Source organism: Microcebus murinus, chromosome 1, assembly GCF_040939455.1.
Source record: "Microcebus murinus isolate Inina chromosome 1, M.murinus_Inina_mat1.0, whole genome shotgun sequence".
NCBI lineage: Eukaryota > Metazoa > Chordata > Mammalia > Primates > Cheirogaleidae > Microcebus > Microcebus murinus.
The window spans coordinates 94,875,599-94,947,687 of record NC_134104.1 but is presented as its reverse complement, the minus strand read 5'-3'; the positions used below and the strand labels follow the sequence as shown (position 1 = coordinate 94,947,687).

General features: G+C 33.5%; 1 long non-coding RNA gene across 1 annotated transcript; it reads right to left on the bottom strand.

The window, feature by feature from the left end:
* Positions 1–13,466: 13,466 nt before the first annotated feature.
* On the bottom strand, positions 13,467–46,498 carry LOC105881538 (uncharacterized). Its single transcript, XR_012922429.1, has 3 exons — positions 46,439–46,498; positions 41,103–41,174; positions 13,467–13,644 (listed from the first exon to the last, which is right to left on the bottom strand). It is a non-coding gene; the product is annotated as an uncharacterized LOC105881538 (long non-coding RNA).
* Between the last annotated feature and the right edge of the window lie 25,591 nt (positions 46,499–72,089).

The following is a 72,089-nucleotide window of genomic DNA, read 5'->3' as shown; positions in this document are numbered from 1 at the left end:
CTAGCTAATCTTGGTTTCATGTTACATGATGATGTTAAATACAGTATAATACTTGATCCTAGACATGAAAGTTCTCATAATCAGGTTGTGAAAGCAAAAGATAAATGTAAGTGCATTGGACAAAAAGTCAAATTTGTTACAGAGCAGACCAAGCTGGTAAAACTGTCAACTAAGCTATGATCCATGTGGAAGCTGAATCCAAATAGAAACACTGGATACTATCTGGACTATTTTAATTCTCTTCCTCCAGAAATTGAACAGATGTGGTAATAAGGACAGGCATTTGGAAGTAGAACTGAAAAATAAACAGATGTGTCAGTGCACAGACATGTGCATCAGTGAAAACCATAAAAGATTAAGGCAAGCCATGCATAAATAGAAGCTAAGATGAGGCAAAAGTTATGGAGTAGAGAAAAGAAGTGCAGAGTAAAAGGAGAAGAGTTAACAGCAGTCACAGGAAGGGTGTAGGCAGAGACAAAAAAGAATTGATTTATCTTAATAATGAAGTATGACATATTCCCACTGTTGGAGAGATTCTTGAAATATACTCAAAAATCCATGAGGCAATTAATTCAAGCTCTGGGGTTTGCTCCTAAATGCCATGACATAAGATAAGGCTGTGGTTGATACTCCCATCCTTTTTTTTTTTTATTGTTTGTAATATATGTTTTTTTTTATTTCTGCATATTATGGGGGTACAAATTTTAAGGTTTCAAAAAATGCCCTTTCCCCCCTCCCCCCACAAGTCTGAGTTTCCAGCGTGACCATCCCACAGATGGTGCATATCTCACTCATTATGTATGTATACATCCGCCCCCCTACCCCCTCCCACCTGCCCAATACCCTATTACTGTAGTTCCTATGTGTCCACTTAGGTGCTGCTCAGTTAATACCAGTTTGCTGGTGAGTATATGTGGTGCTTGTTTTTCCATTCTTGGGATACTTCACTTAGTAGTATGGGTTCCAGCTCTAACCAGGAAAATACAAGATGTGCTATATCACCATTGTTTCTTAGAGCTGAATAGTACTCCATGATATACATATACCACATTTTATTAATCCACTCTTGGATTGATGGGCACTTGGGCTGTTTCCACAGCCTTGCAATTATGAATTGTGCTACTATAAACATTCGAGTGCAGGTGTTTTTTTTTGTAGAGTGTCATTGGATCTTTTGGGTAGATGCCCAGTAATGGGATTGCTACTCCCATCCTTTCTATTTCCACGCACATCTTTAAAATGAAGCACATATCTCCCTATTATATGATCTAAGACTCTAATTTAAGAATCTAATATATAATGTGTTAGATTTGTATTGCTGCTGTAACAAATTACCACAAAAAGAATGACTTAAAACAACACAAATTTATGTCTCATAGTTCTACAGGATAAAAGTCCTAAAATGGGTCTTACAGGGTTGCCTAATCATGGTGTTAGCCAGTCTGCATTCCTTCCGAAAGGAAAGCTCTAAGGGATAATTCATTCCCTTACCTTTTCCAGCTTCTAGTTTTCCAATCTCTCTTTCTGATCCTGACCCTTCTGCCTGTCTTTTATAAAAATTTTTGTGTTTACATTAGATCCACCTGGATTATCCAGTATAATCTCCTGCCTGGAGACACTTAATCATTCTGCAAAGTCCCTTTTGACATGCAAGGTAACAGATTCAGAGATTTTGAGGATTAGGCAGACATCTTTGGAAGGCCATTATTCTTCTGCCTACCACACCTCAAATAATGAAACTTCAAGGAATCAGCTGACAAATGGTTTTATAGAAGCTATGTCATGAAAGTTTATTAGCAGGAGAAAAATCTTTGGATTTGGCCTGCCAAGGAAGTCATTACAGAAAAGAAGCAAGTTGGGTAGAATTTTGAAGGTTAGATGAGTTTTTTTAATTATCAAAGAAAAGTGTTAAATCAGTTCCAGGATGACATAGGGGAAAAAAATAGCATAAACAAAGATGTGAAAGAAGAAATAGGTTCAGAAGAAAGGGATTTTGGTTGGTTGATGACAATAAAATATTCACATAAGCAAATAAAGGGCAGTTTGAAAATTTATTTTTGGAGAAAATGTGGAAAGTTTTGAAAGTCTAACAAAATTATTTTCCTTTCAGCCCATAATCATTGGTTTTCCAATATGATAATAGTGATAGGCTATGATAAAGAATGGGTTGGAGAGAGAATTCCAGGTAGCCATTGCTGTGTGAAGTCATGAAGTTCTAAGTACCTACCTCTACTAAAGAGGTAAGAAATAGAAAATATAAAAATGCTGACTTTTACTTCAAATTTGAAGAAAAATTTATTTGGTGAATATAGATATAAAAAATATTGTGTTTGGTGAGTTTAGATAAATATTAAAACATATTTTATTTTTAGTATTATTTGTCAACATTTATTGTTAATATAATGAAGTAATTATAGGGACAAATCATAGCAACAAATGTTAATGAATATTTATGTCTAATTATAATTTATATTTAGGCATAAATATAATTTTACATCTTTCATGCTTGCATCTAAAGATCAGTAAATATTCCTGAAACTCAAGATAAAATGTGAAGTCTTACAAAGAAAAATAATTGCCTTGCTTTTACATTTTGCCACTATTTAGAAGACTTTAATGTTCTTCTTGGCTTGGTATTGATAATTTCATCTTCACATACAGCCTAAATCAGAGCTTGTTCATGTTGCTATGCAAGTGATCTCATATATCACAAAAGTGATAAGAAAAGAAATACAGAATTCTGTTTGTTTTAGGAAGCTCTCTTTTGGAGCAATTCTTGTACTACTAATAAATAAGTTACATGTTTCTGTTGACCAAAGATACATAACTCCAAATATAAGAAAATAACAGTGACTATTTGAAAACAAGATATATCAAGAATACTTTTGTTTTCCAAAATTAGGTATTATATGTTAAGATACTCACTGTAAGAAATGTTGGGGAACTGTTCATAGAATAACTTACTGTGTGCCAGGTACTTTACATGATTTAATTCTCACAATAATACTATATTTTGACACTATTTAGAAGGCTTTATTGTTCTTATTGGCATGATATTGATAATTTCATCTTCACATACAGCATAAATCAGATTGTGAGATTAGAGTAAATCTATTGTGAGATTACCAAGATTGGGAGAGGTTAAATGTCTGTGTAATTGGTGGTTGGGTGGAGATGATCAAACACTATATTTCTATTCTTGCTACCTAGTTGCTGAAACTCTTTATATTAAACAGTATTGCCTCTCTGAAAATTAAACGTTTGAATTATGTGCTCTCCAAGGTCCATTCCAGTAACAACATTCTATAAATGTTAGTCTAGTAGGGATAAGAACATGACTCCTAGTTATCTCTCTTACAATAAAATTGTAATAAAATAAAGGATCATTTTATGACTTTTTAAAAATTTTATGATCTAATCCTAGGACAGGCAAGCACAAGCCAAGAAGTAAAACACAATTCTTAGTAACTAAATTGTTTAAGGAGTTTGTTTGATGTGTGTCTTTTAGGATTTTTGATATAAATGGTTATAGAGTATATTTTAAAACTGAATATCTTACAAGGCCTTATGACATCCACACATGCTTGAAGGAGAAGACAATGATTTTCTGCACCCTAATCAACACCAAAAAAACCCTCAAAACAAACAAACAAACAAAACAAATAGAGATAGAGAAAAACAACAATAATAACAATAAATAAAAGGCAAAGTAGTATATTAGTGGATTGTTGCCATATGTTAGTGGTTGACCTGGGGCTCAGAGACCACAGTGTTAAAAGGTGAGAAAATTGAGGGAGGAAAGAGTATAAGGATCTTTTTACATTTGTTCTCATAATTTACAATTAAAGAAGGGTCATATCTGGGGTATATTTTCTAAGATGGGCTTATATTTTTAAATGCTCCTTCTAGGCTTCTTAGAATGTTGTTACTTATCTTGTTAAGATTGTGTCAACTAGATATAAGGAAAGCCCAAAAGGACATAACTACTTTTGGACTGGCTCCTTCAAAAGAATATTTGCTTGGATTTTTGGTTTACAGTTTAAATAATAACATTACTATTTCTAACAAATCTCCGTAAAGACAACTATAGAGAAATACTTTTCCCAGATTCCACCATTTCCAAATCTTCGATTTGTATTTAGGAATTCACTAGCTGTTGGGGTTAACATATTTAGATGGGTGATGTAGATTAAGCAAATTGTTGTTCCAAGTTCAGACCTACCACCTACTATCTCAGAAAGTAAAATAGAATAATGATTTCTTTAATTAGAAAAAAAGAATTGAAGCTGGAAAGCAAATGTGTTTACTGGTAACACTAGATAAGTAAGTAAGAATACATCTTGTGAGTCGTACATGTTAATAAGGATGTATCTTAGTCAATTTCTGTTGTTATAAAGCAACATCCTCTTCTTGGGGGAGGGACTCTTTGGGAAAGAATTGTCAAATAAGTAGGTGAGTTCCCTTGCCCCATTGCTCTTTTATCACTCTATTATTTAAAAATATCAATCTTTAGATTGAATTCAACCAACCTTCTTGTTCACAACTGTCCCCTGGCTATTGAATCTCTAACTCATAGTTGGGCAGACTAGTACTCACTGTGCTTCCCGATGCTTTTTGGCAATTTACATTGATATGGCACTGTAAAATCATATGTTCCTCCCCCCTTCATAATTATTTCAGTGTTTCCCCATTCCTCTTAAGCTGGCAGTAACTTTACCTTTTCTGTCCCTTTCAGCAGTTGATCTTGCTTTGAAATCACATTTTCTATATGTATCTACCATCATTGTTTTTTTCATATTTTCTTCCTGTTATAGTGTAATGGTATGGTTCACCCTAACAGCCACCTTCACAACTGTGTTCTGATGCCCATCTTCTGTATCATACATAAAAGAGCTTCTGGGGTTGGGGAACCTGTGGCCTTAGGGCCACATATGGCCTTCTGGATCCTTGAGTGAAGCCTTTTGACTGAATCCAAATTTTACAAAAAAAAGTCCTTTTATTAAAAGAGGTGCACCAGAGAAAGATAAAGCTTTTCTTGCCTCCTTTGGTGTTTAAAAAAGCACAGTTTGAAATCAGAAGCCCACACCCCTGGAGGGTCTCAGAGACTCTATGACAGAGAAACACATGGTTCTTTACAGTTAATACAGAGCCATCTTACATTAAGGTATTAGCAATGATGATTAGTAGTAATGATTTTACTAGAGATTTTTATGGGAATTGGAGAATAAATAACTTACGTCCTTATGTCAAACACTGAGTAGAATTTCATTGAAAAACCCAATTTAAGGTATCTTGTGATTACCCTTCTGTCTCTTTAGATTGTTTCCTGCTTCATGTCCCTTTTCTGTTCTTTTCATGTAAAAAGCCTAGCAATCCTGCTCCTACTTTCTCCACTGGTACTTATTCCTCATTACATCTCAATCTCCCTCTTTTTTCATGCATGTAAAGCAAGCTAAGTCACATTTTTCTTAAATCCTTACTTGTTCCATTGTTTAAAGCCCATCTCAGCTATGTGGAAAGCCAATCTATTGACCATGATGACTTGTATCCAGTAGAATAAAGACCCTCCACTTGCCAGAAACCACCCTTCTTAGAAGAAATAGACAATTAAAAATATCCCCCAAAGTTGTTCAGCTTTGGACAAGAAATACAAGAAAATGTATTCCTTTTCAGTACCATACTTTCAGTCTTTCATTCATTGGCTCTGTTTAAGACACTTTTAAACACACTTGAAATGCTTCCACGTTGGGAAAAAGAAACGAGCACACATTTAAACCTACACTCACAAACACACTTCTGATTCGAAGGTCCAATTACCATGTATTAATAGACAATTCCCCAATTCTAGCCTCTAATGCTTAATGGACAACTCATATACCTCAAACTTAGAATGTCCATAATCAGATTTATCATTTTTTCTCACAAATTTTTCTCTTCTGCAGGTTTTTCTATCTCATTAAATAACCTCCAATTACTCAACCTTGAAAATACCTTTGATTTTCTATTCATTTTCCCACTACATTTAACAACCATCAAATCTGGTTGATTAATTCTACTGCTTTAATATCTCTTAAATCATACACTGCTCTCTAAGTATATGATCCTATCATGCTTATAAAGGTCTCCAAATGAAACTTAACTTCCTTCTCAGACTTATATCACTCTACTCTGAGCTCAGATATTCTAGACTTCTAGACTTACAATGCCTCAAATATGCCACATTCTTCCTCTGGTCCTGTGCTTTGTATGCCTCTGGTTAGATTGAGCTGACCTGTCTAATACTGCAGCTTCACTTTAATAATGTCTACTTTTTCTTATAATCTGAGCTTAATGTCATTTTATCAGAACGTCTTCCTTAATAAACTAGGTTATAATTCCCTAACATGTTCTCTTACATCACCATATTGTTTCCTGTATATCACATATGCAAGTGTTCAGTCTAGCTAATCTACTCCATAAAGACAGTTACTTTGTCTTATTAGCCCCAATCATATTCCAGTGCTCAAGACAGGTTTTCATCAATAAATGGTTTATAGAATTAATTACATAATGTAGTCATAAAGCCTGAACATATCAATATTTTTTACAGATCAAATCCCTTCAGTGGTACACTAAAGGCACATGTTTATTTAGTGAAAATCAGAGACACAAATCATCTGCAGAAACACTGATTACTGTAATAAACTCCTGTTGCTTGGGAAAAACTTGAAGGAAATGTAATGTTAATGTACTTGTTTATTGCCGTTTTGCATAGTACATTGTATTATATATTGGTAATGAAGGATAACACATGAAACATGTAATGTCATTGGCCACATATCATAATAGTGATCATTTACTATATATATTCAGTTATGTTTTCACACTGTGATTATCTTAAAAAATGGACATTCTGAGCTGAAAATTATAGTCCTTACCTGAACAAACTTCAATGCTTTTTTTCACTCTAATAAACTTTCAGTACTAAATACTAGAAAAGGTGGCCTCCTCAGACAAATAGATAAGTGAGGCATAGAGAAAGAAAGGTGAGGATTTCACAAGTTGCCTCTGGAATAAAAAATACAAGAAAGTATTTCAACTTCCAGATATCATGCAAGAAAAGGTATTAAAAAGTATATGATAAAGGGCTGATAACTAGAATTTATTTAGAACTCAGGAAAATCATCAAAGAAAAGTCAAACAACCCTATCAAAAAGTAGGCAAAAGACAAGAACAGAAACTTTCCAAAAGAAGACAGAGTAATGGCCAACAAACATGAAAAAATGCTCAACATCTCTAATCATCAGGGAAATGCAAATAAAAATCACAATGAGATATCACTTATCTCCAGTGAGAATGGCTTTTATTAACAAGTCCCAAAACAATAAATGTTGGCATGGATGTGGAGAGATAGGAACACTCCTACACTACTGGTGGGACTGCAAACTAGTTCAACCTCTGTGGAAAGCAATATGGAGATATCTTAAAGTGATACAAGTGGATCTACCATTTGATTCAGCAATCCCATTACTGGACATCTACCCAAAAGAACAAAAGTCACTCCAAGAAAAAGACACCTGCACTTGAATGTTTATTGCAGCACAATTCACAATTGCAAAGATGTGGAAACAACCCACGTGCCCATCAATACATGAGTGGATTAATAAAATGTGGTATATGTATACCATGGAGTACTATTCAGCTATAAGAAACAATGGTGATATAGCACCTCTTGTATTTTCCTGGATAGAGCTGGAACACATTCTATTAAGTGAAATATCCCAAGGATAGAAAAATAAGCACCACATGTACTAACAAGCAAATTGGTATTAACTGATCAACACCTATGTAGACATATAGGAATAGCATCTATCAGGTGTTGGGCAAGTGGGGGGGATGGGTATATGCATAAATAATGAGTGTGATGCACACCAACTGGGGGATGGACATGCTTGAAGCTCTGACTTGGGGGGGCAATATACATAACCTTAATATTTGTACCTCCATAATATGATAAAAAAAAGTGTATGGATATAGATGCCTTCCTAGAGATCACACTTTACTTCTTCTTCTTCTTCTTCTTCTTCTTCTTCTTCTTCTTCTTCTTCTTCTTCTTCTTCTTCTTCTTCTTCTTCTTCTTCTTCTTCTTCTTCTTCTTCTTTTTTCTCTGTGACATACTTAAGAGGGACTTTCCTTTTTACCAGGGGTTCATGTGAAATATTTATGAAGTATGATATTTTTTATAACCTGTATCACATTATGAAGCTTGTAACAAAGAAGAAGAGGAAAGGGTAGTCAGTCACTTTAGAGACTCAAGGAGCTGCAATAATCTCTCTTCCCAGCATATTGATAGTCACTATAGAAATGAAATTAGTTACAATTAAAAGGTATGTCTAAGCAGAAGGAAATAAAGTTTTGACACTAGTCTATAAACTTTTGAGAGTTTTTTGCTTTGATACTTGATCCTAGTATAAACAATGTTTATGTCCTTTAATGGCGATGCTTGCGATTGTCATCTGACACAAATGCAAATATCTGTGATGTGGGAGAGAAATGATTACAAATATCTATACCTTGAAGGGCATGCCAAGGGCAAGTCACAACTATCACAGGGATCCCAGACATGTACTGTTCCTGGGTCCCACCAGAAAGGCACACAACAAATTTGTTTCAGAACTCCTAGTGCCCTAGAGTGGAAGAGGCCAAAATTGTGGAAGGAATTTCATACAGAGCACTAGGGAATCTAGTGATAGTAAAGAATGGGTTGTGGATGACCACATATTCAAATTATTTTATGAAAAGTGTTTCTCATGGCAGGCATTGGTTAGATCATTCCTATGAAGATCAAATATTGAGGTCTCTCCTCAACTCAGGTACATGTTAACTCTGAGAAGAGGCAGCTCCTGCTGTTAAGTCCAGATGAAGGGCTAGGAATGCAAAGAATGGTAGATGCTGTTAGGACATGCTCCAACTTTTAAGAAGGTCTGTCTCTGTATTTCAGGCAGCATATGGATATTGAATCACTAGAGGTCATTTCCATCACATTCTCTGGATACAAGTCTATCAGAAAGGAAAAGTATAACAACAAAAATCCTTGCTCTCTCCTAGATTTTAGCAAGTAAAAGTCCCCGAAGTCCCCAATTTTGAGAAATTTTATTTTCAGAACACCTGAGAGAAAGAAGTCACAGAAGGTTTTGTCATGTCTTGGATTGTGCTCGGAGTAAGCAATATAAAATAAGGCTGTAAGGTGTTTGACCCTTTAGGAAAATATTTTGCTTGTTTAAATCAAAAATTTGTGAAAACACAGAAAACATAATGATAAATTGCATATGCCCTGAGTTCCACTGGCTCTGTACATCTTAATCACAGAGGTGCACTAAAAAAATCACAAATTATATGGCTGTGAGTAGACCATGGTACTCTGAATAGACTTATTAATAAATTGTTATAATACATTTCATAAATGCAGAATGCATTTATGAAAAAGCTGCTGATTTTCAGCACAGGATTTGAACAAAAGATATAATTAAATATGTATGACTAATGAGAACAAAGAAAATACTTTTTTTTTTGTCCAAAATGTTTTATTATTTTGACAGCATGCTTGAAGGTGGTGCTTTCTAATCTTCACAGCATGATATATGTAGAAAATGATAACACTGTTATGGGACACAAAAGTAATTGGGACAGGCTGCTCAAAGCAAGAAGTTAGTCAGATGAAGTGACTCCAAAGCCACAGGGCCACCATCCAACACTGAGGGCGTGAGTACAGCAGCACATCCTGATTCTTCTCTGGCATGGCAGCCTGCACTGGCACACTGATTACATAGCTCTAGCCCCAGGTATTTCAGGGGTGCTGCTACTCATCTTGAAAGTAAGCTCATATGGGACATGATTTAATTGGAAGGCTAGTTTACTTAGGTTTTCAAATTTATTTTTTATATTAATCTATAATACTTTCTCTTGTGATATTTTTCTTGAATCAGAAGTGCCCCCCTACCTTTTCATTCAATATTTTATTTGCATCTTTTCTCTATTTTTCTGGGTTCATCTTGCCGTATTAATCTAACTTAGCTAACCTTTTCAAAGATTCAGCTTTTGGTTGTTCAATTTTCTACACTTTTCATTGATCTTTACCATTACCTTTATTGTTTAATTTCTTATTATTTCTTTGTGCTTTAAAAGAAAATTTTTTTTACTTGAAAATGTGGCTCATTTTAAAAGTCATTAAGGTATGATGAATATATAGTAAATCACCCTTATTTGTGTAAAAGTCTGTAGGTTTTGATAAATGCATATAGTTGTGTAACTATGACCACAATCAAGTTATAGACTAATTCCATCACCCTCAAAATTCTCAGGTACTTCTTTGTAGTTGACATTTTTTCCACTCAATCTCTGGCAACAATTGATGTAAATGCCATCTGCCTTTATTGTTTTATCATTTTTCAGATTGTCGTATAAATGGCAGCACATAGTACGTAAGCTTTTGGATATGACTTCTTTCACTTAGCATAATTAAATTATAACAAACTAGCAAATAATAAACAAGACAGGGCATTGTATGGAACAATGAAATAATATAGATGTTTAAAGTCCCTTTCTCTGAGATTTAAAAAACTGTGCTAACTAGCTGGTTGACACAATTGGTTTTAAATGGGCCTTGGAGGAAAATGAAATATTTAGGTACTGGACGGCATGAAGAAAATAGAATTAAAATTCAATTTTGGTAAGTTGCTGGTGGACTTTGGTAAAATTGGAGTGACATAAAGTAATTTCAACAAAAAAGAGACATGAAACCTAACTTAGCCGTCAGCTACTGGTTCTATAATTCCAATCTGAAAGTATTTTAAGGCCTTATGCACACATAACTAAGTCACTTAACTTGGATTTATTTAAGTGTATATCAATGTAACTTGAAAGTTGAGACAGTCTTAAGAAAAATTAAACAAGTTTCTATATGGTTTTAAAATTATTTTGACATTGAGAGCACATCTGTGATAAAATGTTTAAAGCTTTAGTATTAATACTTTCTTTAGATCACTTTTTAAAATTTTTTAAATTTTTAACTATTATGAATACATTGCATTCTATAACCCTACTGACCTTGTCATTATCCACAAAAATACCTGATTGGAGCATCTTACAGTACCCCTAAAAAGCCTATCTATTACATTTACTAGCAGGCCCTTAGTAAAGTAGCTTTTAGTAAATATTATAACTTAGTTTTTAAAAAAGAATTTGTTTATTAGAGCAATTTTGTCACAGCAAAATTCATCAGGACATACAGAGAGTTTTTATATACCTCCTGTTCCCCTCAACCCCTAACCCTTCCCACCATCAACATCCCTCACCAGAGTGGTGGATGTGACAATCCATGAACCTATATTGACACATTATTTTTACCCAAAGTACATAATTTACAGTAGGGCTCACTCTTGATGCTGTACATCCTGTAGGTTTGAACAAATATATAATGACATATATACATCAGCTTATTATCATACAGAGTACTTTCACTGCCCTAAAAATCTTCTGTGTTCCACCTATTTATCCTTCCTTCCCCCAACCTGAGATAACCACTGTCTTCATGATTTTGCCTTCTCCAGAATGTCATACAGTTGAAATTACACAGTATGTAGACTTTTCACATTGGCTTCTTTTTTATTTCTTAGTAAGATAAATTTAATGTTTCTTATCTTACCTTTTCATGGCATAATAGAACTTTTTTTTCAGCACTGAATAATATTGCATCATATGGTCATATCACTGTTTATTTTTTTATCTCAGCAAATTACAGGAGTACAAATATTTAGGTTATATATATTACCTTTGCCTGACCTGAGTCAGAGCTTATGTGTCCATCTCCCAGACAGTGCACACTGCACCCATTAGGTATGAGTATACCCATCTCATTCTCCCCCGTCCCACCTACCCAACACCTGGTGGATGTTATTACTATATATGCACATAAGTGTTGATCCATTAATACCAATTTTATAGACTAATGGCCAAAAACATATGAAAAAATGCTCAATATGTCTAATCATCAGGGCCATGTGAATCAAAACTACAATGAGATATCACTTAAGTCCACTGAGAATGGCTTTTATCAAAAAGTCTCCAAATCATAAATGTTGGCATGGATGTGGAGAGATAGGAACACTCATACATGGCTGGTGGGACTACAAACTAATACAACTGCTGTGGAAACTAATATGGAAGAGATACCTCAAAGAGCTAAAAGTAGAACTACCATTTGATGCAGCAATCCCATTACAAGGCATCTACCCAAAGGAAATACCACAGTTTACTTACCCACTCACCTACCAAAGAACATCTTGGTTACTTCCAAGGTTTTACGTTTATGAATAGAACTGCTATAACTATCTATGTGCAGATTTTTGTGTGGAAATTTTTCAATTTAATTTTTCAATTTAGGTAAATGCCAAAGAGTATGATTACTGAATTGTATGGTTTGAGTGACAAACTAGCTTTCAAAGTAGCTGTACCATTTTTCATTCTCACCAACAATGGAAGAGAGTTCCTCCTGATCCACATCTTTGCCAATTATGTGGTATTTTCAGTGTTTTGGATTTTGCCACGCTAATAGGTGTGTGGTGGTATCTCATTATTATTTTAACTTGAAGTTTTCTAGTGACATATGATGTTGAACATCATTTCATATTATTATTTACTGTCTATATATCTTCTTTGGTGAAGTATATGTTCATATCATTTTGCCCATTTGTTAATTATATTGTTTGTTTTCTTATTATTGAGCTTTAAGATTGTAACTTGCTTTTGATTTAGAATTGGTGAGATCTTAAGTAGATAACAAAATTTCTGTGGGAAAAATTAATGTATTAATACATAGTGACCTTTTCAGTACTGTCTATCAAACCTTACTCATATATGTGCTTACTATCCATTGGGAAATAGAGGGAAGCACCTCTAGCAGTATATAATTTCAAAATGTATTAGAGATTGCATCATTCAAAACTCATTGACACTACTTCAGGAATAAAGTCAGGTCTTTCTGAAGAAAAAGTATAGGATATACTTGTTAAGGAAATATAACCATGTTTATTGGGCTACCTAAGAGGTTTAAGAAGAAGATTGTGTTCATTCAGGTCCTTTGAGAAGCAGATGCCAAAATGTTATATGTTGTTATCTGTCCCAGAAATTTATTGAGGAAAATTATTATAAAAGGTATAGAGAAGAAGCAGTAGGTAGGGAAGGATTTTAGACTCTGATGTAAATATGGCACCTAAGAAAGGAGAGGGGGAAGAAAAAGAAATTGGGTAAGAAAAGACAGACTGTTATGCAATTTTGAGTCTTGGAAAGCCAAAAGGAAGCTCTGGTACAAAGAATGCCCGTTAGTGAGTTCCAAGTTGGGAAGAAATGGCTGGGCCATAGTACCTTTGCTATATTCAGTCATTTTTGGAAATAGCATCACTTCAGCTCTAATGCTGTGAGCAATCCTTAAAGCATTGCAACTGGAGATCACCAGGTAACTTCACACCTTGTGGCAGGTTTCTTCTTGAAGGGATGTCTGCATTGCATTTTTCTTATTGCTGCCACAGTATATGGCTTGTACCAAGTGATCCATTTCTCCATCATGAGGAAAGTACTTCTTCCATGGTTCTCAATGGACTAGCTTCTCTGGAAGAGAAACTTAGAAAAGTTAGTGATACACAAAACAACTTGGTTGCACTCATCTTTTCTTATCTAACACCCTCCATTTTAAATCTCCTTCACTCTCATCTATTCCATTTTAAATCTCCTTCACTCTCATCTATTGTCTCTTCAAGTCTTTGTGATTCAACCTAATTCCTGAGGAATCTGTTACAATCTAAACTTTGAATTCAGATGTGATCCAATGTTTATTTCTGAAGAATCTGAGCACCTTGCATCTATATCCTTCTGAAGCCAGGGTTGCTGCATTTATCCATTCATAGTTACAACTGGAGGGAGAAAACCAAGAGCCTAAGTGAATTACTTGAGCTCCCCACATAATTTCCTTCCTCCAATTGTGTAACAGAAGCTCTATCTCTTCTTTTCAATCAGTTTCAGTGACTTCTGTATTGAAGGGAACCCCTCTATTGATTAGCCTTTGTGCCAGACCTTCCTTTGGAATAGCCAGCACTGTCTTAGTGCTACATCACAATCATAGGCTTCCCTGCCCAATATTCTTTCTTTCCCTCTTTCATAGGTATCAGATCTGCATCATGGTCTCAAAGCTTTCTATTCTACTATGCTCCCTTCCCTCTTTATCTTTCACAGACATCATCCCCAATAAATGTCTGGCACTATTAACTATATCTTGGCATCTATTTTCCAGAGAACATAAACTGAAACAATAAGCACGTGTGGCAAACAGAGTAATTCTGTCTGAAAATTTCAGGGTTCCCATCTGTTGGTATAAAATAAATGTAAACTTTCTAATGTTATTTTTATTATCTTTCTTCACTGCTTTATAGTCAAGTGATTGGCAGTTTAAAAAACTATTAGATCAAAATGTGCCTAATTACTTTTCTTTGGAAGCATCAAAGAAAAAGGTCCTGAATATGTTCTGTCATGATTTGCAATCTCAAGAAGAGCAAATTAAATTAGTTATACAATGCAGCGCAAAGAAAAAGAAGGGGCCTTGGAGCCTGTGATTCCTTAAATATACGGTTTATGTATGTGTATATCTATCTATCTATATGTATGTATATAGAAATATGTGTATGTAGAAAAATACATATCTCTATGTTAATTTCTCTCCTTCCCTCTGATACATAACCTTTCTTCTATTAGTCTATTATCTCTACCTAACCTTTTCTATAATGCTAAAGAATGCTGAAAATTCTTTCATTTCTAAGCATATTTTTATTCATTCAGACTATAGCAATACCTTATAGTCACTTTTATTTCTATCTTAAAAGACAAATCTTGTTCCTGGTTATATAAATATATATTATAGGTTTATTTTTAATGCCTTAGTTTTTTCTTCATTCTTTACAAAAGGGTGCCAATTATATTCTCTGTTATGAGCCTGATATCAAATTTGTTGTTTTCAATTATAGAAAATATCTAATATCTCCAAAGTCATAGCTACCAAATAAGATATTTTCAGAGAACTCTAGTTTCTATTATTGTTCCTTGTCCCTTTCATGCTGCTTCCTTTTTCATAAATAGAATTTTTATTTTTTGGTTTTTAAACTAGCTTTACAAATTTTATGGAAGCAAATGCACTTTTAAATTTATTTATTTTTCTATTTTTTGTAGATAGTATAATATATTGTTTTTTCCCAATTTGCTCTTTAAATTTAACAATCTATCTTAAAGGTTTCTAAAATGAACTCTACATTGTTACAGGAAAAGAACGCTACAAAGAATAGTTCAGATAGTTTTTATTAAAGAAAAATACATGTTCTTATCTAAAATATTTTTATATGAAACGGTGTTCTTGTACTCGTCTGATAACATTTTAATATTATACTTGGGTCCCTCTATGAAGAAATAGCCAAATCAGAGGAAAGAACATACCTATAATAAAAACAAAGGCTAAATGGTAAAATACATCTGAGAAACTTAAATAAATAGAAAGGTATATATTGTTAACGAATTGAAAAACTCAATATAGTAAAGATGCCAATTTCCTCCAAATTGATGCATAAATTTAATGCACTTCCCATCAAAATCCCAGTAAGATATATTGAAGACATAGCCAAGATCACTTTAAAATTTATATGAAAAGTCACAGGCCTTGGAATAGTTAAAAATTTTGAAGAAAAATAAGGTGAAAGGAATTAATCTGATATCAAGGCTTAGTGTATAGGTATAGTAATCAAGATATGTTGGTATTTGCAGAGGAATGGACACATAGATCAATGGAACAGATAGAGTACCACTAAAATAGCTCCACACAAATATGCCCAACTGACTTTTGACGAAGTGCAAAAGAAATTCAGTGCATAAAGGACAGTCCTTTTATCACATAGAACCAGAGCAATCGAACAGGAATAGGAAAAGAATAACCTCAACCTAAACCTCACACTTTATACAAAACGGAACTGCATTACAAAGTTAATGTAAAATGTCAAACAATGAAACTTGAACAAAAACAGAAATGAATTATAATCAAATTATTTCTATAATCCCCTGAAGTAAACAATCCCAATTTGAATTAAAGATCATTGAGAGGATTATAAAATTAATATTTAGTTAAGAAAATTCAAAAGGTATGAAAAGCCATGGTTTAGGTAAGAAAAAATAAAAGTAAAGTAAATATTTTACATGCATTTGTAAAAGAAGTTCAGTGTAATTTAGCAAAGCAAGCATTATCCATTAAGAACACTTGGATATAATTTTATCTTAGTCAATACCAAATTATGTGAAAAATTGCCAAATGCCTAAATATTTAATAAATAAAAGTATTGAATACCATGTTGCACTTGTGTAGGCACAGAGTAATGAGCCCTTTTAAACAAATATCTCTAGTAAAGTTTGGAAATATAGCAATATCTCACTTTTAATTAAGTTTACTTTTATACAATATTGTCCTTTTTATTGATATTCTTTTGCAACACCAATATCAAAGAAATATAAGTGTTTAGCTAAGGGATCTATCTTATTTTATTTACTACCATAGAAATTCATTACTGCTATAAAAGGAAGAGAGGCAACAGTGCAAGTTATACTGAGTTCATTGAAGGATTTATCTAACCATTTGTTGATTGCTATCAACAAGATTATAACACTACAAACCTAGTGCTCATACCTACGCAGCATGACAAGCTTAGAAGAAACTTTTTCTTTTATTAAAAGATGCTCATAAAAATTTTCTGAGTTATTGCCCCTAAGAGACAATATCTAAACATATTTTGGAGTTTTTAAAACCATTACTGTGTATGGGTTTGAGATTTTATTTGTGTATTTATAATTGTTATATATTCTTATTTTTTTTATTTCAGCATATTATGGGGGTACAAATGTTTAGGTTATTTGTGTTGCCTTTCCTCCCCTTCCCCCTGGAGTCAGAGCTTCAAGCATGTCCATCCCCTAGATGGTCTACATCGCACTCATTATGTGTGTATATACTGATCCCCTCCTCCCCCCGCCATCTGCCTGATGCCCGATAAATGTTATTTCTATATGTCTACTTAGGTATTGATTAGTTAATACCAATTTGCTGGTGAGTACCTGGTCGTGCTACATATTTTTCTGTTTCTTGTATATTTTTAAAAATATTTCTTTATAAAACCCAGCTCCCCATAAATCATGAATTAAAATCAGAAAAATGGAAGAGTATGGTCCTCTGAAAATTTGCCCTTTGGGAAAAGCAATGATAAAACTGGCAAAAATTTTCATAATCAACTATTTCAAAACTCTGAAATTAACAAAAAGCTAGCAGCAATCTGGTGAACATTTATTCAAGAATAGGGGCTAAATCTTGTTAATAACAGTGAATTTTGTAGCATTTTATCTTGCCCTATTCTTCTTCTCTGTTTTATAGCCCAATGGTGACCTTGAAAAATAACAGTCCTATATTCCCTATACTGAAGGAAGCAGAACTGAGGAGTTCTTTCAAAGCCTCATTCCCAAAGTTATTTGACTTGTCTGGTGGTTCCTTAAATGACCTGTCTTGAAAGACTTATCTTTATTTGATCTTACTCAAGGTTCACCCAGTGCTATAAACCTCTTCTTAGGAGATTTTGTCAAAAATATTCACTGACAAGTGATTTAACATTATGGCTTCCTGGAACAACAGATAGTAGTGAAAGCAAAGAAAATAATGAATTTGAAAGGCTCATTTCCTGGCATGGGAATGTAGCAGGCCAGGCCACATGCATGCTGATGGCTGTGCATTCATTCAAAAAAGATCTAATGAGGCCCCAAGCTCTCACATCTGGCTGGTGTTGAGGTTCTGCACAAGTAAGAAACGAAGGCTAAGACAGTGTAAACTGAATGGCTAAGAGTTTAAGTCATGTCCTGATACACACAAAGACCCTTTCTATAAAGATTGGGACATTTATTGGTTCCTGATATTTAAGAAAATCTCTGTCTAATCATTAGCTGACTACTGAGTTAGTAGAGCAGAGACTTTAATGGTCACATCTGACAGAAAAATGCAGACTTTTCAGAATTAGTTTGAAAAAGTCACTAAACAAACAAATAACTATAAAAAAGTAGTACCAACAATAAACCTTGGTTTGGGGGTAAAACCTGATTCCCAGAGCAGTCACATTATATTAATTTTATGTTGATTTTTTGAAAAAACATATGAGATATATAAAGATATATATGAGACATATAAAGATAAATATACAGGAGGGTTGGGGTGGGGAGAAGCAACCACTAGAAACTCTTCCTGAGGAAGCTCACACATTAAATTTATTGGGTAAAACTTTAAGTTGGCTTTTTTCATATTATGTAAGAACTAATTCAGAATATCTAAAAGCAGATAAAACCAAAAACAAATTGTGGAATTATAAAGTAAAATAACTAAAATGGGAAATTCACTGAGGGAACACAACAAAACAATGACGAAAAACTCTCATAAATTTGATGAAAAAATTCTCTATATGTTCAATAATCACAATGAACTGCAAGTAGGATAAATTCAAAGGGATCTAAACTTAGATACATTATAATCAAATTATCAGAAGACAAAGAAAAATAGAGAATCTTGAAAACAGCTACAGAAGAATGAGTGATTCCATGCAAAGGATATTCAATAAAATTAAGAGCTAATTACTCTTTAGAAACTGTGAAAACCAGAGAGAGTAGGATGACAAAGAAATGAAAGAACAAATAAAATTTGAACTAAGGAAAAAAATTCTATACCTGGCAAAACTACTCTTCAGAAAATGAAAGAGAAATTAAGACACACCTAGATAAGAATTGAGAAATGATGCTAGCAGACTTTCCCTATAAGAAATACTAAAGAGTTTCCTTCAGGCTAAAATGAAAGGACACTAGACAGTAACTCAAATTCATATAAAGAATTAGCACCTGTGAACCTAACTGTATAGGTAAATATAAAAAAGAGTGTAAACATATTGTCTGTTTGCAACTCCTTCTTTTCCCAATCTGATTTAAAAGGCAACCCCATAGAGCAATGTTTACAAATGTATGTTGGTGGACACCTAATGCATAGTGATATAATTTTTGAAAATAATAGCATAATGGGGGGGGGACTACATAGGAACAAAGATTTTGTATTCAATTGAATGATGAAGTAGATGTATTTTTTTATTTATAGAAAACCCTAAAGAATTTATAAAGGGATTATTACAGCTAATAAATTAGTTCAAAAAGTTTACAGGATATAAGATTGATAAATAGAAACCAATTATATTGCTATACACTAGCAATGAGCAATCCAAAATGAAATTAACAATAGCATCCATTAGTGACAACTTCAAAAGGAATAAAATACTTAAAGTAAATTAACCAAAAGAAGTGTAACATCACTGAACTATAACTATAAAATTATTGAAAAGAAATTTTAAAAGACATAAATACATGCAAATTCATCCCATGCTAATGGATTGACAGACTTACTATGGTTAAAATGGCAAAACTCCTAAAAACTATCTACATATTGAATGTAATCCTTTGTAATAAAAATGGGCAAGCTGATCTTAAAATTCATATGGAAATGGAAGGGACCTAGCATATCTAAGCAATTTTGAGAAGTACTAAAATTTGAGAACTCACACTTATTTCAAAACTGATGACAAAGCCACAACAATCAAAACAAGTATAATACTGATGTAAGGGTATGTTTATGGATCAGTGGAATAGAATATAGAGTCTAGAAATAAACCTAAACATTTATGGCCAATTAATTTTCAACAAGAGTGCCAAGATGATTCAGTTTGGAAAAAGTAATCTTTTCAGCAAGTGGTAATGTGACCACAGGATATTCTCATGCAAAAGAAAGGATTTGAACTGCTACTTCACATCATACACAACATTGCTTCAAAATAGATAAAAGATCTAAATATAAAAACTAGAACTACAAAGATCTTAAAAAAAGATACAGAGGTAAGTCTTTACCTGGGACCAAGCAATTGTTTCTTAGTGGAATAGCCACACACCTTATAGAATTTTAGTCAGTGTAAGTTATAGTGTCTTGCAAAAAAGATAAGCTATAGCCTTATATACAGTATAAGGTTCTAGTATCCAAAATATGTATTCTTAGAGTGTGGTAATGAAAAAGACAATTGGCCTTATTGAAAATGGTCAAAGGGCCTAAATATGTCTCCAAAGAAGACATACAAATGGCCAAGAAACACATAAAAAGATGCTCAACATCATTAATCATTAAAGAAAACACAAATTAACACCACAATGAAATACCATTTCACACAACAAATCTTTAAAAAGAAAATAACAGGCATTATTAAAGCTATGGAGAAATTGGAACCCTCATACAATATAGGTGGGAATATAAAATTTCACAGCTCTTATAAAAAAAGTTTGCCCATTCCTCAGAGTTGAACATGGAATTTTCATATTACCCATCAAATCTAATACTAGGCAGATTCTCAAGATAATTTAAAATGTATGTACAAGAATGTGTTGTACATGCATTATACATAATAACAAAGAGTGGAAATGACCCAAATGTACATTTGAATTAGAGTGGATAAACAAATGTGGCATACCCATGCAATGGAATATTACTGAGTCATAGAAATGAAGGAAGTACTAATACATGTTATAACTTAAATGAATCTTGACAATTTTATGCTGAGGATAAAGAACCAGTAATAAAAGAACATATTATAACGTCCTATTTAAAAGCACCAGACACAAAATAGATTAGTGGTTGCCAAGGGCTTGGGATGAAGAAAAAAAGGGAGTGATTGCTAATGGGTAGACAGTTTCTCTTTGGGGTGATGAAAACATTCCAGAATTAGATAGTAATAATGATTGGATTACCTTGTAAATATACTAAAATCTACTAAATTATATATTTTTAAACAGAGAATTTTATGTTATGTAAATTATATTTATATTTTTTTAAAAAGGAGTAGAACATTTATATTGGAATAGAATTAAGACTTCATCCGGCCCAGTGGTTTCCAAACTGGCTTATTACTGAAATTACATAAAGAGGTTTCTGTATAATGTACATTTTCTAGGCAGCTTTATTTCATAGACCTGAGGTATGACACAAAAATGTTATATTTTAAAAGAAAGCGTGAGCTTATGATTAAGATTTAAATTTGAGAAATTTTGAGATGAAAATAAAGATCAAAGAAGTAGGAACACGCCCAAACTCAAAGAGGTACTAGCAATTGTGAATTGTGCTATGATAAATATTCAAGGGCACATCTCTTTTTGATAAAATAACTTCTTTTCCTTTGGGTGGATACACAGTAGTGGGATTGCTGGGTCAAATGGTAAGTCTACATTTATTTCTTTGAGGAATCTTCATACTTTTTTCTATAGAGGTTATACTAATTTGCAAGTCCCACCAACAGTGTATAAGTGTTTGTGTTTGTTAAAGATGTGGAATCAATTGAAGTGCCCATTAATTCATAAGCGGATTAACAAAATGTGGTATAAACATACCAGAGACTACTGCTCAGCCATAAAAAAAAAAAATGAATAGTGTCCTTCACAGCAACATGGGTGGAAGTGGAGAACATTATCCTAAGTCAAATATCTCAGGAATAGAAAAACAAGCAACACAACACATGTACTCCCTAATAATTGGGAGCTAACCAATGAGCACACATGGGCACAAAGAGAGATGCAAAGGTGATTGGAAATCAAGAAGGGGAGAAGGGGAAGGCGTAAAAACTTACCTATTGGGTACAGGGAATACTATTCAGGTGATGAGAACACCAAAAGCCCCTACTTAAACATTATAAAAGGTATCCATGTAACAAAAATATTTGCACCCCTTAATATTTTGAAATAAAAATAAACCCAAAACCTAGAGAGATAATCAAAAAGGCCAGAAATTATCAGTTTGAAAAGTTTAACACAAATAAATATCTTTGGCAAGACTGATCACTTGTGTTAACCCATGAAGTGTATTATGAATGCACAAATATTCATTTTTTCTGTATTCTTTATATGTGACATATATGTTTCAGATATTTTTACATATGTCAATTATCTCCTACTTTAAAATATCAAGGCACTACTCTGTAAAAAAGATATAATCCCTGTCTATTATGCAGAGAGTACACATTATGAAAAAAACCACATTATGAAAAACTTAAATAGAAAGACTAATGCAGTATCAGTATTTTAAGACAAATAAATATGATGCTGCCATGAAAAAAACGAAAGAAAGAAAAAGGTACTAGCAGTTAGAACCAAAGACCAAGATTTCATTCTTTTTTTTTTTTTTTATCTTTCCATAATTCTGTGTTGCCTCCAGTAGAGGCACCTTCAGCCCAATTAAGTCTATACACATGGTTTTTTTTTTATCTCTTATATTGTATGGTGAATCAGGAAATCTATCTAAGCTGGGTTTCCATGTAATTTACCCTAGACTGGCAACCCTTTCTTTCCCATTCCTACTCTCTTCACTTCAAAATCTCCTCTTATATCTTTTATCTAGGACAAGGGAACAGTAGGGCTTATGTTGTGTATTTGGGAGATAATGCTGAGGAAAAGGAAGCAAAACAAATGAAATCCACAATTCTGTTTCAACACGAAAGAGTTAGGTATGTTATTACTGTTATATCTCTCTGCCTCTTTTGACTTTTGTCTATCTGCTTTTCCACATTTCTCTCTCTCTTTTTCTCCCACTTGAGACCTTGTTCTTTGTTCCTAAGAAGAGGGCTAAGCAAAGCAGAGGTGATTTACATGATTTTACTTTATTCAATATATGTTATTAATGTCTCTGTCAATACTTTGTAATCAAAACAACTATGTGGTTATATGTCTACACAGAAGAAGTAAAGGAGAAACTCTGAGGAAATGATTAATTTGACATTCACTTTTACCTTTCTGATTATAGGATTTTCATCCTATTTGACCTGAAGAATGCTTCCACCAGAGAGTAACCTAGTATTTTTTTTTTTTATGGAATGAATGAAAAAAGTATGCAGTCATGATTTAATTTTGTGCTTAACTTAATTACATGAGTAAATAATTGAAAAGTGCTTAGAACTATATCTGATACACAGTTACTTATAAATGTTAGTGATTATATTATCATTAGTATTCCCAAGGAGTCACAACATAGATTTTTCCTTATAGTGTAATAGAAAAGATACTCCTTCCACCCCGCTTCTTGAGACCATAATGTTTGCTTCTCTGTGGATGAAACTATAAGTGATGTTAGGGCATAGTAAAGGGATTCTGGAATGGAAAAGGAGAGATGAAAGCAGGTGTGTAAGCTGATAGAGACAAGAGCATTCAACAGACAAATCACCTAGGACTCCAGAGTCTCTCCTGCCAGCATACATTTGCATACAACTTCCCTCAGATACCATCTTAGAAGAAAAGCAGGGAAATAGCAAGGCTATTTGAGAGACAAGTGTTTTGGTGGGAAGACTGAAGCTTAAATTAAAGAAATGTTTAAATGAGAAAGGACAGTAAAGGGACTTCCTGCAGTTTTTTCCCTTACTTCTCTGTTGTATTTGTTGTTTTCTTCTGAGTGTTCTTTATCCATTCTTTCTGCAATTGCTTTATTTTGGTACTCATCTTTTCATACTCTCTGTCTGTATAGATAGTCTAACTAAGGGATAGAGTCTATATCACAGTCCTAACAAATCAGTGCTTCTCTTTCCCCAAGTAATAAATATCAGCTGTAAGTATGTGATCTATCTAAGCCAATAAAATATGAGAGTGATATTAATTCAATAATGGGATAATAATATTGTCAAAAGAAAAAAATTGCAATTGCAACTTGATTTGTATTTATTGAATGTTAGTGTTTGGGTTTCATTTCTATATTCCCACCTTTTAATTGCATATGTGTTTTAGCTAGAGCTGTGATCCTGCTTTGTGGACATTAACATTAGCAGATGGCATTCTTCTTATGTAAAATCCAATACCAAATACTTAATAGTTTAACATGACAGTTACTCTTTTTAATTGCCAAAGATAATTTGAAGCAGTACATTTGTACTCAAAATATTTCTTTCACATGGAATTTATATTTCTACTATTTTTTACTAGTTACAAAATAGTTCCTTTATAAACATCATTATTTTAGACATTATAAATTTACAATAGGTGATTCCCAGGCAAGGTCCAATCACTGATGAAGCTGATAATCTCTGGTATTCCCAAGGGTTTCTAATTTCCTTCCGTAATGCTAAGTCAGCCATATTAAGCTATCCTGATACTAAAGCTTTTGTCAATAAGACCCATTTATTTATTTTGAGATGGGTGGGCTGTGGTGTAAAATATTTATGGCTCTTGGAAAAGTTGGTAGAAAAGACTAAGAAAAAATATTTTATTAAGAACAGCAAATAATGACCTTATTTAATTTATAACTGTGTATGTTTGTGAGCTATTTTTTTCCATTATGCCAATTGGTATCAAGCTAAACATATTTAGGAACAAAACTTTAAATCTCTGTATCACAAAACATTAAAGCAAGCATATTAGGTCACATTAATTTCACTAAAAAAGTTTCTCTGGGAAAGAGAGAGCTTTTGTGCTATTAGTAAACTCTTAATTATTTATTTAATCTTTTTCTTTTTTGTGAAATTTTCATTTTTGTGTTGTTTAATATAGAAATATTTGAGATATGAATGGGATACCTAAAACATGACACAAAACAAGCACAAAATAAAATAAAATAGAGATATTTTAATACAGTAATACATGTATATAATTCTCAATTAAACACACACAAATTTATTAGGATGCATATTCAAGTCTTTAATTGATAAGAATATAAAATGTCAAAAATTTTTGGAGACATATATATCAATTGTTCCACCCCATGCTGACTTCGGGTGCATCAATGTCTAAAGCAGCAAGAACAATCAGGTCTCAGTGAAATATGTCTGGGATGAAGATAAATTGAGAAAAACTGCAACAGACATTGTCAGAAAAACAGACATCAGCTTGACATTTTTCTAATATCCTCCTCATCCCCCTCCCTCTGCATGTGCAACTATGTATGTATTTTTCAAAACTTAAATGCCACGTTTTCAACCCTTATTTGAAGAGATAAAGCAGAAGTTATGATTCTAATAAAAATATGATTTCAGAGCCAGTGCTTTTAGTAACTACTCCAATTTTGCTTCTTTTCTAACATTTATAACTTGTGTTTTATACTCCCATCACAATTCTTTATTGAAATGTCAAGAACCATGTTAAATAACATAGAGTCAGTGGCATTATACTGTTCTTTTTTTTTATTGTGAATGTGTCTAGTGTTTCCTTATTGAGCATGATGGTGACTGCTAATTTGAATTAATGCATAGCTATAAACATAGATATATTCACAGTAACAAACCTATTGCCTATTTTCTTAGACACTTAGAAACTATTTCCAAAAATCACATTTATATTTATCTATTGCCTCATCTTTTATTATATAGATAATAAACTTGCTTCCCATGAATCTATATAATTTATTAATTTGTTAAATATGCTATGAAGCTATATTTACATTCTCAGTGGAAAACTTACATGATCATGGAATATTATTATTCTTAATATACAGGTAGATCAAATTTAGTAATACTTTAGTTTTGATCACCAGTCATATGTGAGTTTGTGTGTTTATTCTATATCCACCATCTTTTTGTTTTGCTATCTTGTTTATCTTCTTTCCTTACTATAATAGAACATTTTAAATTGCATACATATTTTTTGTTCTTTAAAATAAGTTTTGCAAGGCATATTTAAGTAGAGTAAAATTTTTGATAATATGCTTGTTTTATTCAGAGGTTACTGGGTTCTTCAGGTTTCTTAAACCTTCCAGAGTTAATTCTGAAAGTTCACATTTTCTTAGGAAACTAGTATTTCAACTAAATACAGAAATGTATATACAATTGTATGAGATCATATCAATTTGAGTTCTTTATTTCCCTTTTGTGGTTTTCAACTTTAAGACTTCAAGAATTTCATTGATACATAATTAATATATTATATAATTCTCTCATATAGAGTGAACAATTCAATGTTTTTAGTATATTCTCCGAATTATGCAACTGCCACTAAAATCTAATTATGGAACATTTTCATCATACCACAAGAAAACTCAGTACAAATTACCAATCCATCTCCATTTCTTTCCCTACCCCCAGGCTTAGTAAACTACTATTTACTTTTTACTTCTATAGATTTACTCATTTGGGATACCTCATCTACAGGGAACTATGTCATTTATGACATTTTGTGATTGGGTTTTTACATTTAGTGTAATGTTTTCAAGATTTATCCTTGTAGCATGCATTAATTCTTCATTTCTTTTTATGGCTGAATGATATTCTATTGTATTGATATAACAAATTTTGTTTATCCATTCATTTTTCTGTTGTTTCTGCTTTTTAGTTATTAATAATGCTGCTGCTATCAATATTCACTTACAACTTTTGTGTAAATGTACGTTTTTATTTCTCTTGTGTATATACCTTGAAATAGAATTATTGGGTCAAATGTACATTTTTATAAGATCATAATAATAATATTATTTGATAAATACAGTAGAAATATATCTCATGGTATACTTATTCCAGTTATGCTATGATAAATTGATGAATTGCCTTCTGTTTTTTCTGATTATTTTAGAAAGTGGTACATTTATTTTAACATATTTTTCAAAAGAGAATTTCCTATGTTTCTTTATTCTTTCTTCTTTTACATTTTTTGAAAATAAGTAAATTCCTTCTGTCTTTCATGGACTATGCTGAAATTTAAAGAATAAATTAATGTTAATGTATATTTAAAGGATACATTTACAATTTTACCTGTTAGTAAAAGACTCACATGGATTTATCATAGAAAAATAAGCTATTTATTTTGTTGTTGTTTCAAAGAAATGCCACATAAGATGTGAATTGGAGTCATTCATGGAATTAAAAGTTGAATCATGGGGAATTGCTAAGAATTCCATGTAAAAAATATGTAGTATATGCAGTAGATATTATTTCTGAAATTTAACAGATCAAAACCAAAACAAATTATTTGTACCTCTCCCCACTATGTGTTTCTTCAACTTTTTAGCAGTCTCATTAAAAGCCATGAACATACTTACAATTGTATAAGACAGAACATAAGAATCATCTTGATTCTTTTCTTACCTATAGGGCCCTGTCCTGCATGGTCTAGATTTTGCTCAGTACTCTGGGATCACCTCATTTTACTTCCCATCCACCAGCTGTCTTTGATCAATCCATACTGGTGTCTCAAATCCTAGAGTACTATTCCATTCCTATTGGCTCGAATGCTTTATTGGCCACTTACTGTTCTCTAAGAATTAGATAAATTCCCTCTTTGATCACTAGTATTTCTAGGATAATTGCATTCATTTTAACAAACATGTTTATTTCTTTCAGAATACTCCTCACCCCCAGACATTGCTTAATTATTTTGTCTCTCTCTTACACTAGGATGTGAGGTTAAATAAGGAGCACGATGATGTCTATCTCATTCACTTTACAGAATACAAAATATCAGCAATTACAGCACAAGTATTCATGGATTGAAAGCATAAAATAAAAGGTCAAGAAAATGAGAATTAATTTCCTGAGAATTAATGGGAAGATAAATAATAAAAATAAGCAAACAAATAGCAAAACTATCACCTGAGACTCAAAATAAATAACAAGCTGGGCCAGCCCTACAGAGCTGTTCACTAAGTACCTGTTCACTCTCCCCCAGATCTAGGGAGAACCCACTGGGACTGTGTGCAGTCTGTAAGCAGGCAGTATAAAAGACTTTGCTTCCCAGAATAGTTTAGGTCACCCAGTCGATCAAAATGCTGGGGCTGGATCTCCTCCCCTGGTCAGTGGCCAACAGTCAGGGCCGGTGGTTAAGGAACAAATTTCCTCCACAAGCGACCACAATAGGCTCCACAAGTAACCCCTCCCATCAGGGGTACCTTCCAAGTGTGGTGGAAGCGCTCCCCCGAGTGGTTGATCAAGAAACTACAAAAGAGAGGATCCCTGGGCAGCATAGGAAATAACAAAAGCTGAACCAGATGGGGAAGGCTCAGCGAAAGAATTCAGGAACCTCAAAATATCAAACCAAAAACACTATCCCTAAGAGATACACCAGCTCTCCAGAAATCGAAAATGAACAAACTCAAAACACTAAAATGACAGAAGAAGAATTCCAAAATTGGATTGTAAGAAAGCTCAATGATATGCAAGAAAAAATGGATAACCAACACAAATAAACTACAAAGAAAATTCAGGACATGGAACAAAAATTCACTAAGGAAATTGAGATCTTGAAGAAAAATCAATCTGATCACCTAGAAATGAAGAAACTATTCAAGGAAATACAAAACACAGTGGAACACTCAGTGCAAGACTCAAAAATAGGGTGGACCAAAGAGAAGAAAAGAATCTCAGAGATTGAAGACAACATCTTCAAATCAAACAAGTTAATCACAGAGTTAGAGCAGAAAAATAAGAGATATGAGCAAAGCTTACAAGAATTGTGGGATTATATGAAGAAAAATAACCTGCAGCTTCACTGGATTCCAGAGAAGGAGGAAGAAAAATCCCAAGGGTTGTACAAGCTATTTGAAGAAATAATTGAGAAAAATTTCCCAGGTCTAACCAGTAACTTAGAATTAGAAATATAAGTGGCCAAAAGACTCCTGGGAGATACAATGCAATGGGAAAACACCATGACACGAAGTCTTTGGACTGACCAAAATATCAACAAAAGAGACCCTCCTATAAGCTTTAAGGCAAAAGAAGCAAATTAGATACAAAGGAAAACCTATCAGGATAACGCCAGATTTCTCAACTGAAACAGTACAAGCAAGGAGAAACAGGGGCCCTATTCTCACTCTTTTGAAACAAAATAATGCCCCAAATCTTGTGTCCTGCAGCACTAAGCTTTATATATGAAGGAGAAATTAAGACATTCTCAGATAAGCAAACTCTCAGGGAATTCACCAAGACAAGACCAGCCCTCCAAGAAGTACTCAAAACAGTGTTACACACAGAACAGCATAAGAAATACTCACAAACATAAAAACAACCAAAACCTAAAGATTAAAGGCCAGATATTAAAATGGCTCAAGAGAAAAATCAAAGCAACAACATCCAACCCAACAGAATGAACAGTAAACTGCATCGCCTATCAGTTCTCTCAATAAATGTGAATGGTTTAAACTCTCCACTCAAGAGAAATAGGTTGGCTTAAGGGATAAGAAAATGCAAGCCAAGTATATGCTGTCTTCAGGAAACACATCTAACCTGCAAGGATGCATATAGACTAAAAGTAAAGGGGTGAAGATCAGTATTTCAAGCAAGCAGAAGCCAAAAGAAGGCTGGCGTAGCAGTTCTAATGTCAGATGATTTAGTTTTTAAACCAACAAAAGCAGTGAAAGACAAAGATGGTCATTATATAATGGTGAAGGGCACAGTTCAACAAGAAGAGATAACAATTTTAAATATATATGCACTCAACTTAGGTGCACCCAGATTCATAAAGCAAACTTTACTGGATCTAAGCAAATTGATTAATAGCAACTCCATAATTACCAGAAATTTCAACACCCCACTGACTGCACAGGACAGATCCTCCAAACAGAAAATTAATAAAGAAATAATGGACTTAAATGAAACTCTAGAAGAATTGGATCTGACTGACATTTACAGGACATTCTACCCAAAATCCACTGAATATATGTTCTTCTCATCAGCTCACGGGACATTCTCTAAGATCAGCCATATCTTAGGGCACAAAGTAAGCCTCAAGAAATTTAAAAAAATAGAAGCCATACTATGCATCTTCTCAGATCATAGTGGAATAAAAGTAGAAATCAACCCTAACAGAAAACAGAAACTCATATTTCTACACAAAATGTGGAAATTAAACAACCTTCTATTAAATGATTGCTTCACAAATGAAGAAATAAAGATGGAAATAAAAAAAATTCTTTGAACAAAATGACAATGGAGAAACAAGTTATCAAATCCTCTGGGGCACAGCTAAAGCAGTACTGAGAGGAAAGTTTATTTCCATAAATGCCTATAACCAAAAGCCAAAAAGATCACAAATAGGCAATTTAATGAAGCAACTTAAACAGCTGGAAAAAGAAGAACAGACCAAGCCCAAACCCAGCAAAAGAAGTGAAATTAACAAGATCAAATCAGAACTAAATGAAATTGACAACAGGAAAGCTGAACAGAAGATTAATAAAACAAAAAGTTGGTTCTTCGAAAAAATAAACAAACTTGACACACCTTTGGCTAGGCTAATGAAAAGCAGAAAAGAGAAGTCTCCAAAAGCTCCATCAGGAACAAAAAAGGAGATATCACAACTGATCCCAAGGAGATACAAGATATAATTTATGAATACTACAAAAACCTTTATGCACACAAACTGGAAGATGTAGAAGAAATGGACAAATTTCTAGAAACACATAGCCTCCCTAGGCTCAACCAGGAAGAAATAGAATTCCTGAACAGACCAATATCAAGAGCCAAAATAGAAACAGCAATTAAAAATCTTCCTAAAAACAAAAGTCCCAGCCCAGATGATTTCACACCTGAATTTTACCACACTTACAAAGAAGAACTGGTGCCTGTCTTGCAGAAATTATTCCACAACATCGAGAAGAATGGAAACCTCCCCGAAACCTTTTATGAAGTGAACATTACTCTGATATGAAAATAGGAAAGGATGCAACAAAAAAAAGAAAACTACTAACCAATATCACTTATGAATATAGATGCAAAAATTTTCAACAAAATCCTAGCTAACCGAATCCGGATGCTTATCAAAAAAATAATCCATCATGGCCAAGTGGGCTTCATCCCAGGGATGATTCAACATACGTAAATCTATAAATGTAATTAACCACATAAACAGAAGCAAAAAAAAAAAAAAAAAACCACATGATTCTTTCAATAGATGCAGAAAAAGCTTTTGACAAAATTCAACACCCTTTCATGATAACAACACTTAATAAAATAGGCATAGAAGGGACATACCTAAAAATTATACAAGCCATATATGACAGACTCATAGCCAACATCATACTGAATGGGGAAAAATTGAAAGCATTCCTACTTAGAACTGGAACCAGACAAAGTTGCCCACTATCTCCACTTCTATTCAACATAGTGCTAGAAGTCCTGGCTATACCAATCAGACAGGAAAGTAGAATTAAAGGCATCCAAATAAGGGCAGAAGAGATCAAACTTTCACTGTTTGCTGATGATATGATATCATATTTAGAAAGACCCAAGGATTCAACCAAGACACTCCTGGAATTCGTAAATGAATTTAGTGAAGTCTCAGTATACAAACTCAATACACAGAAATCAGAGGCATTCATATACACCAACAACAATCAAATTAAAAACCAAATCAAAAACTCAACACCCTTCACAGTAGCAACAAAGAAAATAAAGTACCTAGGAATATATTTAACCAAGGAGGTAAAAGACCTCCTACAGGGAGAACTATGAAACACTGAGGAAGGAAATAGCAGAGGATGTAAACAAATGGAAATCCATACCATGGCCATGGGTCAGCAGATTCAACATCATTAAAATGTCTATACTACCCAAACTGATCTACAGATTCAATGCAATACCAATAAAATCCCATCAGCATTCTTCACAGATATGGAAAAAATAATTTTATTCTTCATTTGGAACCAGAGAAGACCCCGAATATCAAGAGCAATTGTAGGCAATAAAAACAAAATGAGAGGTATTAATATGCCAGATATCAAACTATACTACAAAGCTGTAGTAATTAATTCAATCTGGTATTGGCACAAAAATAGGAATATTGATCAGTGGAACAGATCTGAGAACCCTGATATAAAACCATCCTCATATAGCCATCTAATCTTTGACAAAGCAGACAAAAACATATACTGGGGAAAAGAATCCCTTTTCAATAAAAGGTGCTGGGAAAACTGGATAGCCACTTGTGGAAGGCTAAAGCAGGACCCACACCTTTCACCTCTCACAAAAATCAACTCATGCTGGATAACAGACTTAAACCTAAGGTATGAAACTATTAGAATTCTAGAGGAAAATGTTGGAAACACTCTCCCAGACATCGGCCTAGGTAAAGAATTTATGAAGAAGACTCCAAAGACAATCATAGCAGCAACAGAAATAAATCAATGGGTCCTGATCAAATTAAAAAGCTTCTGCACAGCCAAAGAAATAGTCATGAAAGTGAACAGACAACCTACAGAATGGGAAAAAATTTTCGCATCCTACACATCTGATAAGGGACTAATAACTAGAATCTACGTAGAACTCACGAAAATCAGCAAGAAAAAAATCAAACCACCCTATCAAAAAGTGAGCAAAGACATGAACAGAAACTTTTCTAAAGAAGTCAGAATAATGGTTAACAAACATGAAAAAATACTCAACATCCCTAATCATCAGGGAAATGCAAATCAAAACTACAATGAGATATCACTTATTTCCTGTAAAAATGGCCTTTATCAAAACGTCCCAAAACAATAGATGTTAGCATGGATTGGGAGAGATAGGAACACTCCTACACTGCTGGTGGGACTGAAAAGTAGTTCAACCTCTATGGAAAACAATATGGAGATATCTTAAAGCAATACAAGTGGATCTACCATTTGATCCAGCAATCCCACTACTGGGCATCTACCCAAAAGAACAAATGACACTCTACAAAAAAGACACCTGCACTCGAATGTTTACAGCAGCACACTTCATAATTGCAAAGCTGTGGAAACAACCGTCAATTCATGAGTGGATTAACAAAATGTGGTATATCTATACCATAGAGTACTATTCAGCTCTAAGAAGCAATGGTGATATAGCATATGTTGTATTTTCCTGGATAGAGCTAGAACCTATACTACTTACTAAGTGAAGTATCCCAAGAATGAAAAAACAAGCATCACATATACTCACAGCAAACTGGTATTAATTGAGCAGTACCTAAGTGGACACATAGGAACTACAGTAATAGCGTATTGGGCAGGTCTGGGGGGGGGCGGGTATATACATACATAATGAGTGAGATGTACACTGTCTGGGGGATGGTCATGCTTGAAACTCAGACTTGTGGGGGGAAGGGGGCAAGGGCATTAGTTGAAACCTTAAAATCTGTACCCCCATAATATGCCAAAATAAAAAAAAAAATAAGCTGAAATAAAAAAAATTAAAAAAAATAAAATGTGCAATTTGCCAAGAAAATCATTTCTAGGGATTTATGAAGTTTAACAAATTCTTTAAAAGTTAATATTCAATGTAAGTTAGGGCTGCAAAAATTTGTCTTTCTAGATAGTGATTGTGAAGGATGTATAAGTTTTACCCCCAAAATAATCAAACACCCACACAGTAAAGAGAATAGTTAATGATGACAATATAAGACTATGCATTTATTCTAAATATGCTGACATTGCTCAAAATATTTCTGGACCTTCTTTTTTGGGATTGTTCTCAGAGGTGCATTCTATTGAACATTCTCTGTTATGGAAAACCTTTATCATTTGAAGGTGGATTCAATTTTTGGAAAGTATACAACTAATTTAAGTTTGCTGAATAAGGTAGTGATTAAATTGGAAGATACTGTTTAAATCAAAGAAAAACAGTGTAACTAAAGTAATAAGACTAAACTTCATGTCTAGCTCATAAAATTCACCTTGAGCTAAATTGCAAGAAAGAAATTTGATAGATTTTCAGAAAATAGTAATAATACTGGAATAACTTTACTATCTTATCAATGTGATTTATATAGAAGGTATTATTCTTTGGATTTAAAAGTTATGGTGGGTTTGTCTAAAATTCAACCCCTCTTTAATAGCCATATTCTATTGCTATTTTGCACTTTCCTTTTACTTCATTTTAGACTTTCAAGCTTGTTATTTGTATGCATCAATATACTTTGAATGTATTTATTGCATTTATCAATATATTATGAGTGCATTTAGTGGATTAATGCATATGTTTTGACTCCATGAAGAGAAAAAAACTGAAAATTGTTGAAAGAGGCTTTTATGGCAATTGTACATATATGACAAATGCAACCTAGTGAGTTAAGTACTATTTCATTTTTCCTTAACATTTTTAATTTATAAATACATAATAAAGTAAAAATAAAAAATAAACATTTATTATAAAAATCTTTAATTCAGTTACTTATTATATTAAAATTATCTATTTAATTCCTCAAATGCTAAAATGACCTAACATTTTTTTCTTTTTCATTATTTCTTTTTTTCCATAGTGGTTTCTTCTTTTAACTAAATGGCTTTAATGAGATATAATTTTCACACCAAAAACTATACATATTTAATGTATACAATTTAATTGATGTGGACATATTCATATAAGCATGAAACTATCACTACAATCAAGGTTATAACATATTCATCACCTCCAAAAATGTCCTTGTGTTCCCTTTTATTGGTGGTAAGAACACTTAACATGTATGCAATGTATTCACTTATAGGATTTTTAAGTATATGAAATCACATTGTTCACTGTAAGCACTGTGCTATAGAGCAGATCTCTAGAACTAATTCATCTTGCATAACTATAACTTAAAATATTTTAACAACTTTCCATATCTCTCTCCCACTGGCCACTGATAACCACTGTTCTATTCTCTGGTTCTATAAGTTTGATTATTTCATGTACTTCGTATAAGTGGAATCATGGAAATATGTCCTTCTATGACTGGCTTATTTCACTTAGCATGCTGTCCTCCAGGTTCATCCATGTTGTCATAAATGGCAGGATCTCCTCTTTTTTAAAAGGCTGGATTATTTTCCATTATATGTATATACCACATTTTCTTTATCCATTAATTTCTTCCTAATCGACATTTGCACTATTTTCAGAACTTGGTTATTGTAAGTAGTGCTAGAATGAATGTGGAAGAACAGACCTCTCTTCTAGATCATAATTTTAATTTTTTGAGTATATACCCAAACTGAAATTGCTATATCATACAGTAGGTCCATTTTTAAGTTTTTGAGGAAATTCCATACAGTTTTCCACAGTGGCTTCATGAATTTACAGTCCCATCAACAGTGTAGAAAGATTCTAATTTCTCCACATCCTCCTAACACTTATCTTTTTAGTTTTTTTATTTTTTTTAATAGTAACCATCCTATCTGGTATGAATCAATACCTTTGTGATTTTGATTTGCATTTCTCTGAATGATTAGTGATATCAAACATCTTCATATACCTGTTTTCATATACCTGGTGGTCTTGGTATGTCTTTCTTGGAGAAATGTCTGTTCAAGTCCTTTGAAATTTTTTAATTGGATTATTTGTTTTGTTTTGTTTTGTTTTGCTATTGAGTTATTGGGCTTCCTTATATATTTAGCGTATTAGCTCTTATCAGATATATGATTTACAAATATTTTCTCAGATTCTATAGGTTGTCTTTTCTTTCTATTGATTGTTTCCTTTGATGTGCAGAAACATTTTAGTGTGATGTACTCTCATTTGTCTAGTTTTGCTTTTGTTGCTTTCATTTCTATATCTTCTCAAATTGCCTGGGTTTAAGCTCGCTGATTCTTTCTTCTCCTTGATCAATTTTGTTGTTGAGATCATCTATTGCATGTTTGTTTTCTCCTTCTATTTTTCAGCTTCAGGATTTCTTGTTTATTATTATTATTATTGCACTATTTTTGTTAAGTTTCTGTGACAAATTCTAAATTGTTTCTCTGTGTTTCCTTGAAGTTTGTTGAGCTTGCTTAGAAGAGTTTTTTTGCATTCTTTTTCTGAAAAATCACACATATCTGTGTCTCTAAAGTTAGTCACTGTTGTCTTATTTAGTCTGTTTGGCAAGATCATATTGCCCTGACAGTTATTGATGCTTGTGAACACATATCAATATCTGGTCATTAAGGAATTAGAAATTTATTCAAGTCTTTGAAGTCTGGCTTTGTTTGTACCTGCCCTTCTTCAGAGGGCCTTCCAGAAATTCAAAGCAGTGACTATTGAGTTCCATAAGCCTGTGATCACTGTGGCTGTTTCGGCACTGGAGGGGACTCTGAGTCCAGGTTTGCTGTGAGTTTCACACAGGCTTCAAGTTCCCAGACTGGAAGCTCCAAGGATGTATCAAAGCTATATGATAAAGCTGATCAGGGACCCAAGCACAGTGTAGTATTTTTATGTGGTGGGCCTGGTAATGGGTTGTAAATTAAATTCCATAGCTTGCTTCCCTCTCCTTCCTACAACTGAATAGTATCTCTCTTCACACTGAGCTGCCTGGGGTTAGAGGAAGGGAGTTGTGGACAATCTCATAGCTATAAAGCCCATGGCCACTAATACCAGTACAACATGGGGCTGCGCACAAGGCCCATGGTCATTAAAGCCCATGTTTTCTACAACATGCCTACTATTGAGGGTTTTTGGGCCCAAAACCACTATAGTCAGCTGGAAGTCTTGTAGACCAGAACACAAGTTCATCCCACTCAGGCAGCAGGTTCCTATTGGGTGCCTGGATGGCTCTAGAAGCTCTATCACATGGGCATCAGCCTGGAATCAGGGGATGTGGTGTTCTCCCCAATGCTGGGTTTTATTACTGTGGGTCTAGTACTGGGATTCAAGGTAAATCTCATGCTCATTTCCCTCTCCTTTCTGCAAGCAGACAGTATCTCTGAACTTGTTGCCCTGCCGGAGCTTGTGGAAGCCATGATACAGGCAATCTTGTGGTCACCTAAGCTCACACTGTTCTGGGTCACACCTGAAGCCCACAGCCTTTGAGAACAGTGCTGCATTCAGACACACACAAAGCCCACAGATACTATGGTCTGCCTGCTGCTGAAGTTTATTGAATGTCCAAGGCTACTTTAGTCAGCCATCAGTGACATGCACTGGATCTAAGTCCATTCTGCTGGGGTGTCAGATCTTCATCTGGTGCTGGGGCAGATCTAGAGACTCTGTGCATGGACGCTGACCTGGAATCAAAGGCTATGGGGTTCTACCCACTTACGAATTTTACATCGGTGGGACTGGTGCTGGGTTCCAAAGCAAAAGTCCCATGCATACCCCTTTTTCTGTCTCCCAAGAGGATGGTGTCTTTGTGCTGCACTGTCGGGCATTGGGGAAGAATAGGATAGGCAAAGTGAGACTGTTCTTCTTGACTTATTCAAAGTATCTTTTTCTTATTATTAATCTAAAATCAGGTACTGTAATCTCTTACCTAGTTTTCTTAGCTCTTGCAAAGGTATTTTCTTGTGTGGACAGCTGTTTAAATTGATGTTTCTATAGGGGGACAATCACAGGATAATCATCTTTTGCCATCTTTCTCCATCCTTATTCCTAGGTATTATTTTCTGTCCACAATGGAATGAAAATAAATATAAATAATAGAAGGAAAACTAGAACATTAACAATGCATGTGGAATGTAAATAATATAATCTTGGACTATTAAATCAAAGGAGAAATAAAGAAATAAAAAAATACTGCAAGAAAAACAAAAATGAAAATACTACATACTAAAACTTATGTGGTGTAGCAAAAGCTGCACTTAAAGGGAAGTTTATAGTGATGAATGCCTACCTTCAAAAGAAGAAAAATCTCAAATAAATAGTCTAACTTTATATCTTAAGAAATTAGGAAAAAAACAAACTGAACCCAGTTAGCAGAAGGAAGAAAATAACAAAGATTTTAGAAGAAATAAAGAAAACACAGAATAGAAAAACAATGGAAAACAATCAATGAAATTAAAAGGGTTTTTTTTGAAAAAATAAACAAAATTGCCAGAACCTTAGCTATACTTACTAAAAATAACATAGAAAGAGGGCTCAAATAAATAAAATTAGAAATGAAATAGGAGACATAACAATTGATACCACAGAAATAAAAAAGATCAGACGATACTACTGTGAACAATTACAGACCATAAAATTGGATAACCTAGAAGAAATGAATAAATGAAAAATGACTAGAAACATAAAACCTACCAAGCCTGGATCATGAAGAAGTGAAAAACTTGAACAGACAAATAATGAATATAGAGATGTGTTATTTGGGTTGTCTTATAATACCTACTTATTCTCCAATTTTTAAGAGAGACATGCTGTTGAGAATGGCCAACAAATACAGAAGATAGTTTGATAAAATGGTGCATACAATTTAATAAAATGTCATAAAAATAAGTTGAAATCCAGTTGCTCTATTTTAAATGCTATTCATCTTTTCAGTTGTGATAATAGCTATTTTTTTTAATGTTAAGTACATTCCAGACCCTGTAATAAATACTTCACATGCATTATGAACTATTATCTTCACTCAGCTATATTAGCTAGTTGCTAATGTTTTCACATTTATAGATAAAGAAATTTATTTTCTCAGAGAATTAATGAATTTACAAAGGTCACACAAAGAGCAAATGCTGAGGTGGCCATTACAATAAATTTTTCCTCTTTAATCTCTTGTTATCACAAATCATAAAATAATACATCTCTTAATGTATCTGGTATATTCCTACCATGATAAACATTGTATAGATGGAAAAGTTGGAATATTAAATAGAGTGATTATACAAATCTGTTAAAGAAAGGAGGGGTAAACTAATGGAAAAATTATTTGAAAATTTCTTTTCAAAAACTCATCCAGTTTTAGATGACATCAAAAGTGAATCAAAATTTTTCAAATAAGAAATGGAAGATTCCAGGGTGTGTTAGAAAGTGAGTAGGTGGATGAAAATGAAAATTTATAAATATTTCGACATTTTAACAATTATTTCATTCAATAGAAAGCGCATGCATTGACAGAAGCTTGGAATGCTCTTTTTTAATGACTCTTTCTTTACTAAGTTCATATTTTTAAATACAGGTATTTTAAATACTCTGTAATTTTGAATTTTTTTTTCTGCCACATATTTTCTGTGCAATTTTTTACCCAAGTCTCTGTCTCTTAGCATATTTATCTTCAACTGGATAGAACAGAGAACACATTTAATATAATAAATTTTGTTTATACTTCTATTAAAGAGTGTAAAAGAGATTAAACTAATGCCTTGTCCTTTGATCTCCCCATGGGATAAGTATAATATACCTAATTAGTCATTAAGAATAAATGCTTTATTCAGAGTTATAAGTATGTAGAATAAAGCTGGAGAGGCTCTGAAGAGCCCACGACACTAAGAATCCCCCTTTTCACAGCCCTTTAAGAAATACAAAAGGAAAATCATAGTCATTTGTGTTGGCTTTAAATGTACTTTCAACTATAATAAAAAGTCTTTAAAATTTCTGTATTCTGATGCATCATCTCACTGACCAAAATAAAAAAAAAATGTAGTTTAATTGTACTTAAAGGATTCAAAACTTTCAGAGTATCTGTAACATTGTTACAGCAGTTAAGTTTTCAATGGGTTTGCTTTCCAAATACACATGGTCTTTAATTAAATTCAAGCCAACCAGGTTACAGCTGCAAACTTTTTAGTTCAGTGAACCCCCATGTTTTTACAGTTTCCTCATTTAACAGATACAGCACAGAAACATATTTTCTTTACTACATAAAAGAGAACAATGGACACTTTAGTTTTTTCTATTACCAAGATCATAAATAAATATATCATTAATCAAGATGACCACAATATTCCTCTTAGCTTTATTAAACTTAAGGCAGGTTTTTTCTTGACTATGGTTCCCTAAGCTCGTTTTCTTAGAGTAGAGCATTTAGTTTAGACAAGTTGTAATTGCCAATTCTTTCTCAGCCCTTTTTTTAAATGTACATAAATCTCCTTTAAAGTCTCTTGCCAGTTTATGACATAAAGAGTGTCTCTCTGAAGGACCTGGGATCCATCCCTTTAAAAAGCAATCTTCATGGATGATAGCCCACCTATCTCCCAGTCTCTGTGGGAAGGTAGAAGCCTAACTTTTGTAGGTACCTTGTTTCAAGTTGTCAAAATGTATCCTGTTATAAAAATACAAGGAAAAAATACATTTTTTTCTTTGGGTAAGGCCAATCAGAACATGCAGGAGGCCTAAGATCTTTCTCAATCCCACTCCAATCTCTTCAGGATTTTTTTCAGTGGAGTTGAGGTCACTCTCTCTTCCCTATTGCAATAGTCTTGCATAAAGTCTTCCTTGCCTGTTTAACTTTTCCCAGTGCAATTTTTCTTTAATATTATTCAAAAATACCTATAGTTTTACACAGGTCTAACAGGAATTTTTCACTCATATATTAAATACATAAATATTTATGATAGATACAAAATTAAACTTTCTAACTTTAGCTTATGGGAAAAAAAGATTTTCAAGATTCCTAAGCCTCTTATCCTTTATTCTTGGAGTTCGTGTTATCATTCTACCTTTTTTCTCCAATAAAATAACACCAACACCACCAACAGTAATTGAAGGCAGTTGAAAGATAACAAACACTCACCAAAATATAAATTCTATTAATATTATATACTTCAGAAATTGAATAACTAGCCTAAAAGTGCCTTCTTGCTAGTTCAATTTAAACATGCTTTTATATTTTAATGCTATCAAATAAACTAATTTATACTAGACCTATAACTTATTTATACAAAGAAAACTATATGTAGGAAGCAAAGAATATTACCTTGAAAAATAACAGTACACTCAAAGTTCGAAATTCACTATATTTTTCAGAGTTATTTTATGCTATATCTTTTCAGAGTTATTTTATGCTTGCTGTCGACTCTATTTACATTTTACTATTATTATTATTATTATTAACATTTTTCTATTTTAAGGATGTTAGTCAATTGAGGACAGCTAGAATATAACATTCATATTTTAAGAATTTGCAGAATTTAAGGTTAAGAAAGAGATTTTCTAAGTAGTTCAAATACATTTTGAAGTAGAATTCTATATGGCAAGATTGATTGAAAGCAGGAGAAAAACAAGTCAAAATAGCCCCAGTACAAAGACTAATGTAGCGCTCTTCCTACAATAATCAAGCAAAATATATTTCCTTTCTTTCTTCAGACAACATTGTAAGTGTCCCTAATAAATGGCTGTTGTTTTGCAAGATGGAGAATAAAAGCCACTTACCCCTAATTTTCCATTCCCCTTCACGTTTCTCCTTATTCTTTTACATTGCTTTCCTTTTGCTTTGTTGAAGAGCTGTAGAAGTGCATTAGCTGTTTGTGTGGTTTTAACACTTATTGAAATTTGGGGATAAATGTCAAATAGTTCATCCAAACACATTTGGCACTATTACTAGACATGTTCTTGCCCATGTTTCATTAGCAGCTGCCTCTTAAATGGTAGAATTAAGAGTGTAGTAGGGAGTCAGACTCCCCAAATTCAAGTCCTGAGTTTTCAGGACTCAGGACTTGTGTGATAAGGGGAAATTATAGTACCTAACCCTTAAGATGGTTGAAAATAATAAATGATTTAATCCATATAAAAGATTTAGCACAGTGATACTATTAAATTTTAGTTAATGTTTTGCTTATCAGTTGTTATATAACAATACTCTCACAGAACTCCTTTTTATAAAATTTAACAGCTTAAAACAAACATTTATGTTTTTCATAATTTTGTGTGTTAGGAATTTGGAAAAAAGTCTGTTGTGTGGGATGACTCTAAAATACATGGCATCAACTAGGGCACCGGGGGGTGGCACAGAAGCCCCTAAATTGCCTTCTTCAGTCACATATCTGGCATCTTGGTGCCCTTTAACCTTTTTTTATCCCTGTTTCCATGTACTACCCCACTCTGGGCATTTCTATGCAGCTTTTACTCTTAGGCTGGTGGTCTTGGGGTAGTTTTACTTCTTGCCTGGTCATTAGCTTTCAAGAGGCAGAAAACAGAATCTTTCCGCCTGGTTTAAGTACTAAGCTTGTACCTTGCACAGCAATCACACAGTTGAACCAGAATCAAAGGGTTGCGAATGGATTCTACTTTTTGATGTGAGAGTGCCAAGGTCACACGGTAGAAGAGCACAGTGGAAGGGAGTTTTTGTTACCACCTTCTTTGGAAATAAAATCTTCTATAGTTATTATATTCACTGATATTACTACTTCAGTGAGTTTGTCCATGTTATGTATCCCAAGTGAGATAATTTCATTTTGCCTAAATTCTTTTACTCTTGGTTCATTCCTCCTTTCACTCTTTTTAAATAAGTATTGACTAACACCTATTGTGTGTGGGAAACTGCTCAAGGAACTGTGACTACAAAACTAAACATGGCAGATAAGCTCTCTGTTATTATTTTTACAATATCCCCTGGGTATGATAAGAAATGGCTGACATCACAGATAAGGGAATGGGGGAGGTAGTATTTATTGGAGGTAATAGCATCCATTTTTGAAAACATGACACTTGAGCTAATATATAATTGGCAAGAAGCCCTATGGAAATCTTGGTAAAGAGTATTCCCAGCAGAAGGAACAGTAAGTACCAATGCCCTAAATCAGGCATGAGCTACAGAAAGAGCCATTGTGTTGGGAGAGAAGTGAGCAAGAAGGTGACCAGACAGTACATGAGACTGAAGTAGTGGTCAGGAGAAATTATGGAGAGCAGAGCTTCTGGAACACTATTTTAAATGTTAATACCTGAGTCTGATTTCAAAGACATTAAATACAAATATTTGGGAATGTGGCCTGAGTATTATTGTTTTTAAAATACTCTCTAGAAAGTTCTAATGTATAACCAATATTAAGAAACATTATCCTAGCACTCTGGGAGGCCGAGGCGGGCGGATTGCTCGAGGTTGGGAGTTCAAAACCATCCTGAGCGAGACCCCGTCTCTACTAAAAATAGAAAGAAATTAATTGACCAACTAAAAAATATATATATACAAAAAATTAGCCGGGCATGGTGGCGCATGCCTGTAGTCCCAGCTACTTGGGAGGCTGAGGCAGCAGGATCGCTTGAGCCCAGGAGTTTGAGGTTGCTGTGAGCTAGGCTGACACCACGGCACTCACTCTAGCCAGGGCAACAAAAGTGAGACTCTGTCTCAAAAAAAAAAAAAGAAAAAGAAACATTATTATAGGGTCTTTGAGCCATGATAAAGAATACGAAACTTTTCAGAATATTATTCTAAATTTGGCGTTATAGATCATGCCCTGAAAGCAGAGTTTTTAATTGGAGGAACTGAGATTCAAACCCTTAGATATCAGATTGAACAGCCATAGCACTATTCTCTCTCTTAGTGTTTCTCTGTCATGGGATTTCTGTGTGACCTTGAGCAACTTATGACCTCCTTATGCTTTAATTTTCCAAGTTAAAGTAGAAATAATAATAACATTTTGCTGAGCTATTTTATAAGCCTGATGTGAAAATCAAAAGAGATAATAAATAAAATATGCTTTGAAATATTAAAAAATATTATACTTTTCACATTTAATGGGAAGCCATAGGACGCTGTTAAACTGGGGTGGTGTAGGAGAGGGGATATACTATTATTTAGGTTTTAAAAATATTTTTGTGGCTGCTGTGTATAGAATGGATTATAGGTTCATAGTACAAATACAACTAGGGAGAAGTCAGGAAAAAAATTTATCATGATGTAGGCTAGCTGGTCAGCAATAGAAATGGAAAAAAATGTATGGAATTGGTACATATTTCAAAAAATGCTTTCACCTGAGTTTATATCTCATTCTTTAATACTATGCTATTAAATATGACAGCATCTAAATTATCTGTCTTTTCCAAGCCCAGCCACACTATGGACAATATTACAAGTTTTTATCCACTCACCAGTATCTTCTCCTTTGCTGAAATTTTAGCTCCAGATTTCTCCTTATGAACAAGGTCAGCCATATTGGACCACTCTGCTTAAATCTAATGATGACTTTTTTTTTTTTTTTGAGACAGAGTCTTGATTTGTTGCCTAGGCTAGAATGAGTGCTGTGGTGTCAGCCTAGCTCACAGCAACCTCAAACTCCTGGGCTCAAGCAATCCTTCTGCCTCAGCCTCCCAAGTGGCTGGGACTACAGGCATGGGCCACCATGCCCAGCTAATTTTTTCTATATATATTATTTGGCCAATTAATTTCTTTCTATTTATAGTAGAGACGGGGTCTCACTCTTGCTCAGGCTGGTTTCGAACTCCTGACCTCGAGCAATCCGCCCGCCTCAGCCTCCCAGAGAGCTAGGATTACAGGCGTGAGCCACTGCGTCCGGCTAATGATGACTTCTGAGGTGCAAATCCAGTGTAAAGTAATAGAAATAGCATTCAGGAAAGAAGAGGAAGTAAAAATAAAGGTAAAATAACATCTATTTATATATATCAGTATAATTTAATTAAAGATAAATGTCTTTGTATTAAATCAGTTATTAAAAAATACTAGTCCCTGTGTAATATTTCCCATGTAAATATGCTAAATTTAATTGTCGTAAATTGGTAACACAAAGAGTGACCATGAATAAGAATTTTTAAATAGCCTGTATTATTTTTATTTTAATAATCTTTATAGAAAATTTAGAAAAATGCATAGATGTAGAAAAGTAATTAAGATAACTTGTGCTACTACCACACAAATTTTATTGTTAACATTTTCTAAAATTTATTTTTCATAAAAATTTTTTACAATATTGTGTGCATGATGAAAATTCTATATTGCACCATTCTCTTAGAAGTCACATTAGATAATATTTCCTAATTTATTCCATTTATAAGTATTCTATAATAAGAATGATAAGAGTGATAATACTCACTATAAGAGTATTAATACATTAAAACTATGAAAATACATGGCTTTATTTCCAGCAATAAATATTGTAACAACACATCCATCAATAATGGATAAGGATGACAAATATAAAACCAAGTATTTCAATATGAATATATGCATATGTATTTAAATGTTCCAATGTTAGTGAACATTGGAACGTTATCTCATTTATATTTGTATTTTTAAAGTTGAATATTGTATATGTTTAGAATACATATTCATTGTGAATATTTCTAATCCTACTGGGCACTTTACAGAAAAATTTTCTAGCCTCTGATCTAGTACCATGTACATTTAACCAGAGATTATAGTTAGCTAAAACAGAATTGCTTTAATCCTTTGGTAGGCAGAATAATACCCTGTATCGCCCCATTCCAAGATGTCTATATTCTAATCACCAGAACTTGTGAACACATTGTCTTACAGGACAAAGGGGGAAAGGTAACTTTGCAGATGTGGTTAACTTAAGGATCTTGAGATGAGAAGCTTATAGTGGATAATGTAGATGGGTCCCCTGTAATCAAATAGATCTTTACAAGGGAAAAAGGGAAGCAAGAAAGTCAGAGTCTGAGACAGGTTTGAAGATGTGATACTGCTGCCTTTGAAGATGGAGAAAGGAATCAAGAGTCAAAGAATGCAGGCAACCTGTAGAATCTGGAAAAGGCAAATAAATGGGTTTTCCCTTAATACCTCCACAAAGGAGCACAGTTTTGCCAACGTCTTGATTGTAGCCTGTGAGACCTATTTAGGCCTCAGACCTTCGGACATATGAGACAAAAACATGGTTTTGTCTTAAGGTATTAAGTTTGTGGTAATTTGCTAGGAGAGCAATGGGAACTACTGGTAGTAGAATTTGCTAAGCCTCTTTTGGCTGAGTAGCCACTCTGTGGTTGCACCGGTTAGACTGGCTTAGGGATGCTGTTAGGAGAAAAAAGAAACATCATGCCCAGCAACAGTCAGGGAAGAATTCCAAATTTTCAAAATAAGTTTATATTACTCTTAGCCTTTTCATCATGATCACTACCTAGAGAATGTGCAAGCGGATATGATCTCTTCCTGGGACTGGGTGCATGTATTATCATACTGCCTTACTTGGTGTGTGGACTTAAGTAGCTGAGGGAGGTAGTGTCTGAAATCCTGATGAATTGATTTTTAAGCAGAGTGCTCTAATACTCAACATTATCAGGTTCCTGTGGATACTACTAGGATTGTGGATGATTCATCAACTCCCTTGACTATTAGCCTATTGTTCAGGGGCTTTTGCAATAAAAGTTGCTTAAAGTCAGAAATATGTTCTGAGAAATGTATCCTTAGGCACTTTCCTCATTGTGCAAACATCATAGAGCGTACTTACACAAGCCTACCAGGGATGGGGAACCTGCAGCCCCAAAGCCACATGTAGCCCTCCAGATCCTCAAGTGTGGCCCTTCTACTAACTTCAAACTTCACAGAACAAATTCTTTATTTGTTCAAAAATTGTTTATTTGTTAAAAAAATCTGTATTCAGTCAAAAGCCCACACTCAAAGATCCCAAAGGCCACATGTGGCTCCAAGGCTGTATCTGTACAGCATGTTACTGCACTGAATACTGTGGGCAATAGTAGCAAAATGGTATTCGTGATTCTAAACATATATAAAGATAGAAAAAGTACAGTAAAATACTGTATAAAACATAAAAATTTGTACAACTCTATAGGGTACTTACCATGAATGGAGCTTTCAAAATGGCTCTGGGTAAGTCAGTGATTGAGTGGTGAGTGAATATAAAGTCCCAGAATATTACCATACACTATTATATGACTGGCAGTACAGTCATATAATGATGATAAAGTAGGTTTGTTTGCACAATCATAACCACAAACATGTGAGCAATGTGTTGCACTATGATATTATGACATCTATAATGTCACTAGGCAATAGGAATTTTTCCATAGCTCCATTATAATCTTATGCAACCATCATCATATGGTGGTCTGTCATTGACCAAAATGCCACTATGGGTGAACGACTGTATAATAATTTATTTAACAAATATATAATATGTAAATATAGAACATATGCATATTTTAATGCAATGATATGATAGAATATATAATTATAATTTTTTAAATTAATTATATATAATTTTAAATACTTATAGCCAAAATAGCTGTTAGCATGTCCTACTTTAATATACTTCTCTATCAAAAACTGCTAGAACAAACAAACAAAAATTCAGCAAATATATATTATATCTGCACAACAAACAACATAATTGGTCTAATCTTGCACATATTAATGTAAAGATGAATGACCTATAAGGTAAAAAGTAAATACTGTACACATCCATGTTTATAATGGATGGAAACAGGCAAAACTAATCTTTCTATTAGAATCAGAATAGTTGTCAATTAGCATGGATAGGGATTGACAGAGCAAAAGAGGGCTTATGGGAGAATGATAAAGTTCAGTTTCTTGATCTGGATGTTGGCTCACAAATGTGTTTAGTGTGAAAATTCTTCTACATTTATGAAACATACAGTATTCCATGTGTCTGTATGTATATATATATATATATGTGTGTGTATATATTACATTTTATTAGAAATCAAATAAAAAATTAATAATCATACACACATACACAAACACATATGTACGCATGTATTTCCTAGTTCTGACCAGTGAAGAGGCCTAGAAATAATGACCAATCCAATCATTATGAGTATACCTCATATCCAGAATGCCTTTTTGATTGACATTTCTCAGTGAAATTAATCAGATCTTCATGGTGGAGTGGCTGATTCCAGTAGAGAAAGAATAAAAACGATGGATGCCTACTAGGGTCATGATCATAGGACTCAGAAGCTCATTTAAAGAGTATCTCACTGGACACAGATGAGGCAATTTGAGCATCAAAAGGAATTGCAAGAGCAATGGATTAGAGTGCATCAAATATATGAAAACTATGAGCTCTAAATATTATTTGAAAAGAAAATTTATTGGCTCCCTTTGGAAAAACCAAAGGCAATCAATTAATTATTTTGACAACCAGTAAATATAGGGAAATAAACATGCATTTCAATTTTTCCTACATGTGCTGTGCTTTAGGGTAATGAAATAGTCAACGAAGGAAAATTGTGTTTGTAGAAGTATTCCAGATAGTGAATGAATAGAAATTCTTAAAAGTAAGCTTGTAAAGGTTTCTGGAGAGAAAAAAAGAATGAGAACTACTGAAACAGAGAATATAGAACACCGAATGTGGATGATATTGTGAGATCTTAGAGGTGACAAAGGACTCTGGATTTTCTTGTGATAGATGACTCAAATGGGGACAATGGGCATGATAAGGTTAGTACTGTTGTATTCAAGGCAGTTAGTCGCAGTGAGTTAGGAATCATGGGTGTCCCAGGTGCCCTTGAATTATGGAATTATAAAGCCTGAGAGATGTGTCATATCAATAGGCCACTGGTTCTCTCTTGACTCATTGCAGGAAAAGAAATCTTACTTATGAGTGTGTGTACTCTGTCTTGACTTTTATTGATGGATTTGAGAACTTCTGAGGAAGCCAGAGTTACTGTAAGCCTGCCAGCCTTCCCTTCCTCCTTTTAATCTGGTGAAGTCTTATCCTATTCCAATGGGTCACTCTTCATACCTGTTGAGACAGTTGTGAGCTCCTTTACAGTGTGTGCTCCCGACCTTGATCCCATATGATAGACTTGAGAACTTCTGTCATATTATTTAATTCTCCAGAAAAATTCAGAAATAATTTCTGATGCCACACATTTGCAAAATAAGGTCAATACAGAGTGTCATATATTTGGGGATAATTCCTTCTTTAAAGAACAGCAGGTGATATGTAATATAAAGTTTCCATATATTCTTTGCATATTTATTAGTAAATTATATGCATTGATGTATTTGGTAATTAGAAACAAGTGAATAGAATATTAATTTGCCATTTGAGGAACCATTTGAATATCATTTTAATAATATTAAAACAATTGCCAAAATTGATAAGATAGATACTCTTTTACTTTTATTTACTTTTTGTGTCATTATCACTAATTACAACTCCTATAATTTGAAACAATTACAAACATCTTTGCATACCTATATTTATTTTAAATATTAGTGTTCAAAATAGGAAAAGTATTATATATTAGAATAAAAAGATAATAAAAAAGTTTTAGTTTTTGGTGTTTCAACAACTGTGCATCTTGAATTGAGAAAAGTGTAATGATCATTTTGTTTCAATATATTTAATTACTTAACATAGATTTACCACATATAATCCACCATGACCTGATGATGTCAAATAAAAAAAATTGTTGTTTTAAAAATATGCCAAATATATTGTCACAGCATGTCCATTGAGATTAACTTTTTTGAAATAAAATTATTTTCAAGTCACATTTTCTGTATGAAACAAGTAAAAGAACTTCCTCATATTTTGTTTTATGAAGGATAGCTTTGTCCAACACTAAGCATTTTGGAAAAAAATCTGTTATTCCAAATTTGACAGTTTTTTTCAAAATAATTTTCTTTCAAATATATGAAAGACTTTAAAGAGGTATCTGAGTAATGATAGCAACAGTAGGAATTAAATAAACCTGATAGCTTGTGTTTGTTTTATTGCTAACATATTTTATGACTCAATAGCATTGCAGTTTTTTTCCTAATTTTTGCTACAAAGGGGAAGTAAAACAACAGTTTATTGTGGCAATACTTCATACTGGCCTACTTCTGTAAATTGTCTTTAAGCTCTAGGGTAAAAAGAAGAACATTCATGCTTTTAAATTGGATACAAAAGCAGTTTTTAACCTGTAGCTCTTGTAGCATAAATTGTAAAATACAGACTATTGGATATGTTTAAATGTATTTCTTCTCAGCTAATTATAAACACTTTTTCGGCATGTTTTACCTGGGGTGAGCTGATTTAGATTTTTGTTGAATATTTTAGACATGTAATATAAGTTATTAGACAATTTCAGTTTCCAATAACATGGTTTTCAAGATAATATGATGGAAGCTCAATGCTGTTCCCTTAACCTATCAAGTCCTTATAGAATGGAGTATAGAGTCACTCTGCATCTGGAAAAAAAGAAAGAAAAGTGGAATAAGGAAGAAAAAGGAAATAAGAAGCAAGCAATCATGAAAAAGCATATTGAGAATAAGTGGAAATATAGGCAGACATTTAAAACATTAAAATCATGTTATTAACCATCATAATGAAATACCTTAAGGATGCTATTATGTGATGTGTATGAAATCAGCTCAAAGGTTATTTTAACATGTTCTTTCCACTCTACATGTGAAAATTCCTATTACTTTGTTTACGGTCCATTTTTTAATATAAATATTTAGTGAAATGGAGCAAACACCTATAGTGTTCCTTTCTATAAGATATTAATTAAGAATTTTTTCATTTTATATTTTATTTTTGAAAAAAACAGATTTAAAAAAATTGTGAATGCTTACTTTAATATTTCTACTTTGGAAGCTTAATTGGGGGAAAGTTTTATTTATTTATTTGTTTCAAGGAAATATGAGAGTACAAACATTTTGGTTACATTTTATATATTCGCCTCTCTCCAGCAAGGGTTAGATGCCCTTCCCCTCCACAATGCTCACCACATCCCTCAGATGTGGGTCTTAAACCTTGTCTCTGTATTTTTTGCTGAAACTACAGTAACTAAAAATATGGTCTTCTTATTAGATTGGTCAATGCAGATTAGAAGAAAAATAATAATCAAAGGTCCATTACACTGTTTTCTATATAATGGTTAGTATCATACTTTCCTACCTAAGTTCTGATGCATGTTTTTGTGTAGTTACACATACACAAAGTCCATTGCATTCCATTCTATGTCAATTAATTGCTCAACTTCTAACCGTAATTGTAGAATTACCTTCACAAATTTTATCATACTTATATTTCTTTAGCTAGTCCAAATTATCAACATCACTTCTGATTTTATTTTTTCTCTAAGCTATTAGTCACCTCATTATTGTAAAACATAATGAGAATACTGTTGGTTTTATCATCTATTTTAAGGACAATTAAACTTTCAACTCTAAGAAGAATGTTTGCTCTGCCAGGAATTGGTATATCTCTGAGGAAAAACCTTCTCCTTATTGGCATTTTTTCTGAACTATATACTCTCACCTCCCATAAATTTTTCTTAAATCTTCTTTTTTTAAATTTATTTCAGAGTGTTATGTGTATATACATGTTTTTGTTATGTGATTTGCTTTTGTACAATTTGAGTCCAAGTTATAAGTGTGACCCTCATCCAGACACTGTGCATTGTACCTGTTAGGTGTGAATTCACCCATCTCCTCCCCCTCTTACCTACTTGATTTCCATTGAGTTTTACTGCCATATGTGCATGTAGGTGTTGATCAATTTTAGTTCTTGCGTATCTCGAAACTTGAGACATATATATAGCTCTTGAAAATCAGTGGGGATGTGCTCTCACAGGATATCAGCTATCTACAGTGGGTTAACTGCTATAAGATTACATTTATTATAGCATTGTTACAAATAATTCTACATTTATGTTGGCTAGATTCATATTCCAATTCAGATTTCTTTGTTCTGATCAGAGTTCAACATGAAGGACACAGGAAAAGATCATGCAACTCTCCTCATCATGAAATATTAACAACTTGGTTTTTAATCCAATGCCTTATATGTATCAAGGCTTTTTCCGGAGGAAATCCTAAGCATTACACAATATATGCATTCATTTCTTCTTAATAACATGTGTATCAAAGCTAGAGAGGCAGGTCTCTTTGCAGTCATAGCAGTCTATGTCTTGAGAAAGTTCAGCCTAATCAAACTCAAGTTCTTAAAAAAGTACTTAAAATGGTCTAAATCCAAGATAGTTATTTTACTCACATTGTACAGTGTCTATGATTTTGGCAATTCTAGATTGTCCCCATGTAATGGATCTCCATGTTAGGGGTCTAAATTCTGTGACTGCAAGCCAAAAGAACATCAAAAATGTAATTTTTAAGGATTATGCATGTGTTTAAAAGGTATCTTTTTATTCCAACTGTATCCATTGTTATGTTATGTTTATATTAAAACTTCTAATGGGTAAAGGCAATTCTCTTATTTTTCTGGGTAAGCATTATGTCTATGGGTGATGGTGAATTAATCATCCCAATTTTCCCTTCCTCATACTTCCACAGAATTAGCTGAATACCTACCATTTCTATGAGGCTTTCTCTGAATATTCAACATTTTCTGAAGAGTCACATTAGTCTCTCTCTTTCTCTCCTCTATTCATTTTAAAATATTTTTCCAGTATTCAAACTTTTATTTTTCTTTCATTGACACCAAACAGATAAAAAGGCAAAGTAAATATATGGTCTATAACATTTTTTTCTCCCTTGTAGATTCAGCAATTTCCATTTAGACATTGCAGATTCAAATGGTCTAATAAAGCTTGGCAAGTAAGAAGGTGAAGTGTTTTCAAAAATAAAGTTTGTAATGGATCTCTACATCTAAAGGTATTAAATGCAAAATATTATCATTATTATTATTAATAGTAGTATTTAAATTGGTGGTAGTCACACAATAGCAAATTTCAGTAAGCTGAAATCTGTCCTTACCCATTTTATTAGTCAGCTGGGCCTGCCATAATAAAACATCATAAACTGGGTGGCTTAAACAACAGAAATATCTTTTCTCAGAATTCTAGATGCTAAAAGTCCAATATCAAGGTGCCAACAGGACTTTTTTTTCTAGTAGGCTTGTCTCCTTGGTTTGCAAGCCTCTGTCTTGCTGTGTCTTTCTTCTGTATGCATGCATGGAGAGAGAGATAACTAGTGTCTTTTTCTTAGAAGCACACCAGTTCTATAGATTATAGTCTTCTATGACCTAATTCAACCTTAATTACCTCTTGGAGGCCCTATCTCCAAATGCAGTCACAGTGGGGGTTAGAGATTTAACATACGAATTTAAGAGAGACACAGTTAAGTGCATGGAAGCTGTCAACTTGGAGTCAGTGAATATGTTGGTGTGAAAATCTATTTTAAACCAAGCTAATGTTGTACTGTTAGATAAAACCAAAAAATTTTTAAAAGGTCTAATTTACCAATATCTCTTTAAGTAATATAACTTAGTAGAGTCCCTAAGAGTTCCTGTAATTTTTTATAGAATTTCATCAGGAAAATGAGAATACAGTCTGCTTTTATGACAATAAGCAATTGAGGGGAGCCCCATATGTAATCTGAACCTTGGTGTCAGACTGGCTCTGCAGAAATCATCCATCCTGTTAGGTGGGCATCCTTAGAGCCATCTCTGCTTCTCTGGCTTTCAATAGGATGTTAGTACGGGCACTCAGGCAGCTGAACAAAGTCCCCTTAATATTTCGGCTGTGATAGGATACAGTTTTTCTTGTGTGTGAAGGGGGTGGAGTAGAGGGATTGGTACAATTTCTGAATTTTTTGTTTGTTTGTTTGTAGAATTAAGTCATGTTTTCCCTATTTTAACTAGTGTTAAAGAGTGCTTAATTTGTCATCAGAATTGGATGTGGTAGGATGAATAGAAATAAGGATTCTGTAAGTCACTTTATTGTAATCCATTATGTCTTCTGCTACAATAAGCTAGAGGCATGGACAGAGATATATAAGAGTGGATTTTGGAGACGGATTTTGGAGCAGTAGAGGATTGACTCTACTGCTCGCTATCATTGGTCTCTCAGTTTTACATTGGAAAAAGGGAGTATCACTGTATCAACCTGATGAAATTGGTTTTAGGATTAGATATAATGTCCATAGTATAGTAGCTTGCACATGATGAAGATAATAATGATTGTTATTTTTCATTAGTGCTATTATTCTATATCAGAGTATAATTTTAGAATTGTACTCTAGAATAGAAGTTTCTTGAGGGCAAGGAAGGTGTTTTAAATATTTTCCATTCTTTATTCTTGTTATAATTTTACACAATGCCATAAATACAGTAATCATGCAAAAACAAACAAAATAACAGCAACAATAAAACCCTAATACACAAGTTTCCTTTCTGCATGCTTTTATCAATTATATTTTAGGTAAAATTGCTGCTTACATTTTTTAATAGGTGATCACAGGCCCTTAAGAAAGAGGGGGACCCAGTGGTAGTTGGTGAAAATGTTCTCAGAGAGAGATTAAAAGACAGCTCTATTGTAAAATTTGATTTAAAAGGAATTCAAAAGTAATTACATGGCATAAAATATAATGAGTCACTGCTGAATCTTGTTTATCAATGAAAATACTCTTTATTTTAAGATCTAAAGTCAGATTCCAACTCTATCATTGAGTTCAGTGTGAGAAGGAGGTGAGAGCTAGGTTTTGAAATGTTTTTTTTTTTTTTTTTTTGAGATAGCGTCTCGCTTTGTTGCCCAGGCTAGAGTGAGTGCCATGGCGTCAGCCTAGCTCACAGCAACCTCAAACTCCTGGGCTCAAGCAATCCTCCTGCCTCAGCCTCCCAAGTAGCGGGGACTACAGGCATGTGCCACCATGCCCGGCTAATTTTTTGTATATATATTAGTTGGCCAATTAATTTATTTCTATTTATAGTAGAGACGGGGTCTCGCTCTTGCTCAGGGCAGCTTCGAACTCCTGACCTTGAGCAATCCGCCCGCCTCGGCCTCCCAGAGTGCTAGGATTACAGGCGTGAGCCACCGCGCCCGGCCGGTTTTGAAATGTTTATATGCTACTTTATTCTGGAGCGAATACTGAAGAATACATAGCCTAACCTGTAAATTAATTCTTCTTAAATGTTTATGAATTTCTTGATTCTTTTCCCCTAAATCTTTGTCTATCATTTTATGGAACATGATGAAATAATAGTAATTTGCTTATGGGTTTAAGTGCCAGTTAAAAGTTTTGGCTGCTTTAAGGGCTTCTCCTGTGCAGATTATAATGTACCCATAGTCGTATTCAGGCTAGTTAGCAACTTGAAGTGCTTTGCTGAATCTGAAAATTGTTATATAATCAGTTACATGCTTTTGCATATATTTTATTCCACTTCAGTAAACCCAAAGCAATTGTTATGAATAGCCAACCCTGGTGAAACTGTAATAACAAGTTGAATTTTCTCGGATACTTAACTATAGTCATGTTCTTTTCTCTCTACCTAGTTATAACATCCCCCAGTTGCCCGATATTTTATTTTCTGAAACCTATCTTCTGAGGTCATTGTTTTGGAGGATGACCAGGTGCTAATCGTCTGGACATCACTCTCTTCTCTATTTACATAGTGTTGAAGTGCATGAGTTTTGTAATAAGACAAAACTGGATTTAAATTAGAAGACCTACACTTAATTAGTTATGTGTTCTTGACCAAGTCTCAGTTTTTCTCCCTGAAAAATAAGTATATTAATAGCTATATCATAAGGGCTTAATATACTGGTTTATGTGAAGGGCTCAAAATAGTGTTTCCAAAGAGTAAATACTAAAGGAACAAAATGCTAGTCTTGCAAAAGCACTTTAAAAATGGTGGATTCAGGAGCTCTGCAAACTTTCTCCCCATACAAACAATCATAACTGGTGAATATTATATAAGAATCATTTAAAGTCTCCAGAAATTATTCTGAAATCATAAAAAAAAGGGAAACATTTATTTAAGAAAATGTACTAAATCATGGTAAGAACAATGAGAGTCTGTGGCAATCTTCTCCCAATTCCCTATCCAGTGTGATGGAAGGTCTACCATATGCAGGTACAGCCAAAAACACTAGACTCTCTCTTCTACCAGCTCCCAATTGAGAGCTGCAATATCTCTCAGAAAGATGCACACTACTACCAGCATTGCTTTTCTTTCCCACTTCTACATTACAGAAATTTTACTCTAGGCAAAAGAGGCTTAGAGATGTGTGGCTTTCATTAGCTTCCCAATCCCCACTCTTAAGGCAGAAGTTTTTCTCAGGTAAAGCAGGCCAAGAATACAGGGCCTTAAATCACCTTCACCTCAATTCACTCAAGTGGCAAAGATCTGAAGCTGAGAAAGAAAAGCAGAAAAGACCACAGGGTACTGCTCCTACCAAGAGGCCTGCTTTTGGAGCAGGGCATCATTCTCACAGAAGCAAAGCACTGTCCACAGACACCACAGAAGATCAGGGGCTCAGAGATTCTACCCATGAGATATGCAGACTGTAAGAATAGAGTTTCCAACTCTCCCTAAAGAACCTGACTTTATTAGGGGCAGACTGTGAGAAAGTTCAAGATTAAAGAAGTTCTTGAAAAAGCAGTGGATTGTATTGTAAATAATTAAGCAGAAACTGACAGCTACATAATAATGGCAAGCAAAACCACAGACCAGACAAATGTTTAACAGCATGAAATAGGCAAAAAGACATTTAAGAAAACACCTACTAGTGATAAAGGAAGCCCCAAGGATTGACTTCATAGACTGTCATTGCAGAGATTCTAAATTAATTGGATTATACTGTGGAGCACTTTATGCCCCAGAGAGATGTCCAAAACAATACTGTAATCGGGTAGTAATTAATGGATGCTGGGTGCAACACCAGTGGAGAAAGTTTAGCTGGAAGGTTACTGAAGAGATTAAAGAAAAAGACGCTTTAAAAAAACCTAGTTAAGGCCGGGCGCTGTGGCTCATGCCTGTAATCCTAGCTCTTGGGAGGCCGAGACGGGCGGATTGCTCAAGGTCAGGAGTTCAAAACCAGCCTGAGCAAGAGCGAGACCCCGTCTCTACTATAAATAGAAAGAAATTAATTGGCCAACTGATATATATATATAAAAATTAGCCGGGCATGGTGGCGCATGCCTGTAGTCCCAGCTACTCGGGAGGCTGAGGCAGGAGGATCGCTTGAGCCCAGGAGTTTGAGGTTGCTGTGAGCTAGGCTGACGCCACGGCACTCACTCTAGCCTGGACAACAAAGTGAGACTCTGTCTCAAAAAAAAAAAAAAAAACCTAGTTAAAACCATTGTCTTTCCTGGTGACAGGGATTCCAGGTGGCTATGTGTATGTCCATGTTGATGCTCTCCGAAAGCTAACTTTAGAGTCTGAAGACTCTACAAGAAAACTATACTTCACTGAAATAATCTAGCCAAGCAAATAAACAAATAAATATAATAATAAATAAATATCTAAGCAAACAATAATAACAGTAATCTTTCATGTGGTAGTGGGAATATTTATGCAAATGTGTTAAAATTCGAATCTAAAATTTCCATCTTTTTAGCAAAATATAAGGCATGCATACAAAAAGGAAGTAAAATTCATGCACAGAATAAAAAGCTGATAAGAAAATCTGTCTTCAAGAAATTTGAGATGTTACAGACAAAGACTTAACAGCAGCTATAATAAATGTTTTTAAAAATCTAAAAGTAATTATTATTTAAAAATTAAAGAAAAGTAAGATGATGATGTTTTATCAAATGTATGACATCAATATCAATAAAAAGAAATAATAATAAAAGGATCAAATGGATATTCTGGAGTCAAAGAGAACAAGCACTCATGTATGTATGGGGATTTGGGTTGTTTCCACATCTTTGCAATTGTGAATTGTGCTGCTGTAAACATTCTAGTGCAGATGACTTTTTTTATAGAATGTCTTTTTTCCCTTTGGGTAGATGCCCAGTAATGGGATTGCTGGATCAAATGGTAGTTCTACTTGTAGCTCTTTGAAGTATCTCCACATTACTTTCCACAGATGTTGTACTGATCAACCCTTATGTGCCCATATAGTAGTAACATTCATTGGATGTTGGGCAGGTGGGAAGGGGGAAAACAAGATGGGTATTTACACACCTAATGGATGCAGTATGCACCACCTGGGGGATGGACATATTTGAAGCTCTGACTTGAGTGGGGCAAAGGCAATATATGTAACCTAAATATTTGTACCCCCATAACATGCTGAAATTAAAAATAAATAAATAAAAAGAAAGGAAAAAGAACAAACACTAATTTTTTAAAAAAAAATCCAAAATAAAGGGGCTTACTAGTAATTAGGACCTTGAAGAATAAAGTGACAGTGAACTTAAAAATAAATTATTGGATATTATGCAATAGAGCAGTGAGATAAAAATTAAAAGAAAAGAAACAAAACCTCAGAGAAATGAAGAATACTATTAAGCATATCAATTTATGTATAATAGGAGTACCAGAAATAGTGGAGAGAAGAAAAATTATTTAAAAAATTATCCAGGCTCTGGAGCCCGCCGGGGCAGGGCTGAGCCTCGTAAGAGGCTGCCCTTGGTGGTTATAAGGCAGAGAGACTTTACGTCCACCACACTCCGGTGTCTTGTGGCTGAGCCTTTGGCTCCAAAATCTCTGTCCCCGCCTTGGGGGCGGAGCTGAGATAGGAACTGTTCCCATTCCTACCACTTATCTCCACCTGTGTAATTAACGAGACAGAAGATGGGGATGGGAGGATCTGGCTACCAGCCTGCTGGCTTCAGGACAGTCTCTCCCTACACAGGTCTCTTGCACTCAGTGTCCAGGCCCTGGAGTTTGCCTGGCCAGGGCCTAGCCTTGTAGGAGGCTGCCTTTGGTGGATATAAGGGAGAGAGATTTTACAACTCACACACTCTGGCGACTTGGGGCTGGGACTTTGGCTCCAAAGTTTCTAGCCCTGCCTTGGGGGTGGAGCTGAGATAGGAACTGTTCCCGTTCCTGCCATCTATCTCCACCTGTGTAATTAAGGAGGCAGAAGATGGGAGGCCGCTGGAGCAGCCTGGAGACCAGCAGGAAGGGTAGGTGAATAGGCCGTTTCCCCTCCACTGCATCTTGGACTGCTGGTGGGCTCCCCAGCAGGTAGAGAGACCTTCAGACACCAGCCCAGTGATGGCCGCCACCAGTGAGCAACACTACCTACCGGCTCAGAAACTAAATAAGACTTGTGAATACCCAAACTAAAACCTAAAGAAAAGAAACAACAACTGAGCAACATGGGAAGAAATCAGCAAAGGAACTGCGGAAATATGAAGAAACAAATGCAAAACACACCCTAAGGAGCACCAGCCCCTTAGAAACAAACAACCAACAAAAACCTGGCAACCAAAATGACAGAAGAGGAATTTCGTATGTGGATCATAAGAACACTCACCGACCTGCAAGAACAACTCAACAACCAACACAAGGAAACCACAAAAAGCTTCCAGGATATGGAACAAAAGTTCACTAAAGAGATCGACACAGTGAAGAAAACTTTGACCGAACTCCTGGAGATGAAGAATCAACTCAGGGAACTACAAAATACAATGGAAAGTCTCAAGAACAGGGTAGATTAAACAGAAGAAAGAATCTCAGAGATTGAAGATAACACCTTCCAATTAAATAAATCAGTCACAGAGATAGAGCAAAGAAACAAGAGAAACGAGTAAAGCCTACAAGAGATGTGGGATTATGTGAAGAAACCTAACGTGAGGGTCATAAGGTTACCAGAAGGGGAAGAAGACATCACTCAAAGGTTGGAGAAGCTTTTTGAAGACATAATAGAGGAAAATTTCCCAGGCCTTGCTCAAAATCTCGATATAAAAGTTCAAGATGCTCAGAGGACCCCCGGGAGATTCATGCAAACAGGAAGATGTCACGTCATGCAGTCATCAGACTGACAAAAATATCAACTACAGAGGCCCTTCTAAGAGCTGTAAGATGAAAGAAGCAAGTAACTTACAAGGGAAAGCCAATTCGCATAACACCAGACTTCTCTAATGAGACTTTACAAGCAAGGAGAGAATGGGGCTCCATTCTCACTCTTCTGAAACAAAACAATGCCCAGCCTAGAATATTATTCCCTGCAAAACTAAGCATCTTATATGAAGGAGAAATAAAGACATTCCCAGACAAGCAAAGCCTCAGAGAATTAACCAAGACAAGACCAGCCCTACAAGAAGTACTCAAAACAGTGTTACACATGGAACACCATAATAAAAACTCATGGATATAAAAACAACCAAAACCCAAAGACTAAAGGCCAGATATTACTATGGCTCAAGAGAGAAATCAAAGCAACAGCATACAACCCAACAGAATGAACAGAAATCTACCTTAACTATCAGTTCTCTCAATAAATGTGAATGGCTTAAACTCTCCACATAGGCAGGCTGAAGGGATAAGAAAATACAGGCCAAGTATATGCTGTCTTCAGGAAACACATCTAACATGCAAGGACGCGTATAGACTAAAAGTAAAAGGGTGGAGATCAGTATTCCAAGCAAGTGGAAACCAAAAGAAGGCTAGCGTGGCAGTTCTAATTTCAGATGATTTAGTTTTTAAACCAGCAAAAGTTGTGAAAGACAAAGAGGGTCATTATACAATGGTGAAGGGCACAGTTCAACTAGAAGAGATAATAATTTTAAATATATATGCACCCAACTTAGGTGCACCCAGATTCATAAAGCAAACCTTACTGGATCTAAACAAATTAATATCAATACCATAATCACCGGAAATTTCAACACCCCACTGACGGCACGAGACAGATCCTCCAATCAGAAAATTAACAAAGAAATAATGGACTTAAACAAAACTCTAGAACAATTGGGACTGATTGACATTTACAGGACATTCTACCCAAAATCCACTGAATAAACATTCTTCTCATCAGCTCACAGGATATTCTCTAAGATTGAACATATCCTAGGACACAAAGTGAACCTCAAGAAATTTAAAAATATAGAAATCATATCATGTATCTTCTCAGATCACAGTGGAATAAAAGTAGAAATCAATCCTAACAGAAACTCACACTTCTACACAAAAACGTGGAAATTAAACAACCTCCTACTAAATGATTACTTCATAAATGAAGAAATCAAGATAGAAATAAAGAAAATTTTATGAAGAAAATGACAATGGAGAGGCAAGTTATCAAATCCTCTGGGACACAGCTAAAGCAGTTCTGAGAGGAAAGTTTATTTACATAAATGCCTATAACCAAAAGTCAAAAAGATCACAAATAGACAATCTAATGAAACGACTCAAAGAGCTGGCAAAAGAAGAACAGACCAGCCTCAAACCCAGCAGAAGAAGTGAAATCAACAAGATCAAATCAGAACTAAATGAAATTGAAAACAGGGAAGCTATTCAGGAGATTAATAAAACAAAAAGTTGGTTCTTTGAAAAAATAAACAAAATTGACACACCATTGGCTAAGCTAACGAAAAACAGAAAAGAGAAATCTCTAATAAGCTCCATCAGGAACAAAAAAGGAGATATCACAACTGACCCCAAAGAGATACAAGATATAATTTATGAGTATTATAAAAATCATTATGTACACAAACTGGAAAATGTGGAGGAAATGGACAAATTTCTAGAAACACACAGCCTCCCTAGGCTCAACCAGGAAGAAATAGATTCCCTGAACAGACCAATCTCAAGAGCTGAAATAGAAACAGCAATTAAAATTCTCCCTAAAAAGAAAAGTCCTGGTCCAAATGGTTTCACACCCGAATATTACCACACTTACAAAGAAGAACTAGTACCTCTCTTTCAGAAACTATTCCACAACATTGAGAAGAACAGAAACCTCCCCGACACCTATTATGAAGCGAATATTACTCTGATACCAAAACCAGGAAAGGATGCAACAAAAAAAGAAAACTACAGACCAATATCCCTAATGAATATAGATGCAAAAATTTTCAACAAAATCTTAGCTAACCGAATCCAGACACTTATTAAAAAATTAATCCATCACGACCAAGTGAGTTTCATTCCAGGGATGCAGGGATGGTTCAACATATGTAAATCTATAAATGCAATTCACCAAATAAACAGAAACAAAAAAAAAGACCACATGATTCTTTCAATAGATGCAGAAAAAGCTTTTGACAAAATTCAACACCCTTTCATGACATGAACACTTAATAAAATAGGCATAGAAGGAACATACCTAAAACTGATACAAGCCATATATGACAGACCCATAGCCAACATCATACTGAATGATGAAAAATTGAAAGCATTCCCACTTAGAACTGGAACCAGACAAGGCTGCCCACTATCTCCACTTCTGTTCAACATCGTGCTGGAAGTCCTGGCTACAGCAATCAGTCAGGAAAGTGGAATTAAAGGTATCCAAATAGGGGCAGACGAGATCAAACTTTCACTGTTTGCTGATGATATGATATTATATTTAGAAAACCCCAAAGATTCAACAAAGAAACACCTGGAACTGATAAATGAATTTAGTAAAGTCTCAGGATACAAAATCAATACACAGAAATCAGAGGCATTCATATACGCCAACAACAATCAAATCGAGAACCAGGTCAAAGACTCAATTCCCTTCACAATAGCAACAAAGAAATTAAAGTACCTAGGAATATACTTAACCAAGGAGGTAAAAGACCTCTACAGGGAGAATTATGAAACACTAACGAAGGAAATATCAGAGGATATAAACAGATGGAAATCTATACCATGCTCATGGATCGGCAGACTCAACATCATTAAAATGTCTATACTACCTAAACTGATCTACAGATTCAATGCAATACCTATTAAAATCCCATCAGCATTCTTCACAGATATAAAAAAATAATTTTACGCTTCATATGGAACCAAAGAAGACCCCGAATATCAAAAGCAATTCTAGGCAACAAAAACAAAATGGGAGGCACTAATATGCCAGATATCAAACTATACTACAAAGCTGTAGTAATTAAAACAATTTGGTATTGGCATAAAAATAGGAATATTGACCAATGGAACAGAACTGAGAATCCTGATATAAAACCATCCTCATATAGCCATCTAATCTTTGACAAAGCAGACAAAAACATATGCTGGGGAAAAGAATCCCTTTTCAATAAAAGGTGCTGGGAAAACTGGATAGCCACTTGTAGAAGGCTAAAGCAGGACCCAAACCTTTCACCTCTCACAAAAATCAACTCACGCTGGATAACAGACTTAAACCTAAGGTACGAAACTATTAGAATTCTAGAGGAATATGTTGGAAACACTCTCCTAGACATCGGCCTAGGCAAAGAGTTTAAGAAGAAGTCCCCAAACACAATCACAGCAGCAACAAAAATAAATAAATGGGACCTGATTAAATTAAAAAGCTTCTGCACAGCCAAAGAAACAGTCATGAGAGTAAACAGACAACCTACAGAGTGTGAGAAAATTTTTGCATTGTATGCATCCGATAAGGGTTGATAACTAGAATATACTTAGAACTCACAAAAATCAGCAAGAAAAAATCAAATAACCCTATTAAAAATGGGCAAAGGACTTGAACAGAAATTTTTCTAAAGAAGACAGAAAAATGGCAATTCCTGAAAATGTTTAAGATATGATTCCCTTATGACCCAGCAAGTTCACTCCTAGGTATATACCCAAGAGAAATGGAAATATTTTTCTACATGAACATTTGTGCATAAATATTGACAGTAGCATTACTCATAATAGCAAAAAAGTGAAACAACCCAAATGTCTGTCAACTGATGGATGAAAAATCAAAATGTGGTGCATCCACACAGTGGAATATTATGAATGCTTAAAAGGAATGAAGTACTGACGCATGCTATAACATGGATGAACATTAAAAATGTTATGCTAATCATAAAAAGCCAGCTACAAAGGAACATATATGGTAACATTTCATTTATATGAAATATCTAGAATTTGAAAATCTGCTGGGTCAGAAAGTAAATAAGTGGGTTAGTAGAAGGATTAGTAGAAGGAAAATGAGAAGTGATTTTTCTCCTTTTTGGTGGTTATGAAAATGTTCTAAGCTTAAATTGTAGTTATGGTTGCACCACATAATGAATATACCAAAAATATTTTAAATGGATAATTTTTTAGTGCAATGTAAATTATATCTTTTAAAAGTCCTAAAAATTGGTGGCCTTTTCTCTCAATAATAAACCTGATTTCTACCCATTCTTTCAAAGATTTTGATAAGGCTTTGACAATAAATTAGTTCAATCAAGACTTAATATGATTAAATAACTCTTATTTTTATAACAAGTGCTATAAAAAATACAAAAGCCATCATTATTTCTCTCAATATACAGTGAATAAAACCAGGTGAAAATCTTTATAAGAGAAAAAGACTTAATGAAGAAAATGCACAATAAATTTGTACCCACAGGATATTTACTGATATGTTAAAAAATTCAATACCAAAATTTATGTAAAAATAGATATGATAGAAACCTATAGGCCTAAAGACACAGAGACATAGGAAAAAAAAAACAGAGAGAGACACATCAAAATATGAACTATTATCACTTCATTGGTAGAATTGTTGGTGATTGTTTTATTTTTATTCTTTTTTGTATTCATAATTTTTCTGAAAATATATATACTCTTTTTTGTAAGCAATATTATTCTCTTAAAAAGAGCCAAAAAGATGTAACTTTTTCAAAAAAGTAACATAAATAATTATTAAAATTTGCTATAACTTATTCATATGCAAGGAATGATGTTAGGTGATATAAAGAATTTAAAGATATATAAAACGACAGCAGATTTCCAGAAATTTACCATTTAGTAAAAGAGATGAGTTTTGTACATAAATCTACCACAAAGTTGAAACCTAGCATATGATTGATTTTTATGTGTGCATTATATGTGCATATTAGAAGCCATAAATGCTGAGGTGACTTTTTGGAGAGGACCCTCTCTGATAAGAAGGCTTTGTGGAAAAAGTGATTGGCATTATGTCTTGAAGATTGGCTATGCTGTTGATGAGTTGTGTTAGGACAGAGGCCATTCTTGGCTAAGGGAATAACATGAATGTATATTCTGAAATTAAAAAATAATAATGCTTGAGGTCAGAATAGGAAGTGTTAATGAGAACTGATGAGAGATAAGACTAGAAAATGATATAGAGAGGATGGAAAAATGGAGATCAAAGAAGATTTTTAAAATGTATCATAGATCTATTTTGACAAGTAGGAATTAAACTAGCATGGAGTATGCAGACACCATTCCTAGGAGAAAGACAAGAGAAAAGAATTTGCAGAATGTTTATGAGGATAGTGACTGAAGTTGAAGCTTGCAGAGGATGTTAGAAGGAGACATTGTGCCTTGCTTACCTCAAGAAGGATTTCAGAGTTTAATTTGTAGGTGGTGAAGCACAATCAACATTTTCAAAGAAAGAGAGTAATGATATAAGTAATCAGAATGTACTCTTTAAATTACATATAGCATTAAGCACACTCTATTTAACGTGCTATTCATTTGTGTACTTCACCTTTTCTTTTGTAGACTTTTGGCCTGCAGGGACTTAACTGTTTATGTGGCTTTCAATTTTATTAATAAATGGATAATTAAAAAAAGATGGGAATGTACAAGTATGTTTTTTAAATTTATCTGTAAAATTAATGTTAAAGAACAAGTAGTGAAGGATAATCAGAACTTAAGGAACCATAATTAATTCAAGTTATTTCTTCAGATGTTCAAATAATAGGCCAGTAGTTCTCCTGTTTTAGTGTACACACTATGTTTTTATCAAAATATAGAATCCAGATTACTGTGCCTTGCCACCAAATTTTCTGATTCGGTAGGTCTTTTATAACTAATCTTTTAGTAAATAAAAGTCTTGTTTTTATTACTAACAAATCCCATATAATGCTGATAATTCTGAGCTGGGGACAAACTTTGAGAATCACTGAATTATCACTGAATCTAAGAATTATTTTCTTCACTATCTTACTCTGATTGTTTTTGTAAAGTAATTTTAGCAACCATAAAGACACAATTTCCCATATTCATAAAAAAATCCTGAGATGAATGAATATTTTCATGTACTGGGAAGTAGCATAATATAGTGAGAAGAGCATAAATTTTGGCTCTAGTAGAACTTTGTAATTTTGCTCCATATCTTACTTGCTCTTAGCTTTGAACAAGTCACTGATTTCTGGGTGAATGACACATAATAGTACTCAATTATTTATAGCACTGTAAGAGAATGGTTAATAGCAAAAGCTTGGGGATCAAATAGATATCTATTAATTTCTCACTTCTTACATATTCTTGCATGTGACCTTGGAAAACAAATTTCTCTGAACCTCACTTTTCACATATATAAGAAAACTTATTGTGCTATTATAAAATATATAAAGAACTTAAAACATTGCCTAACACAAAAATATTCAATAAATATTGATTATAATTATGTTTGATATTCACTCTTTAAAATTCTACCTTTTTCAAATAAAAATAAATTGTTGTATAATAAAATATTTCACACATACTGAGCTTTAATTAAAGATTAGTCATTCTTTTATTTCCCTTCTCTCATGTCCCATGTTAATTGGGAACTAGCTGTATCTCTTCTTATACAATATTATTTCTACCTGTTATATGGTCCAATTAAAATAACAGGGATTTTTTTTAATTCTGTAAGACAGTATAATATTATGTGAATTTGGTAATACCATGTGGAACAAAACAAAGATCAACCAAATGAGAACAAGCAAGGGCTATTAATTCAGAGCTTGCTCTAGGATGAAAGTCAGTTACCATCACTTGCATTTGGGCAGAGACTCAAAGGCAAGCAGAAGAGTGGGCAAATTTTATAGTGAAAAAATGAAGGTTTTAAATAAGCCCTGATTGTAGGTATGATGTGGCAAAGCTGTAGGTAGAGTAATTAGAAGTTAGGCATTATACTTGATTGATTAGAGGTACACATTTGGCTTTTTATGGATGGTCCTAAGTTTGAAGCAGGGATAAAAATTAAGGAAGCTGTCAGTTATTTACAAAGTTTTGGCCTTTTTAGGCCTATTGTTGCAGGGATTATTGGTTGGCTTTTTGGATTGATTGCAAGAGATAGCAGTCTGACTTCCTGCAAGTCTGACTTACAGATATCAGGCTGGCTTCCTGGCTGGCTGCTGTAGATGTTGTTCAGAGTTCTATTTTTTTTTTTTTCATTTTCTATTTAAGTGAATTTAAGGGATACAGTGCTTTTTGTTACAAGAATGAGTTGCATAGTTGCATAGAAGTTGTAGGCTTTTAATTTACCCCTCACCTGAATAGTATACATTGTACCCAACAGGTAATTTTTCATCCTGCACCCACTTCTCATCCTCTTCCTTCTGAGTACCCCGTGTTCATTAAGTCACATGCATACCCAATGCTTAGCTCTCACTTATAAGTGAGAGTATTTTTATATAAGATCTGGCCCCATTACATATTTGTACATTGTGTTCCTCAGTAAGATGTGTTATTTAATAATAAAGTCTTCATAGTTTAAAAAATGCAAATTCTCACCTTTATAAAGATGGTGACATAAAAGTAACTAGATAGTGGATAGTCAGAAAAGCTATAGACTGACTAAAGCTGGTGATGAAGGCAATTGAATGCCCCTTTAAAAATGTGAGTTAGTGTTTTTTTGTAATTTCTTTTTCTTTGTTGTCTATCATGGATATATGGATAAATTCTAACACAATGTTTCATTTGACTTGTTGCTCTTTTTTTGTGAAAATGTCAATTAATCAAAAAAATTTGTTGAGAAATTTAAAGAAAATAGGGATAATCTAGCATATATTGAAGAAAATACGTGGTGAAATTTCTTATAATTATAATGATGTTTTTTCAAACATTATACAAATTTATAAAATAATGCAGTAGGAACTTTTTTCTAGCAACTTCTTTATCAAGTTCAAATTTAAATGGCTAAAATGAATAAAACTAACTACCCATGTAAAAGCAAATTTGCTAGTGTGTTGAACAAAAATTCTTTAAAATTCAGAGTTATGATATCATTCTATAAATTTCTTGCTAGCTAATTTGTTTCTACTCTTTTCATTGTGCATCCCTATGATTAGATTATTTACAAATTTGGTTTAATTTTAGTTTTGTAATCGGTAGGAACATCTGTGATTGCCTTTATTTTTAGCCTTATCTTAATATTTTAAAGGTATATTTACACCTAAATTAAGCTTGCAAAATTATTTTAAACTATTAACATCAATTTTTCTAAATGAGTCAGTTTTCCTGCTAATTAAAGTTTTATATGTTGAATCTGATCTTTCTTTTATTTTATTGTCTATTGACAAAAATGGGAAATAAATTTAATCACTAATACTTTATCATTTTAGAGACAGACTGTCTAGGTTGGAATTTTGGCTCCCAACCCTTACCACCTGTTGACCTTGGAAAAGTCACTTAACATCACCATGTTATAATTTCTTTGTACCTGCCTCATGATATTTTGGAAGATTAAATTAGTTCACGTATGCAAAGCAATCAGAATAATGCCTGGTGTAATGTAAGTTGGAATAAATGTTAGCTATTTTTTTTAATATTATCTCCTGGACTGAGAAAGAGTAATTCAATGAATAATTATAATGAATGCACTGAGGTTCAATGTAAGCACTATACTATTTCCCAGTATTTAAAATAAGTAATGACAGGACTAGAAATAAATCTCATGTATATTTTCAGAAGAAGAACACTTTCAGTGAATTTGTGACTTTTATTTTGATGTTTGTTGTTTTACTAATTTATTTTCTTGTTCCTAATTATTCATTTGAATAAAGATAAGATTTGGAGGTAATTAGTGTTGTCATGATGAGTGTAGGGCCCTCCAAAAGATATTCATGAGCTACTGTTTCCATGTTTTCAGAATAGTGAGGTCAACATGGACTTTTTAGAAATAAGTCAAATTATATCATCCTTCTGTTCCAACTTTCCACTGCTCTCTAGTTCACTCAGAGAAAAACACAAAATAATTGGAATGATCAATTAATTCTCTGATGTCATCCCCTTCTACTTTCTTCTTCATCACATAGCTCTAGCCACACCTGCCTTCTTATGTTTCTTGGCACTCCAGCATGACTTCCCCTTGGGGCCTCACACTGGCTGTTCCTTCTGCCATTTTCGAGCAGCTCACATAATCAATCGTTTTACTTCCTCTCAGTGTTTATTCAAATGTCACTTTCTCAAAGACACCTACTCTGTCACTCTGTTTGATTTCTCCTGCCACTACCTTTATACATTCACCTTTCCTTTTTCTGATATATTTCTTCTTTTTCCATAGCAATTATCATATTCAAAAATTGTTATTACCTAATAACAATTGTTATTATTTTTTATTACATTTTGCCTCTAGCTTCCCAGGTCCACTAAAATGTAATTTCCTCTTGGCAGGGATATTGGTATGCTTTGTTTATTGAGGTATCACAAGTACTCAGATGAGTAAAATAGCAAATGGTCAATAGAGCAAAATAGATTGATGTCAGATAGATTGATGAAAGAATAAGACAAAAATTTGAAGAAAAAAGTATACAAAATACAGTAATTCTATTCTATAAAAAAATAGGAGCCAAAAATATTGAAAATGAGTTGTACAAATTAGAAAATATATACACATAAAACTAACATAAATGTAAAGTGTCATTTGCTCAATGCTATGCAAAGAAACTTAAATGCTCTGATGATCTATTACTTTTCTAGGAACACATAAATTGCCAAGCTCTATCTTAAAAAACAAAATAGTCACAGTTCAAGTACTTGAAAATATTGAAAAGTTTAAAGGAATGACACTCTTCAAGTACCAGAACAAGAAATTTTCATCAGTGAGTTATTTCAATGAACTATCATTCCAGGAATAAGATTATAATTGAAAATACCACAATGCATAGGAGGCAAAGAAAAGTTTCCCAGCTTATTTTGATGCTACCCTAAGACTGCTACCCACACCAAACAAAGATGGAAGTAAAAAAATAACTATAATTAAACTTTATTTATAAATTAATATGCAAAAATTAATATTGAGATATAAAATTCAATAACTACATTAATATAAGTTATAAAAAGGGAAGTGGTATTGGTTCCAAGAATAATCAAGGTATAAAATTAACTATTATAGTTTATCATTTTGAACAGCAAAAATGAAAAAGAATATTCCTTACAAATATTGAAAAAATTGAAGGAGAATCAGATAGATACTCTGTACATACTAAAATATGTATGATTTTAAACCTATGAATAGCCTTATTTTTAATATGAATTAAATTATAATTATTATTTAACAAATTAAAATTGTCTCGAAGTATTAACACACAATTCCACAAAAGGGATAAATTAGAATTATAATTATTAGATGGAAAGGAAGCAAAAAATATTTATTGTATTTCATGATTGATTACTTATTTTTTCAGTTGAAAAAATACTAGTAACATAACTTAAAATTTTCTGATTAAAAAGAAAAAGGCAAAACAAAATACAACAAAATAATAATTATAATGGCTAATATAGCTCATTAACAATAATCATAACAATAAACCCAGGTACATATCCAACAGAAATGATTTGGTCTCAAGAACAAAAACTAATCTGAAACATAATAGAAGATTTGAATAAATGAAAATTCATGCTACTTTTCTTTCATATGAATACTCACTTCAGTAAATATTTTAATACTTAAGAAACATACATTTATACACAAATTACATTTCAGTTACAATAGTGCCCGTAGCCAAGGCTACTTTAACAATATAAGGTAAAATTCCTATAAAAAATACTGATGAAAAATTATATTAATATATATATAGAAAATATTTTGAAAAGTACAGCAAGGAGAAAACATTAATCTTATTTAAACACAATAATATAACAAACCAGTTTGAAAGTACTGTATGAATATTTTAATATATTAATTAGATATAAATGGAGGATCAGAATTTGAGTTACCTACTTATGAAAATTACATAGATGCAAAAGATACATTTCATATCATTTGAGGAAAATGCCATTACATTATTTTGTTAAAAGTAGCCCAGGCTAGGGGCACTATTATCGTAATTGAAATGAATTTATATATAAATGTATGTTTCCTAAATATTAAAAAATTACTAAACATTTGTAGCCCTGCATAATATCCTGAATATATATATATATATATATATATATATATATATATATATAATTTAAAAAAAGAAATGGAGCCAGAATGAGGGTTCCTGTTGGTGTCAATGGACAGAACAGCTGAGCTTTCTTATGAGCTTGCCCTGATGTGTGACACAGAGAATAATAGGAAGTGATAAGGCTTAAAATCTCACAGCAAGCGCCAGTAAAGTTAGACTCCTTATTACACAGGTCATGATAGTGAGGTTTGGTGCCAAGGCCACTTGATTTGTTGTGGCCCAAAAACATGCCAAAAATAAAGCATTGTGGTTAAGGATATAGGGTATCAGTCATAGCACTGGCACACCAGTCGGACCCAGTTTCTGCTTTCCTCTCCCACTCTCACTATTCTGAAATGATTCACAGTTTTCTTCTGCTGCATTTAGGATTCTAAGAGATTTGATCATTCTCATTCTCTAGCCACTGAGCCATTTTAATTTCTGTCTTTGTATCTCAGGTGCACAGAATGAGTTCATATATAATCACTGGTTCCAATATTAATCCATAAATGGCCATCAACTATTGAGTTATGTGACAAAAATCTTATTTCAATACATAATTTCTCTACCAATTAAGACCTTCATTTCACAACAGTTAACTATCATCTGTCTGCATTGTTTTTGATTTGTTTGTTTTCTTTTTTCAAATGATTTAATTCTACTTATGTGTATTCTTATAAAAATGACTACAGTTTCTTTAGACTCTATAAAAAGCATATTTTTCTATGTATTATCTTTTGTGTCAATTTTTCAATTAATATTATATTGCTAAGTTGTCACAACATGACTCTAGGTTGCATAATGTTATGTTTTTGCATAATAATATGATTCATTTGTTTGGACTACTAATCATTATGTAGATACACCACATTGTATATCAGAGGTTGGTGCACATTTGGAGGTGTTTCCAATGCTTTTACTAATATGATGAATGTTGGCTACAATAACAATTATCATGTATGTTATTAATAGGAAAAGTACAAGAATGTTTCTTGGATATATATTTAGGGAAGAATTTTGTGATCTAAAAGGATATAAATTTTCAACTACAGAAAAATGTGTAGTAATAATTCAAAGGGATTGTAACAGTTTGTAATCCCACTAGAAATATATTAGAGATCATGAGGATTCAACCTTTTCAGTTGATAGTTATTATTACATTATTTTTTCCAATTGATTGTATTTAAAATAGCATTTCATTTGTATTTCCATTGTCACTATGAAAGTCAAATATATTTTCAAACATGTATTGGGCTTATGTGTTTTCTTTTCTATGAAGTGCATGCTTAAGTTTTTGCCCATTTTTCCATTGGGTTGTTTTGTGATATTCTTAATTTGTAGAAGTTCTTTGTGTATTCTTCCTATAAAATCAGTGTCAATTTCATGTTGTGCAAATATCTTCTTCCACTTTTTAGTATATCTTTTTACTTTTACTTTACTGTGTCTTTTGATGAATAAAAATTCTTAACTAATATAGTTACATTTATAAATATTTTCTTTCACAGTCAATTTTTAGTGTCTTGCATAATAAAGTTTCTCTT